A 72,089-nucleotide genomic window follows, 5' to 3' on the forward strand; every position below is an offset into this window, starting at 1 on the left:
ATGGCGGCATTCATGGGGATCCGGAAAGTCTAACCTTGTCTGTGGTATTCCGAGTAGGATCCCGGGAATCCGGAAAGTCTAACCTTGTCTGTGGTATTCCGAGTAGGATTCCGGTATTGAATGACTGTGACGAGCTTCAAACTCCTGAAGGCTGGGCGTTAGTGACAGACGCAAAAGAATCAATGGATTCTACTCCAACCTGATTGAGAAACGATAGATGATTAGCCGTGCTGTGACAGAGCATTTGGACCATTTTCACTGAGAGGATGGGATGTAGCTATCAATAAGGGTGATGCCTCCAGACGATTAGCCGTGCAGTGACAGCACATAGGACCATTTTCCCGAGAGGATTAAAAGTAGCCATTGATGATGGTGATGCCCTACATACAGCTTGCCATGGAAAGGAGTAAGAAGGATTGGATGGAAGCAATGAGAAAGTAGAGATTCAAGAGGAGCACAGCATCTCCATACACCTATCTGAAATTCCCACTATTGATTTACATAAGTATTTCTATCCCTTTTTATTTTCTATTTATTCCATTAATCAAATTTAAACTAATAATCCAATTATCCTTGAATCCGCCTGACTGAGATTTGCAAGGTGACCATAGCTTGCTTCATACCAACAATCTCTGTGGGATCGACCCTTACTCACGTAAGGTATTACTTGGACGACCCAGTACACTTGCTGGTTAGTTGAACGGAGTTGTGTCCACACATAAGTGCCATAATAAGGATTCCATACAACAACAAAGAATACTACATTGATGTGATCACAATTTCGTCCACCAAGTTTTTGGCGCCGTTGCCGGGGATTGTTCGAGTATGGACAACTGACGGTTCATCTTGTTGCTCAGATTAGGTAATTTTTATTTTATTAAAAAAAAATATTTCGAAAATCTTTTCAAAATCTTCTCCCTATTTTCGAAAATTATTCAAAAATTTTTTTATGCATTCTAGAGTTTCATGAAGCATGTTGAAGCCTGGCTGGCTGTAAAGCCATGTCTAAATTCCTTTGGACTGAGGCTTCCAATAATAAGTATATAGAGTTGGATGAAATATTAACTGCTGTATGCTTGATTTGTCACTTAAGGCTTGGCTGGCCATTGGCCATGTCTAGTGTTTTGGACTGGAGCTTTCATTGAAAGCTTGGCTGGCTATTAAGCCATGTCTAATTCCTGGACTGGAGCTTTAAACTAACATTGCGAAGATTCCTGGAATTCATATTAAAAATTTTGAATTTCTTATTTTATTTTTCCTATATATTTTACGAAAAAATCAAATAAAATACAAAAAAAAAATTAGAAAATCATAAAAATCAAAAATATTTTGTGTTTCTTGTTTGAGTCTTGTGTCAAGTCATAAGTTTGGTGTCAATTGCATGTTCATCTTTTTCTTGCATAAAATTTTCGAAAAATTCATGCATTCATAGTGTTCATCATGATCTTCAAGTTGTTCTTGATGAACTTTCTTGTTTGATCTTCATATTTTCTTGTTTTGTGTTGTATGTTGTTTTTCATATGCATTCTTGCATTCATAGAGTCTAAACATGAAAAATTTCTAAGTTTGGTGTCTTGCATGTTTTCTTTACATTGAAAAATTTTTCAAAAATATGTTCCTGATGTTCATCATGATCTTCAAAGTGTTCTTGGTGTTCATCTTGACATTCATAGTGTTCTTGCATACATCATGTGTTTTGATCCAAAATTTTCATGCATTGAGTATTTTTAGTGTTTTTCTCTCTCATCAAAAAAAAAATTTTTCAAAAATAAAAAAAAATATCTTATCTTTTTAAATCTTATCTTTTTTAAAATCTTTTTCAAAAATCATATCTTTTCCATTTTTTCATCATTTTCGAAAATTTCAAAAATCTTTTTCAAAATATTTTCAAAATCTTTTTCTTATCTTTACATCATATTTTCGAAAATTGCATCAAAAATTAATGTTTTGATTCAAAAATTTCAAGTTTGTTACTTTCTTGTTAAGAAAGATTCAAATTTTAAGTTCTAGAATCATATCTTGTGATTTCTTGTGAGTCAAGTCATTAATTGTGATTTTAAAATTCAAATCTTTTTCAAAACTAACTTCAATAATATCTTTTCAATCTTATCTTTTCAAAACCATATCTTTTTAAATCATATCTTTTATATCATATATTTTTCAAAATTTTATCTTTTTCAAAAAAATTTTTGATTTTAAAATATCTTTTCTAACTTCTTATCCTCTTATCTTTTCAAATTTGATTTTAATATCTTTTTCAACTAACTAATTAATTTTTTTGTTTGTTTCTTATCTTTTTCAAAACCACCTAACTACTTTTCCCTCTCTAATTTTCGAAAATACCTCCCTCTTTTTCAAAAATTCTTTTTAATTCATTAATTGTTTCAGATTTTACTTTTAATTTTCGAAAATTACTAACCCATTTTTCAAAATTATTTTCGAAAATTCTCCTTCTCTTTTCTTATTTTATTTAATTAATTATTTACTAACACTTCTCTTCACTTCTCTTCATCTAAAAATCCGAACCATTCTCCTTTCCTTATCCCCTTTCTTTCTTCTACTAACAATAAGGAACCTCTTTACTGTGACATAGAGGATTCCTCTGTCTTTTCTTGTTCTCTTCTTCCCCATATGAGCAGGAACAAGGAAAAAGGCTTTCAAAAAAAAAAAAAAAAGAGAAAAAGGAAAGACAAAAAGCTTCCACCTCCAAGTCATGGGAGATGGAAAGACTAAAATATAAGCCGTCATAGCTCAGTGGTAGAACATGTGGCTGCAAATCAAGAGATCCCTGAGATACCTCAGGGGATAAATTATCCTCCACAACAACTATTGGGAGCAAATAATGATAAAAACACCAAAATCACTAGGAATCATTCAACAGAAGCAAGGAAGAGACATAGAGGAGCTCAAAGAGCACCATTGGACCTTCAAAAAGGCGCCACCCTCACTCAGGTGGACTCATTCCTTGTTCTAAATTTTTTTTTCCTACTTTTCGTTTTTTTTATATGTTTATCTATTACATGATCATTAGTATATAGTAACTATGCCTTAAAGATTATGAATAATTCCATGAATCCTTCACCTCTCTTAAAAGAAATTTGTTTTAATTCAAAAGAACAAGAAGTACATAAATTTCGAAATTATCCTTGAATTTAATTTAATTATATTGATGTGGTGACAATATTTTTGTTTTCTGAATGAATGCTTGAACAGTGCATATGTCTTTTGATCTTGTTGTTTATGAATGTTAAAATTGTTGGCTTTTGAAAGAATGATGAACAAAGAGAAATGTTATTGATGATCTGAAAAATCATGAAATTGATTCTTGAAGCAAGAAAAAGCAGTGAAAAAGAAGAAGCATTCGAAAAAAAAAATGGCTAAAAAGAGTATATAGAAAAAGAAGGAGCAGTAGAAAAAGCCAATAGCCCTTAAAACCAAAAGGCAAGGGTAAAAAGGATCCAAGGCTTTGAGCATCAATGGATAGGAGGGCCCAAGGAAATTAAATCCAGGCCTAAGCGGCTAAATCAAGCTGTCCCTAACCATGTGCTTGTGTCATGAAGGTCCAAGCAAAAAGCTTGAGACTAAGTGGTTAAAGTCGTGATCCAAGGCAAAAGAGTGTGCTTAAGAGCTCTGGACACCACGAACTGGGGACTTTAGCAAAGCTAAGTCACAATCTGAAAAGGTTCACCCAATTATGTGTCTGTGGCATTTATGTATCCGGTGGTAATACTGGAAAACAAAGTGCTTAGGGCCACGGCCAAGACTCATAAGTAGCTGTGTTCAAGAATCAACATGCTTAACTAGGAAAGTCAATAACACTATCTGAAATTCTATGTTCCTAGAGAAGCCAATCATTCTAAACTTCAAAGGAAAAAGTGAGATGCCAAAACTGTTCAGAAGCAAAAAGCTACAAGTCCCGCTCATTTAATTATAATTAATATTCATTGATATTTCTGAATTTATAGTATATTCTCTTCTTTTTATCCTGTTTGATTTTCAGTTGCTTGGGGACAAGCAACAATTTAAGTTTGGTGTTGTGATGAGCGGATAATTTATACGCTTTTTGGTATTGTTTTTAGTAAGTTCAAGCTACTTTTAGGGATGTTTTCATTAGTTTTTATGTTAAATTCACATTTCTGGACTTTACTATGAGTTTGTGTGTTTTTCTGTGATTTCAGGTAAATTCTGACTGAAATTGAGGGATTTGAGCAAAACTCTGAAAGAGGCTGACAAAAGGACTGCTGATGCTGTTGGAATCTGACCTCCCTGCACTCGAAATGGATTTTCTGGAGCTACAGAACTCCAAATGGCGCGCTCTCAACGGCGTTGGAAAGTAGACATCCAGGGCTTTCCAGCAATATATAATAGTCCATACTTTATTCGAAGAATGACGACGTAACTTGGCGTTGAACGCCAAGTACATGCTGCTGTCTGGAGTTAAGCGCCAGAAAAACGTCATGATCCGGAGTTGAACGCCCAAAACACGTCATAACTTAGAGTTCAACTCCAAGAGAAGCCTCAGCTCGTGGATTGATCAAGCTCAGCCCAAACATACACCAAGTGGGCCCCGGAAGTGGATTTACGCATTAATTACTTACTCATGTAAACCCTAGGAGCTAGTTTATTATAAATAGAACATTTAACTATCATAATTTCATCCTGGATGGTATTTTGAATCCTGTGATCACGTTTAGGGGGCTGGCCATTCGGCCATGCCTGAACCTTTCACTTATGTATTTTCAACGGTGGAGTTTCTGCACACCATAGATTAAGGGTGTGGAGCTCTGCTGTACCTCAAGTTTCAATACAATTACTATTACTTTCTATTCAATTCTCTTTTATTCTTATTCCAAGATATACGCTACAATTAACTTTGATGAATGTGATGATCCGTGACACTCATCATCATTCTCACTTATGAACGCGCGTGATTGACAACCACTTCCGTTCTACCTTAGGCCGGGCGCATATCTCTTAGATTCCCCAACAGAATCTTCGTGGTATAAGCTAGATAGATGGCGGCATTCATGGGGATCCGGAAAGTCTAACCTTGTCTGTGGTATTCCGAGTAGGATCCCGGGAATCCGGAAAGTCTAACCTTGTCTGTGGTATTCCGAGTAGGATTCCGGTATTGAATGACTGTGACGAGCTTCAAACTCCTGAAGGCTGGGCGTTAGTGACAGACGCAAAAGAATCAATGGATTCTACTCCAACCTGATTGAGAAACGACAGATGATTAGCCGTGCTGTGACAGAGCATTTGGACCATTTTCACTGAGAGGATGGGATGTAGCTATCAATAAGGGTGATGCCTCCAGACGATTAGCCGTGCAGTGACAGCACATAGGACCATTTTCCTGAGAGGATTAAAAGTAGCCATTGATGATGGTGATGCCCTACATACAGCTTGCCATGGAAAGGAGTAAGAAGGATTGGATGGAAGCAATGAGAAAGTAGAGATTCAAGAGGAGCACAGCATCTCCATACACCTATCTGAAATTCCCACTATTGATTTACATAAGTATTTCTATCCCTTTTTATTTTCTATTTATTCCATTAATCAAATTTAAACTAATAATCCAATTATCCTTGAATCCGCCTGACTGAGATTTGCAAGGTGACCATAGCTTGCTTCATACCAACAATCTCTGTGGGATCGACCCTTACTCACGTAAGGTATTACTTGGACGACCCAGTACACTTGCTGGTTAGTTGAACGGAGTTGTGTCCACACATAAGTGCCATAATAAGGATTCCATACAACAACAAAGAATACTACATTGATGTGATCACAATTTCGTCCACCATCTCTCTCCTTTTGATATGGACACAAATTCGAGAACGAATCTTTTTTAGGAAAGAGAGAATGATACATGCTCGGAAAGATAACTGGGGAATTCTAAGACAGAAAGGCAGAATGAAAATTTCACACTTCCAGAAGACCCCATCATTAGAGCATGTGAAAAGAAGCTTAAGGAGAATTTTGGAAACTTGGCAGCACTTATGCATAAGGAGTTACATCAAGTTCTAACCAAAGAAGACTGGGCAAGGCCTATTGGGCTAAGTCAAGACAGCAAGAAGCCCAATAATACTTTTCAAATTTAGTGGGAGGCATAAATTATCACTAAATTTCAAAATTCTAGGCCTTTATTTTAGTTTCTTTTGCGGTTAGAGTTTGTTAGAAGATTTTTTTAGTTCTGATTTGCTTAGTAGTATTTTTAGAAATTTTAAATTTAAATCAAATCTGATCTAATCCATTAAGATCGAATCTGATTTAAATTTTAAATTTTATCTTATCTTTTTGTTAGTTTGTTAGGGGCCTATTTAAACACCTTTGGTGAGACCATTTAAACAACTTTTGATGAATAAAATCTTCTTAGTGCTTTAAGAACATTTTTTAGTGTGATTGACTGAGGTGGGTGATCTGCTTTGCTTGTTGCATGAAGAAGATTGAAGGATCCAACACTAAAGTGATCTACTTGGTGGTTTCTTTCAGTTTTCATCCCTCTGATCTAGGTTTTCAAGGACAGGTTCTTTAATGGTCTAGTAGGGAATCCCTTTCGATGACCTAGGTTACTAAGAACAGGTTTCTTAGAGGTCTAGAAGGAAAACCCCTTTTATCTATCGTTTATGTTCCGTTGTGTCTCTTGGGGTGTGCCCTTTACTGAATAATCCTTATCTATTGTTTTAAATCCCTAAGCCCTAATAATTTTCTTATCACCTGGGGGTTTTCATTTTATATTCTTGATCGAAATGCGACATTCCCATAGGAATGTGTCAGGTTGGCAATTTAACCAACAATGTGATATCACAGCCAATAGGACAGGCATTCATCATGTGCATTTTCTATGTGTTTGATTGCTTTCTTTACTTGCATCATATGCCTAACTGTATAACATGCTTAATTGCTTATTGATTTACTTGCTATATATGAATATTACTTGTGTATTACTTGTATGCAAATACTTGTGCTTTCTACTGGAATTGAGGAGGCTCGGTAGGCGGTAGCGATGGGATCATATGGAGGTTAGGCTGGTGAAAGCTGTAGGACAACGGTGTAAATGTTAGTTTAGAAATTCCCTAAGATAGATGGCCTGTTTAAGGACTTATTAAATTGTTTTATAAATTTGAATCTTATGTTTTATGTGAAGCTCTAGGATTGTCTTTGTCGTTTCGGAACCTTATATCTTATATATGGGGCACTGTTACCATATAGTTGCGGGATGGTGACAGAGCGGAGGATCTTTTGTTATCTCTTTGTATTTTAGCTATTTTATTGTAGTTCTCTCTCTTTTGTATCTTATACTTTGTTGCCTTAGAGGCTTATTTGAGAGACATGTTGTATATGCTATTTTAACTCAAAATCTCTGTTATTTATGTATTAACTAGTTGGCTTAAATTCCACGGGCTACGACTAGTGTTCTTTTGACTATCATACTTATATATAATATATATATATATATATATATATATATATATATAAAATCTTTTGTATCTTTATCATGTTGTATCTTGTGCCTTTAAGTTTGTAGTTATCGTGTGAACGTTTCATGCTTTTCTATCTTTGTTTTGAGCTTTATTTTTTTATCGGGCTCCTTGTATTATTAATTCTTTCTACATATATTATTTTATGAGTTTTAGAACTGTCGTGGCACTTTATTATCCTTCGCTTTACGGCATGAGGTAGAGTTTAGAGTAATAATGTGTTACAAGATACCCTAAATAATGATAAGGAGAGACAACTTACCGTTTTAATGGCTATGTATAAACTAAACTTAACGGAAAGGAAATCTCTCTAATAGCGGGTTATTTTTGTCATCTTTAATATGTAGATATGAATTTCGATTTTGTCGTGTGTACTTTTGTGACCTCAAAAAACTTTTATGTTTATTTTTTTTATTTATTCATAAAAATCTATTCTATTATATAAAAATCGGAGTTTTGCATTTAATGATGGAGCTGACGTGACATGCTTCTCAAATCAATTTATTTCTTTTAACCCATTAAATACAATTTATTACGGTGAATTAATTATAGCAACTAATTGATTTGATTAGATATTTAAATATCACACAATTTATTATAATTTATATCATGCAATTAATTGTTAAAAGTGTTTCCTAATTTATTTTTTTAACTCATTTAATACAATTGATTATAGTAAATTAATTATATCAACTAATTGATTTGATTAAATATTTAAATATCACAAAATTTATTATAATTTGTATCAATTAATTAATTATAATTCATTATATCAATTATTTAATTTATTAATTTATTAAGGTACACATTAAAATAGATAATTTGTTATTTATTCTAATTGAATAAAATAAACACAGATTAATTTAGTTAAAAAATCACTGTTTCCTAAAAAAGTGTTTCTCTATTTTCCTTTTTAATTCATTAAATTCAATCAACTATTTTTTATTTACTTTTTTGAATTCAATAAAATAAATTAAATCAAATTAATTATACTAATTATTTGTATCAACTAATTGATTTGATTAATTTTTAAAAATATTTTTATTTGATTTGTTTTATTTATTTAAATATATTAATTATAATTAATTAATTATTTAATTTTATTAGGATAAATATCAAATTCTATTTCTAATATAAAATATAAAATTTTATTTTTTTCATTTTTATTTTATCATTATAAAATGCCATATATACTAGGAGAGAATTTCTTTTTTTTTTTATCAATTACTCTTTTATTGGGTAGTTTTTACAACAATTTTTTTCTTCATATGAGGCGTCGTGGCAAGAAGGCAACTATCGACTTTTCGTGGATATAAGCTACCACACCCTCTAACTCCCACTTGGACCTATATATAATATGTTAACCATGAAGCATTTATGGACTATGGTTGACAAGTTCTCAAGTTGGAGTTTATGAAAAGCCTGTCCCTGACGATTTTAATATAGACTATGAATACTGAAAACGTGTTGGGATGAGAATTCAATGGTCAAGTGTTTGAAATATCATGGATATAAGATCAGTCCATAGAGGCTAAGAAAAATTACTTTTGAAATGTTAATCCACATTATATAAGAATGTTGTTGTCACTACCTTTGTTTTATAACTTTTTTTTTTGTCTTTAGGTTTGTTGCAGCTATGAAAGATTTAAATATTTTTGTTATGAATATGATTTCAATAGATGCTCTAAACAACACTTCCTATTATATATGAACGTGGTCTTTTTGGCATGTATCATAATTGGTGTAAATTGTTTACCACTTATCATAGGTCCTACGATCTCCTTCATGAAAATTATCTGTTTTTAAGACCCAAAAAAAGGTGTGTATAATTATTTCATTTCTCATTCATCACAACTAATGGTTTGTCAGATCATATCAATAGAAAATAATTATCTGTCATTTTGCTAATATATTTATTGGTCTCTTAGGTGCAATTTTCAAGTTGTTGTGGCTGAGGTTGATTAGATTTTGAGACCCAAAAGAATACTTATTGTTTGAGACACTACCGAGCTAATCAATGAGCTTGAGAGCATGATGAAGTCTATGAACTTGAAGGTTTGCATGACTTACACTAAAGAAAATGAGGACTTTTTAGGCATTCAAAAGTTCATGTGGCGCCCTACAGAGATTATGACACTCGAATATGTTGTTTGATTGACATAATGGATATGTAAAATTTTGGATTTTGGCTTAGAAAAATTATTATGTAATTGTACTTCTACATTTATCTATGTATCATGGTAGTTAGATATTCATGAATTTGTTTTTTTTTTTCTTTTTTTTCTCCCCAATTTAGTTATTGATTTTGATTTCTATTTAGAGATTGGTGTATTTTGTTGTAACATGGTGATATAGATAAAGAAATTTTATCACATTCTTGAAAATGTAGAGGTCTTCGGCTTAGAAGCCAAATAGTTAAAATTCTGGATTATTGTATAACGGAATAGATAGTATTTAGGGCAAATGACTTGATTAAACCCAGTGCATTTCAATATGTCTTGAATGTCCCAAACCCAAAAAATGCAACGTTAAAGTCCCAAACCACATTTCTATATAAATCGAATTTAGTGAATTCGACTTAGCGTAACACGTAGTAAATCGAATCTAATTGATTTGAATTAAGTAAAAAATGTAGTTCAACTAAAATAAAAAATTCGATTTGACGTTCTCCTACTAAATCGAAACAAATGGGTTCGATTTACAGGTGAACCTAAATCGAATCTAATAGGTTCGATTTATAAATGAACGTAAATCGAATTGATTAAATTTGATTTACACATGCACCAACGTTAGGGTAAATTGAAACTAAATGTTTCGATTTACAAAGCAATGAGGTATATAAAAATGAGCTCATACACGAAATTTGTAGAAGAGTGAGATTCAAAATGGCTAGTGATGAGATTTGTGTAGCTCTTATGCACTATAGATGGTCAATTAAGAAGAAAATGCGATCAGGAATTAAGTTCACTGACAAGGACCCGTTGAGTGTTTTTCTCAAACCTTCGACCAGTTTCGCTGAGTTTAAGAATACTATACTCCAGAGACTAGGACTGCATAGCGCGAAATGGGTGGAGAAGTTATTCTATAGAAATCCGATTTCCATGTTACGTGATGATGTAAAGTATGATTTATTCGTTATTAGCAATGACGAAGATATGCAGGTGTTGTTTCATTGTCGTCGTCAGTTTCCTGAGGTTAGGACTCCGAAGTTGTTGGCGAAGCTCGTGGATGTGGCATCTAGTTCTGGAGGTTCGAATAGGAATTTGCACTCCATAGGACATCTAGCCAGCTCTAGTTCCATACCTGTTGGATCCTCGTCAGCAGTGCTGGTGATTGCACCCGAGCCAGCATTAGTGGCTTCACCATCCTTTTGCCGTTAATCTGAATCGCAGTTGTGATGCATTAGTTGGTGAGGCTGGACCGTTGGGTGAGGGTGCTTTCACGGCACCCAGTTCTTCTTCATTTGTTCCGGTTTTTGGAGAGGTTGGAGCACCCGATGGGGTTGAGGATGCATTGCATGATGATGATGATGATGATGTGGAGCCCATAACAATTGCTGATGATAGCGACGAGGAGAAACCACAAACGACTCCACCTGTGGGTGAGAGAGCATCTAGTTCAGGTACTAATCAATACCCCTCGCACTTCTCTGCTCTGGACTTGGATGCCATGGTACCTCAGGAGGATCCCTCTGTATCTGTTGGCTTCGGGGAAAGAGACACGCAAAATACATGAGGTGTAGCTGAATTTCAGGTCGGTCAGCAATTTCAAGATAAAGCAGAAGTCGTCCTTAGCATGAAGATCTATAGCATACGCCGCGGGGTTGAGTACAAGGTATTGGAATCAGATCACCGCAAGTACTATGGCAAGTGTAAGGAGTTCGGGAGCAGGTGCGTATGGCTCATCCGGGTCAGCCTCCGCTAGCGCAAAGGGATTTGGGAGGTAAAACAATACAACGGTCCTCATACTTGTTTAACCACATCGATCTCGAGTGATCACAGAAAGCTTGATTATCATGTCATATCGGCCTTCATTATGCCCATGATCAGAGCTGATGCTGCCATGTCGATTAACGTACTGCAAAATGCCACAGAAGCACACTTCAACTTCAGACCGACTTATAGGAAGGTTTAAATGGCCAAATAGAAGGCCGTGTCACAAATTTACGGAGACTGGGAAGATTTGTATAATGAGTTGTAATGATGGGTATTGGGCTTGCAGATCACTATGCCGGGTAGTGTAGCTGTGTTGAAGACGAGTCCTGTTCAAGTTGGTGGGCAACTGGATGACTCTACAGCTTATTTTCGTCGCTTGTTTTGGACATTCCCACCCTGTATTGAGGCATTTCGACATTGCAAGCCGTTGGTCAGTGTGGACGGTACCCACCTGTACGGCAAATACAGTGGTACACTACTTATCGCGATTGCACAAGATGGCAACTCCAACATCATCCCTATTGCTTTTGCACTTGTTAGTCAACATAAACTAATAAAGATGCAAATACAACATGAACATGGAAATACTCACATCACCCAGCTGGAGTAAATCAATCCTCAATCTTTAATTATCGACACGAGGCCCCTTGTCACTCAAGCTCGGCTGATAACCTCCCCATCTGATAACCACAACATCATTTTAACAATTATTTTAACTGCTAAAAAATGGAAAATAGTTCGCATAGCTAAATTGAAACTACCTCGATGCCAACGGCTAATGAAAAACATTAAATCCGCCTGGCCGGAATCCAGGGAACCTCCAAAAGATCCACGACTGGAGGAGCTACAGTGGACCAGCCAACTTGACCACATTTCTGTTCGCCACATGGCACACGCACCTATATAGCCATGACAACGCAGCAGAACCCCAACTGTACTGACCCATGTCCTCCAACCTCGCGATGTACGGCAGCCATTGGATGTGGAGGCGGATACCTGACTTGTCCCCAACCAGCCGCATCGATAGGAGCATCATGATGTACGCACGGGCATACCTCCTAACCGTCTCCTTATCTGCCCCCTCTGGAAGCTCACTAAACGTCTCCTCAAACCATGTGCACTTCACGGTGAACTTATCGATGCAGTTCGCAGGAGACAATACCCTGAGCAACTCTTCAACCCACACCCATGGTGGTCTGCCACCCTCTATATATCGTGGAAAGTCTGTCAGGCATCCGCTATCATACTGACTGTCGATCGGGAGACCAAGGTGGTACGCTACATCCTGTAGGATTATCGTGCACTCCCCAAATGGCATGTGGAATATATGCGTCTCAGGGCGTCATCTCTCTACGAAGGCGCTGACCAACAGCTCGTGCAAGATGGTACAGACCATCCATCTACAAGTAAGGAACGATCCAATCATCCAACATCATACCGTGTTGCCGTCTCTTGCTGCTGATGCATCGATGGGGCTGTATAAGAATCGAAGATGGCTTCTCACATTCGTCACAAAAAACCTCTCAATGCATCAAAATTTCTAGTTACCACAGACATTGCATGTCATCACTTTGCAAACATTTTTACAATGAATCCCTACCAATCTTTTATAGATAAAAACGCTAACCACTACATTACTCACGATCCGATTCTTCGTATTAACAAAAAAATTACTAACATGAGATAAAAACATGTTCTTTTTATTAACAAACATAAAAACCTGTACTTAACCCTGTTCATGACTCTACAACTAACCCTATTCTATAGTTAATGACTCACTAAGTCTAATATGAACTAAATTCAAATATCTGTTTCTGGATTTATTTTAAAAATCCCACACTAACAGTTCTAACTAACTTATAATTTATTTAAAAAATATTAAAAAACACTAACCTCGAGGTGGACTGCTCCAGCAATATGCACGACTCCATCTAGTCGATACAGACGATTCGGGTCGTCCTCCATGCATGCAGATTCGGCTGTTCCCGGGTTGCTTTCAGAGAATTTCAGAACTGGGTGGTGGGGTTGGGGGTGGGGTATGATGTTTCTAGGTTCGAATCAACTGACTTCGATTTGTTTATATAGCAAAGATCCAAGGAAATCGAATCAGTTAGATTCGAATTATGCTCAACGCCAAGTACATGAAAATCGAAACAAGTAACTTCGATTTACAAAACCATCAAATCGAATCAAGTGGTTTCGATTTGCGTTGGGCTTAAAATCTATTGGCTAAATCGAATCGTGTTAATTCAATTCACATGTTTTTAAAAATCGAATTCACTAAATTCAATTTATTCAATTTCTTACCATGAACGTAATTGGAATTGATTTGATTCGATTTTCATTCAAATTCCTTTTTCACTTAATTCAAAACAATTGGATTCGATGTACTACGTGTTAGGCTAAATCGAATTCACTCAATTCGATTTATATAGAAATTATCTTTAGGACTTTACGTTGCATTTTTTAGTTTGGGACATTTAGGATATATTAAAATGCATTGGGTTTAATCAAGTCATTTGCCCTAGTATTTATGTAATTGAATATTTCTAAAGGAGCAACATATTTGATTTCAAATATCAATCACTATTCACTCGTGTAACTAAATGTTTATTCTTTTTAATATTTTTTATGCAGAAAAAACGTAGAGATAATTTTTTTATTGGTTTTTTTTTCTTTTTAGATTATTGTTCTATATATAGAGGATTTTAATCAAATTATTTTTACGTACATGTATAAATATTTCTGTAAAATTTTATTTGTGTTTTTATACATGATGCTACCAAACCAAAATCAATGTTAATTACATTTAAAATGTAACTAGCTGCGCTAAAATTAACATGCTACTACTTAAAAAATCACACTAAGAATGACAACCAAAATTAAATATTAGCTCAAAATTTTGAAGAAAAGAAATCAAATGGTTGTTATTCAGTCACGTCCAATTTTGTACTTCACGTTCTAAATATCTAATTCATAGCGACATAGCATGCTAGAGTTCTTGGTAACGTAGTGTGCGTATTTTTTATTATTTTAATTTCTAAAGGTCATAAAATATTGGATTTACTTAATATTAATGAACGAATAATTAATTTGACCGTTATTGCTTTTTCTCCGAGAAAAGAAGTTCACGACCTGTAGGCCTTCTATCTCCACGCGACATTGTTCTGTCCGGCTTTCGCCCATTACAAAAAATTCTCCACTGTTATCTCCCGTAGGAGCTTGGGCCGTGTCTCAGTCCCAGTATGACTGATCATTCTCTCGAACCAGCTATTGATATCTAATAATTTAATATATTTTATTTATATAAATATTTGATTTTTATTATTTATGTAACAAATCTTAAAGACCGATTTTACAAGCTATAATATTTTTTATTTGCATATTCAACTTTTAATAATAATTTTTTATTTATAAATATATTTTCTACCTTAGTAAACATATTATGAATATTTAACTTTATAAGTTTGGATTATTCAATAAATATAATAAATATAATTAATATAATCTTATTTCTATTATTTGAGAACTAATAATTATTCTATGAATTTTTATTGCATTATTTACTTTCACAAAAAATAATATAATTTTATTTATAAAAATTTAAATTTGTGTACTTTGGTTGAGCTTAATTTTCAATTTATTTTATCAAATTATATAAATATTAATCATATACTATGCACAAATTTTTTTAAAAAAATCTTATCATTCAACATGTAATTTTTTTAATATTTTTTACGTTTTTAAATTTTTTAGACTTATCAACATTTAAGTTGTCTATAAATTATTCTTGAAATATTATGATTTCACAACTTATAATATATGATATTAGTTATTATTATATATATAAAAAATGTGACTTTTAATAACTACTATTTATCTTCGATTAATATTGTATAACAAGGATACATGTGATTTTATGATAATAATATAACTTGGACTTTAGTTATCAAAGAACTTGCTGAGTGGTTGGAGTTAGGGGTGTACATGGCCCGGTCTGGCCTGAAGACTCAGCCCGGCCCCGAACACTTTAGGGACTAATTTAGTGTGATTTCATCGGGTCTAAAGTCGGGTAAGGGTCACAAAAGTAGACCCTGTTATTATTTCGGGTCGGGTCTGAACTCAACCCAGTGGCCCGGTCATCATACACAATTAATATTTTGTGTTATTAGTGATGGATGATGGCTTTTCTTATGTGGAATTTAAATATTTTAAACCTTAATATTTTGTGTTATTAGTCATTATAAGATTATAAGTTAATGTTTTATCTTTAAAATGCATAAGACTTTAGACTAATGTATAATAGTATTATTTGTATTGATTTAAATATTTGATGTTATTAAACAATATTAGTATTGATTATGATTATGCTTTAATTTTAGAGAATGGTTGGTTCTTGTTATATTTTTTTAAGTGAATTTTACTATGTGAATTGTAAAATAATGGTTGGAGATTAAGTGATTTTTACATGCTAAAGACCCGGTTTTCACCCGATTTTCACCCAGCGCGAAGGTTCGTAGGTTTCATCGGGTTTAGGACCGGGTTATGGTCTAAAAATTAGACCCGATCTATATTTCGGGTCGGATTTGGGTTAAGCCAAACCCGGTGTGACCCGACCCATGTACACCCCTAGTTGGAGTAACTCCATATCATAGACCAATGAATAGTAGCAATAGGATGATTAAAAAACTAATTAAAACGGGTATTCGAGGGAATTAGTCACAATTTGGGGATAGATGGACCAATAAAATCTCCATGGATGGAGATCTGCCTACATGAGATGGACAGAGACAGGAATATACGTACGTCCCATAGGTCCATTAAATCCACGCGAATATGACATTACTGATTTGCCATCATTTATATATACATAAATCTATTTGTTGAATTTAATAATCTTAATTCCTTCCTCCAATTTAAGTCTATCTTCTTTCTCTAAAATTCATCTTCAGCCTCAATTTCGCATCTCTCTATAGCTCTTTTTTTTTTTTGCATCTCAAGTCTATCACTACACTGCTTCAGTCTTACCCCAAAAAATTATATTATGTCATTATATTGGAAGATGTTTTTATATTCTTTTCTTTTGACATATTATTTTTCATAATGATTATATTATGAACTATATTGAATTGATTATTTTATGATTGTTATATCAATCTTTTTTATTAATTTTTTTTCAAAATTTTTCAAAGAATATCCATAGAAACCTGTAGGTATATATGTTCTCTTAGGAGATAATTAAATAGAGACTTGCGACGAAGACGAAAAAGGGACGGTAAGCATTTTTTTTTTAAAACTAAAGTGAAGGATGGAAAAGGGCCCTGTCGCTCTCCCACGAGTACCTATTACCATCCTTAACTAGCAATAGAGATCCAATCTAAGACGATTTGAGAAGGAATGTGTTGATTTCATGTGTATTAGGCTTTAAGATAGTAAACCTAAGTCAGATTTGAGACCCTAATAGTAGGCCTATGTTAATCTTGCTTGCTTGGGGAATCTTATTCTACCCAAGTATATATTGGATTAATATTTTGATTAATTACTATAACAAACACTATACTATTAAATATTATAATATTTAGTATGTATAAAAATTAGATATACTCACAAGGTAGTTTTTAATTCAAATTTAAAAAACTTTTTAATTATCTTTTTTCCTCTTCTAATTTTAAATAATATTTACTAATATAATAAAAAAATAAAATAAAAATAATCACCGATATAATTAAAATAACTAATATATACATAAAACTACATATATTAGGAATTATTATATATAATAAATATATATTTTTTGTAATGACCATATAATTGATTTATGTATAAATCAACTCATTTTTATAATATATGATTTATTGCATAATTTTTTTACTCTAATATGGAAAAATTAATAAATTTAAGATATAAGATATTATTTATATTATTTAACATACGATATAAACAACTTAAGCCATCATCTACGATAATAAGTATAAAATAGTGTAAATACCTACTTATTTATTAGTATAAAAAAATATATAAATAGTATAAATCGATATTGTTTTGGTATAAAAGTAATAATAAATATTATTAATTAAGTTAATTACATAATAAAAAAGTATAGATAATTTCTTAAATAATATCACTATTTTCACATAATATAATATTTATAAAATAAATTTTAGACAATAAATCAACCCTTAATAAACTATATATTAGTCTTGTCACAAAAATATATTATTATTTACGTATTAATATATATATATATATATATATATATATATATATATATATTACTCTATTGATCTCTATAATTTTACCAAATATTTAATTAGGTATTTATACTTTTTTCTTTTAATTGGGTCTCTACACTCCTTTAATTTTGTAATTAAGTTCTTCCTAGTGTAAAAAATATTATAGTTAACTGAATATTTCTTTGCAAATTGAAGTTATTTATAATTAAAAACTTAATTAAATCTTCGACCGCATGTATTTTGATAAAAATATTATGTTAATTTTAACATTCTTAACATGAAAAGGACGTAATTACAAAAGTAAAAGCAGTGTAAGACTCAATTAAAAGAAAAAAAATATAGGAACCTAATTAAAAATTTGGTAAAACTATAGGAACCAACAGAGTAATTAAACCATATATATATATATATATATATATATATATATAAATTATTAAGTTATAATTAATTTCTAACTCAATTTTTGCTAATTGAAATTTCAATGATTAAAATATTTAAATGCTAAATATTTTGCACGTAATTAATTTTGTTTTTATTATTGAAATTAAAAAGGGTTAGTTGTTAATCATTTTAAAATTTAAATTTAATTTGAGTAAGAATATACAAAAAATTTAATTTTATTTCACCAACTAAAATTAGTTTTAAAACAAAAACTTATTTTGTATATTATATTATAAAATAATATGGTCATTGTTTTTCTAATAACAATTATTGTCAAATAAAATAGTATCAGAAATTGGAGAAAAATATATTTACCAATCTAGGAGATAATAATTCATTTTTTAATAGAATAAATTATTGAATAACAACAGTTGTAACGGTTTCGATCTCTTCACACAAATTAGTACTTAATGATGGTGTACAAGTAATGTTATTAATGAATATTAGCAAATCTAATAGCTTTTGTGATAACATAAGTCTATAAGTTTGCAAACTTAAAAATCAAGTCATAAAATATGAAGTTTTAACAAGTAATAACGTTGTTCATATTGTCTTGATTTCAAGAATCAGTATGATATCATCAAATGAATTTATGCCAGGTAAATTTCAACAAAGACAAATCTTCATAAGTATTGTTATCAATGAGAAATTGATCTATTTTAAAGATAAATACTATTGAAAATCTCTTTCTCTCTCTCTTTCTCTCTCTCTCTCTCAAGTCTTTCACTACGTTGCTTAGTATTACCTCAAAAGATTATGTTATGTTATTGTGATAGAATATGTTTTTATATTTTTTTTAAATGTTATTTTTCATGATGAATATGTTATGAATTGTATTGAATTAATGAATTGATTATTTTATAATTACTATATTATGTCTTTTTTTTGTTATATTTTAATTTTCAAAGAATATTAGTAGATATTTGAGAAGATTTGCGTTCCTCGAGGGAATAATTAAACAGGGACTTGCAAAAATGGATTGGGACGCGAGGTCATTTTTTTAGATGAAAAGGGGTCTATCACGCTCGCTTGAGTATCCATTACCATATCTAACTAGCAACGGAAATTCAATTTGAGCTAATTTAAGAAGGGAAACGTGGATTTCATTTGCATTGGGTCTTAAGGTAATGAACCTAAGTCGAATTTTGAACCCTAATAATGGACATAGGTTGACCATTATTGTAACAAATACTATACTATTAAATATTATATCATTTAATATATGTAAAAGTTGGATAAATTCATAAGAGATTTTTGAACCAAATTAATTTTTTAATTCTCTTTTATCTTTCTTTTAATTTTAAATATTATTTATTAATGTAATAAAAAAGTAAAAAAGAATAATAATCACTTACATAATTAAAATAGATAACCCTAATATATACATGACAGTATATATATCAAAGATTATTATACATGATAAATATATTTTTTATTTTTTGTAATGACTACTTATAAAATTTATTGCATAATTTTTCTCCTCTTAATATTTAATAAATTTAAGATACAAGATATTATTTATATTATTTAACATACAAAATAAGTAACTTTGTAACACCCTACCATATAAAGTCTTATGCTTAAGTTATAATTCAGAGATGACAAGGTATTACGACCTCTAAAAATTAAAATTTAGTACGTATATTAGTATGAAAGATGATTATAACTAGGAGCTTTTGAAGAAAAAGGGTAAACAAAAATTGTAACTTGAAAGCGCAACACTCCGATCGAAAATGTAACGAATAAGGATAAACTAACACGAGATTATATATATACAAAAGAGTGTCAAAAACAGGAATATCAAAACTCAAAATCTGGTTGCGAAGATAACCGGTCCGAGCATAGCAATATATACATGTAAATAAGGAAACCCAAAGGGACATAAATACAGAAAACCTATTCTCCAAAACCTCCTTTAAGAGGAGTCATCACAGTTTGTATTATTTAGTGGAGATAAAAGTAGCTACGCAAAACATATAAACCAAAATAAAGTTCCGAGAACAAAGGATTTTCGCTAATCCAGAAGTCTCCAGCATGCTTCAGCGAGAAGCCTCACATCCTGCATCTGAAAATCACAAAATCCGCATGGGTGAGAACTAGAGGTTCTGAGTATGGTAACAGTACCCACATATCTAACATGTAATGTCTTGGAAAAAGCAAAGGTAATCCTAGAACTTCAACCAGATAAATTCAAAGCTTATAAACAGACTAAACCATAAATGGCAACTGACTAAGGATTCTTCAGTCTAACTAATACTTCCCTTTCCAATACCTTCAGACCTCCCAACCACCAGCAAGAGTATAAAATGGCAAACACAGTTATATCAAACAAGAGATATACAAATAGGAACAGATAAGGTATTTAGATAATTAGTAAGTAATATGCAGTCAAATAGGCAATCTCAAACAATTCTCATAGTATGCATATGATAGTGAGCTAGGGTTGAAGATTGTAGTCTTAGGTTATGACCTAAAGGTGTATAGTGCCACCCATGAAGACATGATAACTAGGCTAGGATGCCTTCAAGTTGCATTTAGGGTCAAGCAATGTGACTTTGTCCATAATTTTATCTGCTTGTCGATGATCGGTCTTGATCTTATCTTGGGATTGGACTGATTATCTGAGAACCATGTCCTGCTTGACTGTTCTACGAAGTCGGTGTATTTTATGCCGGAGATACGGAAGAACCAGTTGTATTAAATAGTTATTACTTGAATTCTATGATGATGAATTGTTCTGGAACCGAATGTCAGGATATCTTGTTGTTAACCGTGGGTGTTTCGGGTGATGATCAAAGATTGGAGCAAATTCTGGTTGTGTGTGAGTTTCCGGAAGTGTTTCCCGATGACATTGATGAATTTGCACCCAACCGAGAGGTTGAATTTGCTATTGAGTTGGTGCCTGGGGCTGGACCAATCTCAAGTGCTCCTTATAGAATGTCACCACTAGAAATGATCGAGCTAAAGTCTCAGTCAGAGGATCTGTTGGGTAAGAATTTTATCCGACCAAGTATTTCTCCGTGGGGTGCGCCAGTGTTACTGGTAAAGAAAAAAGACGGGAGTATGCGGCTTTGTGTGGATTACATGCAGCTCAACAAGGTCATAATAAAGAACAAGTACCCGTTGCCGAGAATTGATGAGGGGTGAAGATAACCCTAAGATCGCTTTCAGGACTCGTTATGGTTTGTACGAGTACACTGTAATGTCTTTTGGGTTGACAAACGCTCCTGTAGTGTTCATGGATTATATGAACAGAATGTTCTATCCATTTCTGGATAAATTCGTTGTTGTCTTCATTGATGACATACTGATTTATTCCAAGACTGAAGAAGAGCACGCAGAACACTTGAGAACCGTGCTACAGATACTAAAGGAAAAGAAACTCTATGCGAAACTATCTAAATGTGAATTCTGGAAGAAGGAGGTAAAGTTTCTGGGTCATGTGGTGAGTAAGCAAGGGATAGAAGTAGACCCATCTAAGGTAGAGGCGGTAACGAATTGGGGGCGACCAACCTCAGTTACTGAGATAAGGAGTTTTATGGGCTTGGCTGGCTATTACCGAAGATTCATCAAGGGCTTTTCGCAAATAGCTTTGCCATTGACAAAGCTAACCCGCAAGGATGCGCCATTTATTTGGACTCCTGAGTGTGAGGAAAGTTGACCACTACACCTGTGTTGGTGTTACCTGAGACAAATGAGTCATTTAAGGTGTATTGTGATGCCTCACTAAAGGGTCTAGGGTGCGTGCTGATGCAACATCATAATCTGGTGGCGTATGCCTCACGTCAGTTGAGACCTCACGAAATTAATTTTCCTACGCATGATTTGGAGCTTGCTGCGGTTGTGTTTGTATTAAAGGTGTGGAGGCATTACCTCTATGGGGTTAAGTTCCAAGTTTTCTTTGATCACAAGAGCTTGAAGTACCTCTTTGATCAGAAAGAGCTTAATATGAGACAGAGGAGGTGGATGGAATTACTGAAGGACTACGACTTTGAGTTGAATTACTATCCGGGAAAAGCGAATGATGTGGTAGAATACGTCTCGAAATGCCTAACTTGTCAAAAGGTGAAGATTGAACATCAAAGACCTTCTAGGATGTTGCAACCTTTAGAGGTTCCGCAATGGAAGTGAGAAAGCATTGCGATGGACTTTGTGTCGGGATTGCCAAGGACTAGGACTGGTTTTGACGCCATCTGGGTGATTGTGGACTGACTGACGAAGTCAACTCACTTTTTACCTATTCGGATAACTTACACCCTTGAGGAGCTAGCATAGTTATACATAAAGGAGGTTGGGAGACTTCATGGTGTACCTGCTATTATAATCTCTGATAGAGATCCTCGTTTCACTTCGAGATTTTGGGGTACATTTTAGAAAGCTTTCAAAACCCGATTAAGCTTGAGCACAGCTGGCCATCCTCAAACAGATGGTCAATCCGAGAGGATGATCCAAACATTGGAAGATATGTTCAGAGCTTGTTTTCTGGATCAACCTGCGAGCTGGGATCGCTACATGCCGCTAGTGGAGTTTGCGTACAATAATAGTTACCATGCAAGTATCGGAATGGCTCCGTATGAGGGTCTATATGGGAGAAAATGACAATCTCTGCTATGTTGGTATGAAGCTCGGGAGAAAGGCTTGTTAGTGCTGGAGATGATAGCTGAGACCACTGAACAAGTGAAGAAAATTCGAGATAGGATGCTTACTACTCAGAGTTGTCAGAAGAGTTACGCCGATTAGAGGCGGAAGCCCTTGGAATTTCAGGAAGGAGACCATGTTTTCCTTAAGGTTACTCCAACCACAGGGGTAGGTAAGGCGATTAAAGCAAAGAAGTTGAATCTTCGGTATATTGGTCCATTTCAGATCCTGGAGAGGGTTGGACCGGTGGTGTATCGGATGGCTCTACCACCTCATCTTTCGAACCTGCCCGACGTGTTTCATGTGCCGCAGCTTCGGAAGTATACTCCTGATGCTAGCCATGTGTTAGAACCTGAATCGATTCAGTTAAAAGAAGATTTGACGCTTCTGGTGGCCCCAATCAGAATTGATGATACTAGTATAAAACGGTTGCGTGGAAAAGAGGTTTCATTAGTCAAAGTGGCATGGAGTCGAGGCCGTGTTGAGGAACACACTTGGGAACTTGAGTCGAAGATGCGAACGGATTATCTGCACTTATTTTTAGGTAATTGAATTTGAATTTTGTGGGCAAAATTCCCAATTAGGTGGGTAGAATGTAAAATCCAGTTAATTAACGGCTAATTAACTCATAAATGAGAATTTATTCTAGAAAGCCAAAAATGTGATTTTTATGGCTTAATTTGATAGAGGAGATTGAGACGAGAATTTTGATACCAATTTTATAGAAATCGGACCAAGATTAGACCGAACGGGCCAAACCGAGCCAATCGGACCCATATTGGGCCCTTGGCCCACCCTAACTAAACAAAAACCCTAATTTTCAGCACTCTCTCTCCTCACAACACACTAATTCACGTTGAAAATGGAAGGGAAAGGGGGAAGAACACTCTCTCAAGGTCAATCTCCCCTTTGATCTTCAAACCACCATAACTTTTGATTTAGAGCTCCGATTACCGCACCGTTTACGGCCAAGCATTCACCGCAAAAAGCTCTACAAAACCACTACTTTATTCTTGGGGTAAGCCACAAAATCATTCCAGTTCTTCATCCCTAAATTTCGAATTTCATGGAAATGTGTTGAGATTTTGGCCTCTTTGATGTTATAGGACCCTACTCTCTTGAAGAAGAAGGTTGATCTTGTCTCCTTGAACCTTGGGTGTGGTAAAATTCTCAACTCTAGTATAATTTGATGTTCTATATTATTTGGGTATTGAGATGTTGTGTTTGGGTATGATAATTGTGGCTTAGGTAGTGTGTATGTGAATATTAGAGCTTGATTAGGATTTTGGAAAAGCTTGAATAAGGGCTTTGGTGTGCAAAAATCTATTCTTGGAGGTGTTGAGACCTTGAGAGCTTGTGGACAAGTGATTTGGAAGTGCTCCAGTTAAGCTTGGAAAATCAGCTAAGGTATGGTCTCAGTTTCCTGTATCTAAAATGTAATATGGTATAAAAACTTAGGCTAGAGGCCCTAAGATAGGCATTGAATTGTTGATGTTGTTGAATGGTTGAGATATATGATGTGGTCATATCTGTGATTATGAAAATTGATGCCTTGAGGTGTGATATATGAGAAAATGCATGTTGTGATATATGCTTGATGAATGATTGAGGTTGAATTATGGGTGGAACCATGTTGATGGTGAGTATGATATTGATTATGTATAATGATGGTTGATTGGAAATGGTATTATTGGAAATTGGGATGAAGAATGATGTATGACATGTTAATATGTTTTTCTTTTAGACATTTGATTGAGAAGTATTAAAATGGTTGGATGGTGATTTTGTGAATTGTGGTAAAGTGCTAATGTATGAGTTGAAGAGGCTTGATGTTGATTTTGGTATATTTTGATTGATTTCAAAAAGGGTTGAAATTGGCATGTTTTTTATTAATTTTGAAAAGGGTTGAAAATGGCTTGTTTTGAAATTGGCACTTTGTGGTTTTGTATGAAAATATGGTTTTTGGGCATACTTTGACGGGACATAACTTGGACTCTGGATCCTCATTTTGTGCTAAACTTATTTAGAAATGAAATTAGATCCGGGATGTTCATGCCGTTTGAAGAACGGGCAAAAAATGATTTGAAATGAAGGAGTTATGTCCATCGGAAGATTGGGGGTTAAATCTGTGAATTCTGCACCTTTTAACTTAGAAAATTTTTGGCAAACGTGCATCCACGCGTAAGCGTGACCGACACGTACGCGTCGTTCTCACTACCCACGCGTGCGCGTAGCCGACGCATACGTGTTGGTGTGCTGCAGCAGATGCCTAGCCATTTTTCCGAGAGTTGTGCTAGAATTGTGCCAGGTTTGTGTGTGGGGCACAAATGCACCCACGCATACGTGTGGCTGACGCGTACGCGTGGCTGACTGATAAACCACTATTTTATGGTTTATCTTGTGCTCAATTGAGTGGTTTTTATCAAGCCTTTGCCCACTTATTCATATGATTTACATGGTTTTACATTCTCTTTCCTGATTTGTGCTATGATTGAAAGCATGTTTCTTTGGTCTTAATTTAGTTAATTTTAAATCCTCTCTTATTATCATTCGATGCCTTGATATGTGTGTTAAGTGATTTCAAGGATTACAAGGCAAGAATAGCTTAGAGGATGGAAAGGAAGCATGCAAAAGTGGAAGGAATACAAGAAGTTGAAGAAACTGCTAAGCTGTCCAGCCTGACCTCTTCGCACTCAAATGGTCATAACTTGAGCTACAGAGGTCCAAATGAGATGGTTCTAGTTGCGTTGGAAAGCTAACATCCGGGAATTCGATTTGATATATAATTCACCATAGTGGCCATACAGATAGGTGACGCGAACATGCGCTCCACGTGGACGCGTCGCATCTGCAAATCTCATTCCACGCAAACGCATGGATGACGCCTCCGCATCACTTGGCCGCGACCTGTACGGACCAGAAAGTGCTATAAGTGACTTCTGGGCTGTTTTTGACCCAGTTCTCGGTCCAGAAAACACAGATTAGAGGCTGAGAGTGGAGCAGAATCAGATCATTCATTCACTACTCACAATTTTAGATTTTAGATGTAGTTTTTAGAGAGAGAAGCTCTCTCCTCTCTCTTAGAATTTAGGATTAGGATTTTTAGAAATTAGGATCTCATCTTCACATCAGGTTCAATGTTCCTTTATTTTGACTTCTCTTCTACTTAGAGATACTTTAATGCTTTTATTTGTATTTGATTTATGTTGCCCAATTGGCTTATGAACTTTTCCATGTTAGATTTTATTGCTTTAAATGTATGTTATTTGAGGTATTCCAGATATTTATGATTTTAATTTAGCTTTCTACATTCTTGGCTTTGGTTAAAAAACCAGTTACTCTTGAGTTATCAAACTCAACGTGATCGATAATTGCTATCTTTGCCAATTAGCTTGAACTTCTATAATCCCAATCTTTTTCAAGAAATTAAATAGGATTTGAAGATCAAACTAATTATCCACTTGACCTTCCTTTGCAACAGCAAAGGTTAACTAAGTGGAGTTAAGATTCAATTTTCGTCATCATTGATAAGGATAACTAGGATAGGCCTTCCAATTTCTCATACCTTGCCAAGAGTTTATTTTACAGTCATTTATTTATTTTACTTGTCATTTATTTTATTTGTTCCTCATTCTCAAAACCCCCAATTTACAAACTCATAACCAATAATAAGAACATACCTCCCTACAATTCCTTGAGAAGACGACCCGAGATTTAAATACTTCGGTTATCAATTTATTTAGGGGTTTGTTACTTGTGACAACACGTTTATAAGAAAGGTTGATTGCTTGGTTTAGTAACTATACTTATAACGAAGTTTACTATAACTTCTAAACTATCAATCTTCAGTTATTCAAAATGGCGCCGTTGCCGGGGAATTGCAAACGTGTGCCTTATTATTGGTTATTGAAAATATTTTTCAAAAAAAAAAAAGAGAATTCAAATATTTTTCAAAATATTTTCTTTTTATTAATTTTTGTTTTTATTTTCTCTTACTACCATAAACTCTCACCCCTTTGGCTATGAGTCTGGTTATAACTGTGTTGCAGGAAGAGGAAGCTATAACAGGAATATGCATCAAGGTCAAAGCAATCAAAGATGGACGGAGCCAAGAGGATCTGATCAACCCTTTAGGCAACAACACCTTCCAAGATATCATGGACGAAGACCATTCTATAATGCATACCAAAATGATAGATATCCTCAACATGACTTTGGACCACCATACTCACAAGCCCCTTTCCGCCATTCACCCCCATATGACCCCAACCCTTATCTACCACACCAACTACCATATGAACCATACCCAGAACCACCACCTAAATATACACCATCTCCATATCCATCAATCCAAGAGCACTATGATCCTACTTATGATAGCCGAGCACAACAAGAATCAACGGATCGTTTCAAGAAAACAGTGGATCAATTTCACGCAACCCTTCATCAATTGAATCAAGCGATAAATCAATTAGCTTCCCGACGTTCGGACACTCAAGGAACCCCCATGGCTTCATGTGGACAATCTAATGAAGAACGTAGCAGGAAGGAGAAGTTAGGTACTCCGGTGGATAGTGAGCAGCACGATCTGGTATTGGAACAAGTGGAGGAAGCTGGAATTATTGAAGAAAAAAAGGAGTCAGTGGTTGAAGACTTAGGAGATGCTGAACCTCCATGGGAAAGTCATGTTATAGAGCCTCCTTCAAAGACGATTGAAACTGATGTTGAGGAGGGTGTACAACCTCCAAAGCATATCATGGTTGAAGACTTTGAATGAGACGATCAAGAGATGGATTCAATCATTAATGAAATCTTATCTACATTTGAATCCTCTCCCATTGGACTTGACATGGAGATTAAAGAAGAAGAAGCACAACCTCCCATGCCCTTGGTGAACAATGAAGAAGAGATTGAATTGGAAGAAATTCACCAAGAGGAAGAGGTTGATATTGAAGAAGATTGCAAAGAGGTGGAAGATGTCGAAGAAGAGCACAAGGGAGTGGAGCTTGTACGTTCATTAGAAACACCTCCCCCTAAGTTGCCATCACCCTTCACAAAATTCGAATGGGTAAAATTCATATCCCTTAGCTTTCTAATTCCACTTGAATATGGGCTACTGGAGACAGATGGTCAACTTAGAGCTCTTTGTGGCATAAAGAGTAAGAGGAAGATGGACAGTGGTAAGAATTGTCCTGCAAGGTTCATTATGGTTGGAAGCTTTAAGTTTAAACGCAAAGGTTGGTGTCGAGCTCAACTGAATGGGTCTAGGACGCTGTTTGGTGGCTGCAGTGAGAATTCATATTACTTATCATCCAGCTGGAAAAATACAGATCCCGACAAAAATGGGTGTAAAAGCAAGATTTGGGATCCTGGAATCTACTCTGACATTTGTCACCCCGAGAGCCTAAGAATCTGTTTGAAGCTTCTTAAGGGCTTTACATGCTTAGTTTGGGACCCCGGAGGTTACTGGAGATACAAACATTGGGGGAGATTCTTGGATGAGTTCAAGCGCAAGCCACCATAACAGGGAGCTCACCAAATGTCCAACTTAAGGACTTTAACTAAAAGTGCTAGGTGGGAGACAACCCACCATGGTATGATCGTTCCTTTTTCATTTTTATTTAGTTTTATTTGTTTTCGAGTTTTATTTTATTTTATTGTATTGAACCTAGAGTTTTGCATAACATTCATATTAGCATTGCATTTTGCATATATAAAAAAAAAGAAGGGGGAAGCCGTGACGCGACAGCGTCGTAGGTGGCTCAGAGAGAATGATAAATCGAATAGAGAGTCACGAAAGAGCGTGGCTGGAGGCATGCCCGTGGCACAAATCGCCCCACGTGAACGCATCGCTGACGCGTCCGCGTCACATGCGAAACATGCCTCCCACGCGTTCGCGTCACCCACGCGGCTGCGTGACCTGGTAATCGACGTAAAAAGAGTGCATAGCCGAAAGTTATGCTAGAGTGGTGCTGAATTAGTGCTAAACGCACAATCCCTACCGCGCGAACGCGTGCCTTACGCGTCCGCGTCATATCCCAATATTGGCCACTCACGCGATCGCATGACCCACGCGATCGCGTCACCCATATTTTGGCAAAATAAGATTTTTGAACAGAGAATTGTGCGGGCGTGAGGCTGCCCTCGCGCCAGTCGCATAAAACGAGTCACGCGTCCGCGTGACCGACGCGACCGCGTCGATTAACTTAAAGCGCAAGTCGCGCGAATGCGTACCCCACGCGTCCGCGTCGCTTGCGCCGCATAGCTTATCCTGATCCGCGCCAAAATTTTATCTTTTCTCCCCCAATCCTAATTTTTCCATACCTCTTTCTTACTTACCTCTTCTTCCTTTCTTTCACTTCTCATTCTTCTTTTCTTTTATTTTATTTAATTTATTTGCATACTTTCATTCATTGCATTATTTTTATTGGTGTTAGAAATTTATTTGGGTCATTATTTTCTATATTTTTGTGAATTGTTTGACAATTATATATTACTTTTTAAAGGATTTCTTGCATGTTCAATTTAATGCATTCAATAACTTATTTACCATGCATGTTAAGTGTTTGTGAAAACGCCCGTATGGCATTATACACTGTTTTTTAGTATCTTCTATCCTTCTACTCTAATGCCTGCTTTTCACAAAACCCTTTTTCAATATTTTATTAATTGAATATAATTGTCAATACAAACGTTATTGTTAGTTTCTCACGACTAATAATATATTATGGCTTTTAATGCTTGATTTATGCTACTCATGCCTTTGCCAGCATGCCAATAAACATCTTGCATCTAAATGCCTCAATTTATCATGCCCTATATTTCCATTGATGAACTGATTACATGGAATCGCGACTATGTCTTTCATTCACTATTTTCCTTACTTGGCATGATTATCACTCGTACCACCCTGCTCTTTGCTCTATCCCTTTGACTTCATGTCCCTTTCTCTTCTCCCTTTTCAGGATGTCCACCAGGACGGGTAAAGAGAAAGCTTCTACAACGAGCAACAGCTAAGGAAGCACAACACCCATCCACCTGCACATCTTTGCATGCACCGAGGACGGTGCAATCTTTAAGAGTGGGGAGGTCGATACCGATCTTCACGGGTCAGTTAGTCCCTTCTCAACACCAACTTTTATTTTTCATTGTTGCATTTGCATGTTTGATTGCATATCTATTTGATTTTGTGCATATTTTACCACTTGGTTGAAGTAATATTTTCTTTTTCAAGAAAATTTTTATAACACTTCACTAATTTGAATTAAACTGTTTGAAAAACTTGTTTGGAAGTTTTATTTGGAACATAGGTAAAAGCTAGAACACACAACCTGTAAGATTTGAGCTTAATTATATGGGTACATTATTTAACCATAATATTTTATTCTTGTGTATTTTCTTCTCTATGATTGCAATCTTTGTTTTGTTCCATTCTATATGTCCATCATTTAGTATATTTACATGCTTGCATATGATTGAGGCCATTGTTTGATTCTAGCTCACCATTCCCAAATTAGCCTACCTTTTATATCACCCTTGTTAGCCCCCTTGAGCCTTTAAACCCCCTCTTATTTTATAACCACATTACTAGCCTTAAGCAGAAAAATAAAATAAAAATTCCAAGTTAAATCCTTGGTTAGCTTAAGATAAATATTGTGCAAAATTTAAGTGTGGAGAATTTTATGGGAACATGGGATGATAGAAAAAAAAAGTAGGGAATTAATTTGAATAAGTTATTTGAAAATTTGGGAAGCATGCTCATATGAAATCAAAATAATTAAATTATCATGTGCATTGAAAAAAAAAATTATTAAGTAATTGAATAAGGGGATACAAAAAAAATAATAAAATAAAAAAATATTACCCCAAATAAAAAAAAGAATCAATGCACACGGGACAAAATTCAAAAATAAGTTTGATACATGAGCATGTAATACAAAAGTGGGAAAAATTTGGGTAGCTAGGTAAAGCATTTTAAATTGTATAAAGTATGTATATGTTAGGTGAGATCTTAGACTAATCAAGGATTCAATTATTTAGCTCACTTAGCCTTATATATATACCCTTACCCTTACCTTAGCCCCATTACAACCTTGAAAAAGACCTCATGATGTTTGTATGTATACATTAAATATTTGTTGATTGATTAGATAAAGAACAATGTTTAGAAAGTATGACTAGGGAAGAGTAGAGTGGATTATCCTATACACTTGAGAGACTAGAGTGATATACACTATCAGTGAGGGATCAATGCTTGATTCTATGTTCCCTGCTTTCATGAGCTATCTTCTTACAAGCTTACTTGCTTTTTATTGTACGATTTGAATTAGTGGAATTTGGTTCATATTTGTCTTGGAGAACGTGTTTGCTTTTAACCAAGTAGGCAGAAACATTTTGCATGTAGTTGCATTCATATAGATAGGTTGCATTTCATATATTCTATCATTCCTCTTCACTCCCTTATAGCTTCTCTTGAGCTAAGCATGAGGTCATGCTAATGTTTAAGTGTGGGGAGGTTGATAAACCACTATTTTATGGTTTATCTTGTGCTCAATTGAGTGGTTTTTATCAAGCCTTTGCCCACTTATTCATATGATTTGCATGGTTTTATATTCTCTTTCCTGATTTTGTGTTATGATTGAAAGCATGTTTCTTTGGTCTTAATTTAGTTAATTTTAAATTCTTTCTTATTATCATTTGATGCCTTGATATGTGTGTTAAGTGATTTCAATGATCACAGGGCAAGAATAGCTTAGAGGATGGAAAGGAAGCATGCAAAAGTGGAAGGAATACAAGAAGTTAAAGAAACTACTAAGCTGTCCAGCCTGACCTCTTCGCACTCAAACGGTCATAACTTGAGCTACAGAAGTCCAAATGTGACGGTTCCAGTTATGTTGGAAAGCTAACGTCTGGGGATTTGATTTGATATATAATTCGCCATAGTGGTCGTACAGATAGGTGACGCGAACACGCGCTCCACGCGGACGTATCGCATCTGCGAATCTCATTCCATGCAAACACGTGGATGACGCCTCCGCGTCACTTGGCCACGACCTGCATGGACCAGAAAGCACTGGAAGTGACTTCTGGGCTGTTTTTGACCCAGTTCTTAGCCTAGAAAACACAGATTAGAGGCTGGGAGTGGAGCAGAATCAGATCATTCATTCACTACTTACAATTTTAGGTTTTAGATGTAGTTTTTAGAGAGAGAAGCTCTCTCCTCTCTCTTAGGATTTAGGATTAGGATTTTTAGAAATTAGGGATTTATCTCATCTTCACATCAGGTTTAATATTCCTTTATTTTGACTTCTCTTCTACTTTGAGATACTTTAATGCTTTTATTTGTATTTGATTTATGTTGCCCAATTGACTTATGAACTTTTCCATGTTAGATTTTATTGCTTTGAATTTATGATTTTAATTTAGCTTTCTACATTCTTGGCTTTGGTTAAGAAACTAGTAACTCTTGAGTTATCAAACTCAACGTGATCGATAATCGCTATCTTTGCCAATTAGCTTGAACTTCTATAATCCTAATCTTTTTCTAGGAATTAACTAGGATTTGAAGATCAAACTAATTAGCCACTTGACCTTCCTTTGCAACAGCATAGGTTAACTAAGTGGAGTTAAGATTCAATTTTCGTCATCATTGATAAGGATAACTAGGATAGGCCTTCCAATTTCTCATACCTTGCCAAGAGTTTATTTTACAGTCATTTATTTATTTTACTTGTCATTTATTTTATTTGTTCCTCATTCTCAAAACCCCCAATTTACAAACTCATAACCAATAATAAGAACATACCTCCCTGCAATTCCTTGAGAAGACGACCCGAGGTTTAAATACTTCGGTTATCAATTTATTTAGGGGTTTGTTACTTGTGACAACCAAAACGTTTGTAAGAAAGGTTGATTGCTTGGTTTAGTAACTATACTTACAACGAGAGTTTACTATCACTTCTAAACCATCAATCTTCAGTTCTTCACTGACGCGTACGCGTCATTTTACTGTTTTTCCGTCCACACATGCGCGTGGACGACGCATACGTGTCGATGAACTTTGTGGCCATCCACGCGTGCTCGTGGAGGACGCGTACGCATGGCCCTGTTTTCATGCCAAAGTTGATTTTTGAGTTTTAAAAGCCAAATTTCATACTTCTAAGCCTCCGATCTCACCCCTTATGTCTTAAATTATTATGATATACCTAGCAATGAGAAAGGAGTTAGGGGATGTGGTAACTTGTGAATGAAGCAAGGGGAAAAGTTATTATCAATGATGATTGAAGATGATTATATGAGATACGGAGGATGGCGGTGATAGTGCTGTGTGTGCCATGAGCCGAAGGGCTATATTTATTGATAAATTGGCTGGTTCAGGATTGAAGCGTGAGCCGGATGGCTGAGTTGTTGCCGGATTACGGCGGGGCCATTATTGATTTATGGCCGAGTATAAATGCATATATGCTATTGAACGAAATGTGAATGTTGTATTTCTACTATCTGACATACGAGTTTTCCTGGGTAAAAGCAGTGGCTTGCCACCACGTGTTCCAGGTGGAGACTCGATACTCTGCTGACCCTATGTCGTAAGTGTGGCCGGACACTGTGAAAGTTTCAGATGAACTCGCCCCTATGGATAAACACCAGTTTTGGTGTTGTATTGATAAACACCAGTGTGGGTGTTGTATGATTATGACTATGATCATGATGATGATCGAGAATAACTCGAGTTGGGTTTGTACGATAGAGGGACAGTCCAATGGTTAGCTACCAGGACTTGTCAGGTTCGCTATATAACCGACAGATGATATCATCAGCCATAGGGCAGGTATTCATCATTTGCATATGTTTGAATTGTTTGGGTTTGCCTAATTATTTTGAATCGCTACATCATATATGCTATGTTACCTAATTATGTTCTACTTGTTCTACTTGTACTTTAATTGTGTATTACTTGCTTGCATTGCTTGTGTTTGTACAACTGAGAGGTCCCTTATGCTGGTGTCGGTGGACGCTGAGGGCTGTTCTTGATGAGAAGAATTGATGATGTGATTGAATGATGATGATGATTATTGAATGAGATAATTTGAGCTCCCTGGGTAGACGCAGTGAAGTGAATTCACTTGCTCCAGGTGAGGATATGATGTATTGATATAGAATTGCTGAGGCAGAATAACTGGTGATGGTTTTGTTTATGATCCGAATTCTAATTTGTTGGAGAGTTAGAAAGTTGAGAAGCATGAGAAAGACGAATTAGATTTAGCATTCCCTTATGACAGTTGCCTATTTATGGATTAGCGAGATCATAGGGTGAATGTTTGGTGAAGAGAAGTTTAGGATGCTGGTGCGGAATTTATAACCACAAACTAACCGGCAAGTGTGATGATCGAATTTTTGTGTGGTATAGAATTTCACTAATGAAATCTCATTGTAAAGTATAGTTTCTAAACCAACAATGATCCTTTCATACAAAAATTTGTTTCTAATAACCGAAGTATTTAAACCTCGGGTCGTCTCTCAAAGGAATTGCAGGGTAGTGTTCTTGTTATTGGTTATGAGTTGTATATTTTGGGGTTTTGGATAAGAGACAAGAAAAGTAAATGACATTGAAATTCAAATGATAAAGCGGTCTTGGCATGGTTTGGTGGTCAAGGATCTCTATCCCTATCACTAACCACAACAAGATAACTGCAAGCATCAATCCCATTAAATCATCCTCTAACTAGTAAAGGAAAGTCAAATGAGCTATATCAATCCAAGTCCATAAGCCCTAACTATTCACTAATTGAATTAATGAGAGCTAGAGTGAATGGCTACCAATCATGAATCACTTGGTCATTAGTAACTCAAGAGTTCCTAAGTTACCATCTCAAGCCAAGAACATAAAATTATACTCTAACATCCTTCCAAGCATTTTATCAAATACTTGGAAGGCATAAAAGGAAAGCATAGTAAATTGACAACAAGAATGAATTCTAACAACAATCAATTGAAAAGGATTAACAGCAACAATCAAAGAAAACACAATTAACATGAATTACCTCAAATTGCATTAAAGGAGAATAAAAGGAACAAGAGTAAATCGACAACAAAGTATGGAAACAAAATAGAAGAAATTACGACAAGAGAATAGAAGAACAAGATGTAGCAACATAGAATTGAAAGGTAGAAGTAGATGAAAGCAAAGATTAAAGCGTAGATCTAAGAAATTCTATCCTAACCTAATCCTAATTCTAGAGAGAAGAAAGAGCTTTTCTCTTTAGAAAACTAAACTAAAACTCATTAACTCACTAATTCCCTAATGAGTCCATGATGCCTTCCCCTTCAATCCTTGGTCCTTTTAAGCATTTTGGCACCAAAGTTGGTTCCAAACTGGGCCCCACAGCCTCTGTGAATTTGCTAGGCACGATTTCACTTAAAAATCACGTGCCAGCACCGACGCGTAAGCGTACAGCACACGTATACGTCTAGTGCGTGTGCGCGTCCATGGACGTATCCCAAATCTTTGGCTTTTCATGATTTCTCCACTTTGCATGCTTTCTCTTCACTCCTTTGATCCATTCCTAGCCCTTTTCAATCTGAAATCACTAGCAAACACATCAAGGCATCTAGTGGAATCAAAGGAAGATTAAAATTATCAAATCAAGGGTCTAAAAGCATGTTTTCATATTTAAGCACAAATTAAGGGAGAATCACAAAACCATGCTATTTCATTGAATAAATGTGAGAAAAGGTTAACAAAATGCTTTAAATTCATCACAAGATAAACCCTAAAAACGGGGTTTATCAACCTCTCCACACTTAAACCTTAGCATGTCCTCATGCTAAACCAATAATGAAACAAGGGGTATGACATTTATTCAATGCAACTAAACTATATGCAACCTATCTAAATGCAACTATCTATATGAGTGCAATTGCTAGGTCAAGGCAAATCAAATTCCAAGAGAATGTATGCAAGCATAAGGGCTAAAGCAATAGGAGCTAAACCAAACCAAACCCATAATTGCATTGAATTACCAAAAAGATTTACAAACTTGCAAGAATAAGAATGATTATGGTGAACACATGTAATTGAGCAATCAAACCCTCACCGGATGTGTATCTGCTCTAGTCATTCAAGTGTCTAGGGGTTGATTCACTCAATTCTCCTCTAGTCTTACTTTCCAAGATTTGTTCTTCATCTAACAATCAACAATTACTCAATGCATGCATACATATATCATGAGGACTTTCTCAAAGGTTGTAATGGGGCTAGGGTCAAGGTGGGGTCATATATGGTCAAGTGAGCTTGGATTTGAATCTTTGATGAGCTTAAACTTTCCCACCTAACCTATATAACAACCTATACAATTAAAAGCTAACCTAACTACCCATTCTTCACTTTCTCACATACTTATGCATTTTCTTTTTCATTTCACAATACTTATGCATTGACTCTTATTGGACTTTACTTTGGGGCATTTTGTCTCCTTTTTTATTGTTTTTCTTCTTTTTCTTTTTTTTTTCCCATTTTTCTTTTCTTTTCCATATATATTTTTTTCTTTTCTTTTTCTTTTCTTTTGTTTTTCTCATTTTTTTTCTTTCTTTCAAATTATATACAAGAATATCAATGCATAAGGTCTATACATTTAATCAATACATGAGCATGCACCCAATTCCCAAATATAGAAATACAAAACACCCTTTTGTCCCAACTGATGAGCGGATAATTTATACGCTTTTGACATTGTTTTTAGGTTTTTAGTATAATTTAGTAAGTTTTTAGTATAATTTTATCAGTTTTTATGCAAAAGTCACATTTCTGGACTTTACTATGAGTTTGTGTGCTTTTCTTTGATTTCAGGTATTTTCTGGCTGAAATTAAGGGACCTGAGCAAAAATCTGATTCAGAGGCTGAAAAAGGACTGCAGATGCTGTTGGATTTTGACCTCCCTTCACTCAAAATGAATTTTCTGGAGCTACAGAAGCCCAATTGGTGCGCTCTCAATTGCATTGGAAAGTAGTAGACATCCAGGGCTTTCCAGAAATATATAATAGTCCATACTTTGTCCGAGTTTTGACGACGCAAACTGGCATTCAAATGCCAACTTCCTGCCCTATTCTAGCGTTAAACGCCAGAAACAGGATACAAGCTGGAGTTAAACGCCCAAACTGGCATAAAAGCTGGCACTTAACTCCAAGAAAAGTCTCTACATATGAAAGCTTCAATGTTCAGCCCAATCACACACCAAGTGGGCCTGAAAGTGGATTTCTGCACCATTTACTTATCTCCGTAACCCTAGTAACTTGTTTAGTATAAATAGGACTTTTTACTATGGTGCTCATATCTTTGGATGTTTAGTACTTAGACCTTGGTCTTGGTTATTCTGGTTCCCTCTCTGGGGCCGAAGCCAATGAACTCCATTATCACTTATGTATTTTCAACGGCGGAGTTTCTACACGTCATAGATTAAGGTGTGGAGCTCTGCTGTTCCTCATGAATTAATGCAATTACTACTATTTTCTATTCAATGCAAGCTTATTCTTATTCTAAGATACTTACTCACACTTCAACCTGATGAATGTGATGATCCGTGACAATCATCATCATTCTTCCTTATGAACGCGTGTCTGACAGCTACTTCCGTTTTACATGTAATAGCTTGAGTGTGTATCTCTTGAGTTTCTAATCAACGATTCACATCGTCTCCCCTCTGACAATGGGGCATCTGAATCTGAGATTAGAATTTTCGTGGTATAAGCTAGAATCAATTAGCAGCATTCCTGAGATCCGGAAAGTCTAAACCTTGTCTGTGGTATTTCGAGTAGGTTCTGGGAAGGGATGACTGTGACGAGCTTCAAACTTGCGACTGTGGGGCGTATTGACAGACGCAAAAGGATCATTGGATCTTATTTTGACACGATTGAGAACCGACAGCTGATTAGCCATGCGGTAGCTATGCCTGGTATTTTTCATCTGAGACGAGAAATTCGACAGTTGATTAGCCATACAGAGACCCTAGAAGACCATTTTCACTGAGAGGACGAGAGGTAGCCATTGAAACGGTGATCACTAACGTACAGCTTGCCATGGAAAGGAGTATGAATGATTGAATGAAGACAGTAGGAAAGCAGAGATACAAAAGGAATAACGCATCTCCATACGCTTATCTGAAATTCCTACCAAAGAATTACATAAGTATCTCTATCTTTATTTTATGTTTTATTTATCTTTTAATTATCAAAATCCCATAACCATTTGAATTCACCTGACTGAGATTTACAAGATGACCATAGCTTGCTTCAAGCCGACATTCTCCGTGGGATCGACCCTTACTCACGTAAGGTATTTCTTGGACGACCTAGTGCACTTGCTGGTTAGTTGTGTGGAATTATGAGGAAAGTGTTGAGATTACGATCGCGTGTACCAAGTTTTTGGTGCCGTTGTCAGAGATCACAATTTCATGCACAAAGTTTTTTGCCGGGAATTGTTCGAGTTTGGACAACTGACGGTTCATCTTGTTGCTCAGATTAGGTAATTTTCTTTTTGTTTCAACCTTTATTTTGTTTTCAAAAAGTTTTCAAAACTCTTTCAAAATTTTTCTTCTTTTTCGTTTTTCCAAAATTAATTTTTGAAAAATCCAAAACAAAAAAAAATTTAATAAAATCTTAAAAACAAAAAATTGTGTGTTTCTTGTTTGAGTCTAGTGTCAAATTTTAAGTTTTGTGTCAATTGCATTCTTTTTAATTTTTCTTTAAATTTTCAAAAAATTCATGTATATATTCTTCATGATCTTCAAGTTGTTCTTGATGATTGTCTTTGTTTGATCTTTAATTTTTCTTGTTTTGTGTCTCTTATTGTTTTTCATATGCATTTTAGAATTATTAGTGTCTAAACATTAAAAAATTTTTAAGTTTGGTGTCTTGCATGTTTTTCTTTTCTTAAAAATTTTTCAAAAATAAGTTCTTGATGTTCATCATGATCTTCAAAGTGTTCTTGGTGTTCATCTTGACATTCATAGTGTTCTTACATACATCAATTGTTTTGATCTAAAATTTTCATGTGTTGAGTCACTTTGATGTTTTTCTCTCTCATCATAAAACATTCAAAAAAAAAAAAAAATCTTTCCCTTTTTATCTCATAAATTTCGAAATCTTTAGGTTGACTTAGTCAAAAATTTTTAAAATTAGTTGTTTCTTGTTAGTCTAGTCAAGATTTCAATTTCAAAAAATTTTTATCTTTTCAAATCGATTTCAAAAATCAAATCTTTTTAATTTCCTTTTCAAATCTTTTTCAAAATAAATTTCAACCATATCTTTTTAATCGTATCTTTTTCAAATCATATCTTTTTCAATCAAATCTTTTTCAATCATATCTTTTTAAATTTTGATTTCAAAAATCTTTTCTAACTTCTTATCTTTTCAAAATTGATTTTCAAATCTTTTTCAATTAACTAATTGACTTTTTGTTTGTATTACTATTTCTTATCTTTTTCAAAACCACCTAACTACTTTTCTCTCTCTAATTTTCGAAAATCACCTTCCTCTTTTTCAAAAATCTTTTTTATTTAACTAATTGTTTTAAATTTTAATTTTATTCCTTTTCTTGATTTTCGAATTCTAACTTAAAATTAAAACAAAAACAAAAATAATTTTCTTTTCTTAAAATTAAAATTCGAATTCTCTCCCTCTCTTCTCTTTCTATTTATTTATTTACTAACACCTCTTTTCTTCTTATAATTTGAACACTCTCTCGCTCTCTGTGTTCGAATTCTTCATCTCTTCTCTCTACATTATTCTTCTATTCTTCTCTTCTGCTACTCACATAAAGGAATCTCTATACTATGACATAGAGGATTCCTCTTCTTTTCTGTTCTCTTCTTTTTCATATGAGCAAGAGCAAGGACAAGAACATTCTTGTTGAAGCTGACACTGAACCTGAAAGGACTCTGAAGAAAAAGCTAAGAGAAGCTAAAGCACAACAATCCAGAGAAAACCTTACAGAGAATCTCGAAAAAGAAGTAATGGCCGAACCCAACAACAATAACAATGCAAGGAAGATGCTTGGTGACTACACTGCACCAACTTCCAACTTTCATGGAAGAAGCATATCAATCCCTGCCATTGGAGCAAATAATTTTGAGCTAAAGCCTCAATTAGTTTCTCTAATGCAACAGAATTGCAAGTTTTATGTACTTCCATCAGAAGATCCTTTTCAGTTCTTAACTGAATTCTTGTAGATCTGTGATACTGTTAAGACCAATGGAGTTGATCCCGAGGTCTACAAGCTTATGCTTTTCCCGTTTGCTGTAAGAGACAGAGCTATAATATGGTTGGACTCTCAACCTAGAGATAGCCTGAACTCTTGGGATAAGCTGCTCACGACTTTCTTAGCCAAATTCTTTCCTCCTCAAAAGCTGAGCAAGCTTAGAGTGGATGTTCAAACCTTCAGGCAGAAAAAAGGTAAATCCCTCTACAAAGCTTAGGAAAGATACAAGCAACTGACCAAAAAGTGTTCTTCTAACATGCTTTCAAAATGGACCATCCTGGATATATTCTATGATGGTCTGTCTGAATTGTCTAAGATGTTATTGGACCATTCTACAGGTGGATCTATTCACCTGAAAAAAACACCTGCAGAAGCTCAGGAACTCATTGAAATTGTTGCAAATAACCAGTTCATGTACACCTCTGAAAGGAATCTTGTAAATAATGGGACGCCTCAGAAGAAAGAAGTTCTTGAAATTGATGCTCTGAATGCCATATTGGCTGAGAACAAAATATTGACTCAGCAAGTCAATATGATTTCTCAAAGTTTGAATAGATTGCAAGATGCATCCAACAGTACTAAAGAAGCATCTTCTGAAGAAGAAGCTTATGATCCTAAGAATTCTGTAATGGCAGAGGTGAACTACATGGGTGAAGCCTATGAAAACACCTATAATCCATCATGGAGAAATCATCCAAATTTCTCATCGAAGGATCAACAAAAGTCTCAACAAGGCTTTAACAATAATAATGGTGGAAGAAACAGGTTTAGCAATAGCAAACCTTTTCCATCATTCTCTCAGTAACAGACAGAGAATTCTGAGTAGAACCCATCTAGCTTAGCAAATATAGTCTCTGATCTATCTAAGGTCACTCTCAGTTTCATCAATAAAACAAGGTCCTCCATCAGAAACTTGGAGGCACAAGTGGGTCAGCTGAGTAAAAGGGTTACTGAAACTCCTCCTAGTACTCTCCCAAGCAATACAGAAGAAAATCCCAAGAGAGAGTGCAAGGCCATAACCTTACTTAGTGTGGCCGAACCTGGAGAGAGTGAAAAGGTAGTGATTCCCAGTGAGGAAGGCCTTAGGGAACGTCCACTGACCATTAAGAAGTACCCCGATGAGGAACCAAAGGAATCTGAGGCTCATACAGAGACCATAGAGATTCTATTAAATTTCCTTTTACCATTCATGAGATCTGATGACTATTCATCTTCTGAAGAAGATGAAGACATTGCTGAAGGGCAAGTTGCCCAGTATTTAGGAGCAATCATGAAGTTGAATGCCAAGCTATTTGGTAATGAGACTTGGGAGGATGAACCTCCATTGCTCATTAATGAACTGAATACCTGGGTTTAGCAAACTTTACCTCAAAAGAAACAGGATCCTGGTAAATTCTTAATACCATATACCATAGGCACCATGACCTTTGAGAAGGCTCTGTGTGACCTGGGATCAGGCATAAACCTCATGCCACTCTCTGTAATGGAGAAAATAGGAATCTTTGAGGTTTAAGCTACAAGAATCTCACTAGAGATGGCAGACAAATCCATGAAAAAGGCTTATGGACTTGTAGATCGAGGATGTCTTAGTGAATGTTGAAGGCCTCTACACCCCTGCTGACTTCATAATCCTGGATACTGGGAAGGATGAGGATGAATCCATCATCTTTGGCAGACCTTTCCTAGCCACAGCAAAAGCTGTGATTGATGTTGACAGAGGAGAGTTGGTCCTTCAATTGAATGAAGATTACCTTGCGTTTAAGGCTCAAGGATCTCCCTCTGCAACCATGGAGAGGAAGCATGAAAAGCTTCTCTCAATACAGAGTCAACCAAAGTCCCCACATTCAAACTCAAAGTTTGGTGTTGGGAGGCCCTAACCATGCTCTGAGTATCTGTGAGACTCCATGAGGGCTCACTGTCAAGCTAGTGACATTAAAGAAGCGCTTATTGGGAGGCAACCCAATTTTATTTATCTATGTTATTTTATGTTTTTTTTAGGTTGATGATCATGTGGAGTCACAAAAATAACTACAAAAATTAAAGCAAATTTAAAAACAGCATTAAAAATAGCACACCCTAGAGGAGGAACTTATTGGCGTTTAAACGCCAATAAGAGTAGCAGAATGGGCGTTAAACGCCCAGTCTGGCACCATTCTAGGCGTTTAACGCCAGAAAGAAGCACCAGACTGGCGATTAACGCCAGAAACAGGCTACAGCTTGGCATTAAACGCCAGGAAAGGTATAAAAGATGGCGTTTAAACACCAGAAACAGGCAGCAGTCTGGCATTTAACGCCAGAATTGCACTCTAAGGGCATTTTGCACGCCTAAATGGAGTAGGGATGAGAAGTCCTTGACCCCTCAGGATCTGTAGACCCCACAGGATCCCCACCAACCTCAACAAGAGCATGAGGAAGTTCCTCATCAAGAAATCTCTGAGATGCCTCAAGGAATGCACTTTCCTCCACAAAACTATTGGGAGCAAATCAATACCTCCTTAGGAGAATTGAGTTCCAACATGGGACAACTAAGGATGGAGCACCAAGAGTACTCCATCCTCTTCCATGAAATTAGAGAATACCAAAGAGCCATGAGGGAGGAGCAACAAAGGCAAGGAAGAGACATTGAGGAGCTCAAGCACTCTATAAGATCTTCAAGAGGAAGAACTAGCTGCCATCACTAAGGTGGACCCATTCTTTAATTTCCTTGTTCTTATTTTTTTCTATTTTTTTATTTTTATGCTTTATGTTTGTCTAAGTTTGTGTCTTTATTACATGATCATTAGTATCTAGTGTCTATGCCTTGAAGCTTTGAATGTCCCATAAATCCTTCACCTTTCTTAAATGAAAAAATGTTCCTAATTACAAAAGAACAAGAAGTACATGAATTTTAAATTTTATCTTGAAATTAGTTTAATTATTTTTATGTGGTGGCAATACCTTTTATTTTCTGAATGAATGCTTGAACAGTGCATATTTTTTATAGTGAAGTTTATGAATGTTAAATTTGTTGGCTCTTGAAAGAATGAATGAAAAAGAGAAATGTTATTGATAATCTGAAAAATCATAAAATTGATTCTTGAAGCAAGAAAAAGCAGTGAATAAGAAAGCTTGCGAAAAAGAAAAAGAAAGAAAAAAGAAAAAGCAAAAAGAAAAAGCCAATAGCCCTTTAAACCAAAAGGCAAGGGTAAAAAGGATCCAAGGCTTTGAGCATTAATGGATAGGAGGTCCCAAGCAAATAAAATCCAGGCCTACGCGGCTAAATCAAGTTGTCCCTAACCATGTGCTTGTGGCATGAAGGTCCAAGCGAAAAGCTTGAGACTGAGTGGTTAAAGTCGTGATCCAAAGCAAAAAGAGTGTGCTTAAGAACTCTGGACACCTCTAATTGGGGACTTTAGCAAAGCTAAGTCACAATCTGAAAAGGTTCACCTAGTTATGTGTCTGTAGCATTTATGTATCCGGTGGTAATACTGGAAAACAAAGTGCTTAGGGCCACGGCCAAGACTCATAAAGTAGCTATGTTCAAGAATCAACATACTAAACTAGGAGAATCAATAACACTATCTTAATTCTGAGTTCCTATAGATGCCAATCATTCTGAACGTCAAAGGAAAAAGTGAGATGCCAAAACTGTTCAGAAGCAAAAAGTTACAAGCCCCGCTCATCAAATTAGAACTAAGTTTCATTGATATTGTGGGATTTATATTATATTCTCTTTTTTTATCCTATTTGATTTTCAATTGCATGGGGACAAGCAACAATTTAAGTTTGGTGTTGTGATGAGCGGATAATTTATACGCTTTTTGGCATTATTTTTAGGTAGTTTTTAGTATGATTTAGTTAGTTTTTAGTATAATTTTATTAGTTTTTATGCAAAAGTTCTATTTTTGGACTTTACTATGAGTTTGTGTGTTTTTCTGTGATTTCAGGTATTTTCTTAATGAAATTAAGGGACTTGAGCAAAAATCTGATTCAGAGGCTGAAAACGGACTGCAGATGTTGTTGGATTCTGACCTCCCTACACTCAAAATGGATTTTCTGGAGCTACAGATACCCAATTGGCGCGCTCTCAATTTTGTTGAAAAGTAGACATCCAGGGCTTTCCAGAAATATATAATAGTTTATACTTTGCTCTGGTTTTGATGACGCAAACTGGCGTTCAAACGCCAACTTCCTGCACTATTCTGGCGTTAAACGCCAGAAATAGGATACAAGCTGGCGTTAAACGCCCAAACTGTCATAAAAGCTGGCGTTTAACTCGAAGAAAAGTCTCTACATATGAAAGCTTCAATGCTCAGCCCAAGCACACACCAAGTGGGCCCAGAAGTGGATTTCTGCACCATTTACTTATCACTGTAACCGTAGTAACTAGTTTAGTATAAATAGGACTTTTTACTATTGTAATCATATCTTTGGACATTTAGTCCTTAGATCTTGGTCTTGGTTATTCTGGTTCCCTCTCTGGGGCAGAAGCCAATGAACTCCATTATCACTTATGTATTTTCAACGGTGGAGTTTCTACACGTCATAGATTAAGGTGTGGAGCTCCGCTGTTCCTCATGAATTAATGCAATTACTACTATTTTCCATTCAATTCAAGCTAATTCTTATTCTAAGATATTCACTCGCACTTCAATCTGATGAATGTGATGATCCGTGACAACCATCATCATTCTTCCTTATGAACGCGTGCTTGACAACTACTTCCGTTCTACATGCAATAGCTTGAGTATGTATCTCTTGGGTTTCTAATCAATGATTCACATCGTCTCCCCTCTGACAATGGGGCATCTGAATCTGAGATTAGAATCTTCGTGGTATAAGCTAGAATCAATTGGCAGCATTCTTGAGATCCGGAAAGTCTAAACCTTGTCTGTGGTATTCCGAGTAGGATCTGGGAAGGGATGACTGTGACGAGCTTCAAACTCGTGATTGTAGGGCGTAGTGACAGACGCAAAAGGATCATTGGATCTTATTCTGACATGATCGAGAACGGACAGCTGATTAGCCATGTGGTAGCTGTGCCTTGTATTTTTCATCCAAGACGAGAAATTCGACAGTTGATTAGCCGTACAGAGACCGTAGAGGACCATTTTCACTGAGGGGACGAGAGGTAGTCATTGACAACGGTGATCCCCAACGTACAGCTTGCCATGGAAAGGAGTATGAATGATTGAATGAAGACAGTAGGAAAGCAGAGATTCAGAAGGAATAACGCATCTCCATATGCTTATCTAAAATTCCCACCAATGAATTACATAAGTATCTCTATCTTTATTTTATGTTTTATTTATCTTTTAATTATTAAATTCCCAAAACCATTTGAATCCGCCTGACTGAGATTTACAAGATGACCATAGCTTGCTTCAAGCCGACAATCTCCATGGGATCGACCCGTACTCACGTAAGGTATTACTTAGATGACCCAGTGTACTTGCTGGTTAGTTGTGCAGAATTGTGAGGAAAGTGTTGAGATTACGATCGCGTGTACCAAGTTTTTAGTGCTGTTGTCAGAGATCACAATTTCGTGCACCACCAACCAATGTTCCCAAATCTCCCCAAACTTGAATAGTAAACACTCTCATTAGCCTAAGCTAACCAACGATCCAAACAAGGGACATTTATTATTTTTTGCTTTAGGCTTGTAATGTGCTAAAATAGAGATCAATTGGGTTAAGCATAGGCTCAAAATTGGCTAACAATGGAAGATAAAAGGTAGGCTATTTGGGTAAGTGAGCTTCATGAAGTAATGGCATCAATCATATAAGTGCATGAATACAAGGAATAATGGACATATAGAATTAAACAAATCAAGGATCACAATCATAGGAAGAGAACAATTACACACAAGAAGGAAAATAAGTGGTTATAAGATGTAACCACATCATTAGGCTCAAGTCTCACATGCTTGTATTCTTAGCTCAAAACATGCTTCACAAAATATAAAATTCAAGCAAGTTCCACAAAATTCTTCCGATCAATTGGGGTTGGTGCCATATAGATAAATTCCTTGAAAAATCTCATTGTTTTGACCTTATTCTAAATGCAATGTTGTGATTGAGAAAGCTAACAAAAATTCCTTAGTTTATCCCCTTTTTCAATCAAAACAAATTTCATATGCAAAAAGGGTCAACTAGGTTTCAACAATCCAAAATATTTTTCTAATCACAACCAAAAGCTAAAGCAACTATATAAAGAAAATCCAACTAAAAAAATGAAATGTATCCAATCTAAAGTGCAAAATGCAACAACTAAAGTAAAAGTATGCAACAACTAAAATAAAAGTATGCTCAATACTAGTATATACAATAATCCCAAAAAAAAAATGCAAAATGAAGCAAAATAACATAACTAAGAGATAAATGTCCGAAAATGTTCACCCAAAATAGCTATCCACCGACGGTGACGACGGTGACCTACCCACACTTAGAATGAAGCATCGTCCTCGATGCTACTACTTGGGCTCGGGATGAGGGTCAACAGTCGCATCTGGCTGCTGGACCTCATGTTGTGGCTCCTTGGGGGGTTGTTGGGGCTCCGGGGTAGCTTGTGTCTATAGAGGTGCCTCTGGCTGAGCCTGCTCCTCCTCGAATGAAGAAGAGTCGGGAAGATGGGGTAACTCAACGCCCAGTGCCACAAACATCTGATCCACTCTATCAAGGTGTCGCATGATGCGGCATTCACTAAACTCCATGAATCAAAACAGACACTGTACTAGTAAATACGTCGGTTGGGGTGCTGGTGGTGGTGGTACTAAAGGTGCTGCTGGTGCTGACGGTCCCGCTACAGCTGAAGAAGATGAAGCTCCAGGTGTCGCTGCTGCTGCTCTGGCTCGAGCTTTAGATGGATGCCAGGACGGAGGCTTCTCATTCACCCATGTCCCCCACGGGATAAAGTTCTTCTTGCCGTCGACTGAGGGTGGTGGTGACACGTCATCCGCTTTTCAAGGAGCACTAACTAGCTCAGCCATCGTGGTGACTAAAGTCGGGAATGGGAGTATGCCACAGACATGTGCTCGCCACATGTATCTCCTGATCAATCGGCAGAAGTACACCTCCTTCCCCTCCATAACACATCCGATCAGGACGAGCATGTCCACCGGAATCTCTGTAAAATGGGTGGTAGGCAAGACATAGTGGGAAAAGATCTACTGCCATGTCCTAGCCTCTCTCGATAGATGAGCAAACAGCATTCCCTTGGATTTCTTATTATCGGCATCCATCTCCCAAGGGGCTTCCGGGGTGGCAATAACACACCTTAAAGCCTCAAAATCAAAAGTCATACAATGCATCTCCACCTCCGCCTGCTCATAAGCATCTGTGGCACCAGTCTTAGGCAGACAATGGAGTACATCCTCAATAGCAGACTTGATAAACCCCATTTTTAGGGTTTATCTTGTGTTGAATTTAGAGCATTTTGTTAACCTTTCCTCACATTTATTCAATGAAATAGCATGGTTTTGTGATTCTCCCTCAATTAGTGCTAAAGGTGAAAACATGCTTTTAGACCTTAAATTAGTTAATTTTAATTCGTCTTTGATTCTACAAGATGCCTTGATTTATTTGTTAAGTGAATTTGGGTTGAAAAGGCTAGGAAAGGATCAAAGGAGTGAAAGAAAAGCATACAAAGTGGAGAAATCATGAAAAGACAAGGAATTGGAAAAAGCCATGGGCGCGCGCGCACTCTGTGCCTACGCGCGGATTGCGAAATGCTCCATGGACAAGTACGCACATCGTGCGCGTACGTGTGATGAGCGGATAATTTATACGCTTTTTGGCATTGTTTTTAGTATGATTTTAGTAGTTTTAGTTGAGTTCTTAGTATATTTTTATTAGTTTTTAATTAAAATTCACTTTTCTGGACTTTACTATGAGTTTGTGTTTTTTTCTGTGATTTCAGGTATTTTCTGGCTGAAATTGAGGGATCTGAGCAAAAATTTGATCCAGAGACTCAAAAGGACTGCAGATACTGTTGGATTCTGACCTCCCTGCACTCGAAGTGGATTTTCTGGATCTACAGAAGCCCAATTGGCGCGCTCTCAACGGCGTTGGAAAGTAGACATCCTGGGCTTTCCAGCAATATATGATAGTCCATACTTTGCCCAAGATTTGATGGCCCAAACCGGCGTTCAAAGTCACCTACAGAAATTCCAGCGTTAAACGCCGGAACTGGCACCTAAATGGGAGTTAAACGCCCAAACTGGCATAAAAGCTAGCGTTTAACTCCAAGAAGAGTCTCTACACGAAAATGCTTCATTGCTCAGCCCAAGCACACACCAAGTGGGCCCGGAAGTGGATTTTTAAGTCATTTACTCATCTTTGTACACCTTAGGCTACTAGTTTTCTATAAGTAGGACCTTTTACTATTGTATTAGAGAGCTTTTGATCATGTTTTTATGATTGAACCCTCTTTGGGAGGCTGGCCATTCGGCCATGCCTAGATCTTGTTCTTATGTATTTTCAACGGTGGAGTTTCTACACACCATAGATTAAGGTGTGGAGCTCTGCTGTACCTCGAGTATTAATGCAATTACTATTGTTTTTCTATTCAATTGCGCTTGTTCTTTGTCCAAGATATCACTTGTTCTTCAACTTGATGAAGGTGATGATCCGTGACACTCATCATCATTCTCACTCATGAACAAAGTGACTGACAACCACTCTTGTTCTACAAGCATCTGAGGCTTAGTGAATATCTCTTGGATTCCTGATACACGATGCATGGTTGATCGCCTGACAACCGAGTGCTCGCCTGACAAACGAGCCAGCCATTCCGTGAGATCAGAGTCTTCGTGGTATAGGCAAGAACTGATGGCGGCATTCAAGAGAATCCGGAAGGTCTAACCTTGTCTGTGGTATTCTGAGTAGGATTCAATGATTGAATGACTGTGACGTGCTTCAAACTCCTGAGGGCGGGGCATGAGTGACAGACGCAAAAGAATCACTGGATTCTATTCCGGCCTGATTGAGAACCGACAGATGGATAAGCGTGCCGTGACAGGGTGCGTTGAACATTTCCAATGAGAGGATGGGAGGTAGCCACTGACAACGGTGAAACCCTTGCATAAGCTTGCCATGGAAAGGAGTAGGAAGGATTGGATGAAGACAGTAGGAAAGCAGAGAGACGGAAGGGAAGGCATCTTCATACGCTTATCTAAAGCTCTCACCAATGATATACATAAGTATCTCTATCTTTATCTTTATGCTTTATTCGTTTATCACTATACCCATTTGAGTCTGCCTGACTGAGATTTACAAGGTGACCATAGCTTGCTTCATACCACCAATCTCCGTGGGATCGACCCTTACTCACGTAAGGTTTATTACTTGGACGACCCAGTGCACTTGCTGGTTAGTTGTGCGAAGTTGTGTTTATGCCATGGTATTGAGCACCAAGTCTTTGGAGCCATTACTAGGGATTATTTCGTGTATTAAAAAGTATTGATCACAATTTCGTGCACCAAGTTTTTGGCGCCGTTGCCGGGGATTGTTCTTGAGTATGGACAACTGACGGTTCATCTTGTTGCTTAGATTAGGTATTTTTTTTCTTCAGAGTCCTTAAGAATGAATTCTAGTGTTTCATGATGATCTGTTGAAATCTGGCTGGCTGAGAAGCCATGCCTAATCTTATTGGACCGAGGTTTCCACTAATCATCACAATAGCTTGTTGATCTCTATCAATCTTGCTATTGGAGCAATGATCTGCTAAGGCTTGGCTGGCCACTGACCATGTCTAGTGTTTTGGACCGAAGCTTTCTTTGAAAGCTTGGCTGGCTGTGAAGCCATGTCTAATTCCTGGACCGGAGTCTTAGACTAGCATTTGCAATGATTCCTGGAAATTCAAATTGAGAATTCTGAAACCTTTATTTTCTATTTTCACATAACTTTCGAAAAAAAGCACAAAAAAAAAATTTCACAAAATCATAAAAACCAAAAATATTTGATGTTTCTTGCTTGAGTCTAGTGTCTCATCTTAAGTTTGGTGTCAATTGAATACATTCATACATGTGTCTTAAGGATCTTCAAGTAATTCTTGATGATTTCTTACTATGATCTTTGAATTCTTTTGACTTGAGTGTTTATGTGTCTCATATAGTGTCAGTAGTATACAAACTGCTAAGTTTGGTGTCTTGCATGCATTGTTATTTGATTCTTGTTGCATTTTGATTATTAAAAATCCAAAAATATTTTTAATTTCTGTCTTTTCAAGTCAATAATACAAAGAATTGAAGATTCAGAACATACTGCAGAGAAATTACACAGAAAAAGCTGAGCATTCAAAAATGCCCAGTGAAGAAGATAGACTGGCGTTTAAACGCCAGCCAGGGTACCTGGTTGGGCGTTTAACGCCCAAAGAGGTAGCATTTTGGGCGTTAAACGCCAGAATGTATACCATTCTGGGCGTTTAACGCCAGGATGGTGCTAGGGGGAAGATTTTGTTTTTCAAATCAATTTTTTTTCAAGTTTTCAAAGTTTTTCAAAATCAAATCTTTTTCAAATCATATCTTTTCAATCAAATGTTTTCAAAATCAATTTCTTTCCTTTTTCAAAGATACTTGCTAACAATTAATGATTTGATTGAACATCTCAAGTATATTGCCTTTTCTGTTGAGAAAGGTTTAATGTTTGAATCATATCTTTTCTTGTTAGGCAAGTAATTAATCAAATCTTTTTAAAATTGTTTTCAAATCAAATCTTCTTAAAATTGTTTTCAAATCATATCTTTTTAAAATTGTTTTCAAATCATATCTTCTCAATCACATCTTTTTCAAAATAAGTTTTCAATCAAATCTTTTTAATTTCTAATTTCAAAATCTTTTTCAAAAATCACTTGATTTCTTTTCCACTTTGAATTTTCGAAAATTATCAATCAGTTTTTCAAAATGTTTTCAAACTTTTTAATTTAATTTTCGAAAATTCTCTTCCCTCCTTCCCACATCCTTCTATTTATGGAATACTACTCCTTCTTAATGCACAATTCGAACTCTATCTAATCAAGTTCGAATTCTTCTACCTCCTTCTTCTATTTTTCTTTTCCTCTGACACCTCAAGGAATCTCTATACTGTGACATAGAGGATTCCACATTTTCTTGTTCTCTTCTCTTTCATATGAGCAGGAGCAGAGACAAAGGCATTCTTGTTGAAGCTGACCCTGAACCTGAAAGGACCTTGAAGCGAAAGCTAAGAGAAGCTAAGGCACAATTCTCTGTAGAGGACCTGACCGAATTCTTCAAAGAAGAAGAACCCATGGCAGCCGAAAACAACAACAATACCAACAATGCAAGGAAGGTGCTGGGTGACTTTACTGCACCTACTCCCGATTTCTATGGGAGAAGCATCTCTATCCCTGCCATTGGAGCAAACAACTTTGAGCTTAAGCCTCAATTAGTTTCTCTAATGCAACAGAATTGCAAGTTCCATGGACTTCCAATGGAAGATCCTCATCAGTTTTTAGCTGAGTTCTTGCAAATCTGTGACACAGTCAAGACTAATGGGGTTGACCCTGAGGTCTACAGACTGATGCTATTCCCTTTTGCTGTAAGAGATAGAGCTAGAATATGGTTGGACTCACAACATAAAGATAGCCTGGACTCTTGGGAAAAGCTAGTCAATGCCTTCTTGGCAAAGTTCTTTCCACCTCAAAAATGGAGTAAGCTTAGAGTGGAAGTCCAAACCTTCAGACAGAAGGATGGAGAATCCCTCTATGAAGCTTGGGAAAGATACAAACAATTAATCAGAAAATGTCCCTCAGACATGCTTTCTGAATGGAGCATCATAGGTATTTTCTATGATGGTCTCTCTGAACTATCCAAGATGTCTTTGGATAGCTCTGCTGGAGGATCTCTTCATCTGAAGAAGACGCCTACAGAGGCTCAGGAACTAATTGAAATGGTTGCAAATAACCAATTCATGTACACTTCTGAAAGGAATCCTGTGAACAATGGGACTAATCAGAAGAAAGGAGTTCTTGAGATTGACACTCCGAATGCCATATTGGCTCAGAATAAAATATTGACTCAATAAGTCAATCTGATTTCTCAAAGTCTGTCTGGAATGCAAAATGCACCAAGCAGTACTAAGGATGCTTCATCTGAAGAAGAAGCCTATGATCCTGAGAATCCCTCAATGGAAGAGGTGAATTACCTAGGAGAACCCTATGGAAACACCTATAATTCTTCATGGAGAAATCACCCAAATTTCTCATGGAAGAATCAAGAGAAACCTCAACAAGGTTTCAATAACAATAATGGTGGAAGAAACAGGTTTAGCAATGGCAAGCCTTTTCCATCATCTTCTCAGCAACAGACAGAGAATTCTAAGCAGAACCCCTCTGACTTAGCAACTATGGTCTCTGATCTAATCAAAACCACTCAAAGTTTCATGACTGAAACAAGGTCCTCCATCAGGAATTTGGAGGCACAAGTGGGATAGGTGAGCAAGAAAATTACTGAACTCCCTCCAAGTACTCTCCCAAGTAATACAGAAGAAAATCCAAAAGGAGAGTGCAAAGCCATAACCATGGCCGAATCTGGAGAGGAAAGAGAGGAAGTGGACGCCACTGAGGAAGGCCTCAATGGGCGTGCACTGACCTCCAATGCGTTCCCCAATGAGGAACTATGGGAATCTGAGGCTCAAAATGAGACCATAGAGATTCCATTGGACTTACTTCTGCCTTTCATGAGCTCTGATGAGTATTCTTCCTCTGAAGAGGATGAGTATGTCACTGAAGAGCAAGTTGCTAAATACCTTGGAGCAATCATGAAGCTAAATGACAAGTTATTTGGAAATGAGTCTTGGGAGGATGAACCCCCTTTGCTCACCAAAGAACTGGATGACTTGTCTAGGCAGAAATTACCTCAAAAGAGACAAGATCCTGGGAAGTTTTCAATACCTTGTACCATAGGCACCATGACCTTCAAGAAGGCCCTGTGTGACTTAGGGTCAAGTGTAAACCTCATGCCTCTCTCTGTAATGGAGAAGCTAGGGATCTTTGAGGTACAAGCTGCAAGAATCTCACTAGAGATGGCAGACAACTCAAGAAAACAAGCTCATGGACTTGTAGAGAATGTTTTGGTGAAAGTTGAAGACCATTACATCCCTACTGATTTCATAGTCCTAGAGACTGGGAAGTGCATGGATGAATCCATCATCCTTGGCAGACACTTCCTAGCCACAGCAAAGGCTGTGATTGATGTTGATGGAGGTGAACTGATCATTCAAGTGAATGAAAAATCCTATGTGTTTAAGGCTCAAGGATATCCCTCTGTCATCATGGAGAAGAAGCATGAAGAGCTTCTCTCAAATCAGAGACAAACAGAGCCCCCACAGTCAAACTCTAAGTTTGGTGTTGGGAGGCCACAACCAAACTCTAAGTTTGGTGTTGGGAGGCAACAACCAAACTCTAAGTTTGGTGTTGAACCCCCACATTCAAACTCTAAGTTTGGTGTTGGGAGGTTCCAACATTGCTCTGAGAAAATATGAGGCTCCATGAGAGCCATCTGTCAAGCTACTGACATTAAAGAAGCGCTTGTTGGGAGGCAACCCAATGATTATATTTTATATATTTCTCTTTGTTATTTTATGTTTTTTGTAGGTTGATGATCATAAGAAGTCACAAAATTAATTGAAAAAGCAAAAACAGAATGAAAAACAGGAAGAAAAACAGCACACCCTGGAGGAAGAACCCACTGGCGTTTAAACGCCAGTGAGGCTAGCAGTTGGGCGTTTAACGCCCAGTCTGGCACCATTCTGGGCGTTTAACGCCAGAAAGAGGCACCAGACTGGCGTTAAACGCCAGAAAAGGGCAAGAACCTGGCGTTAAACGCCAGGAATGGGCACCAGCCCGGCGTTTAACGCCAGAAATGCCTCAAAACGTGATTTTGAGTGCCAATTGGTGCAGGGATGACTTTTCCTTGACACCTCAGGATCTGTGGACCCCACAGGACCCCCACCAACCCCACCACTCTCTCTTTCTTCCTTTCCCATTCACCAATCACCTCAATACCTCTTCCCCAAAAGCCCTTCACCTATCAAATCCCATCTTTCTCTTCACCACTCACATCCATCCTTCATAAAACCCCACCAACCTCACCCTTCAAATTCAAACCACTTTCCCTCCCAAACCCCACCCATAATGGCCGAACCCCATCTCCCCTCTCTCCTATAAATACCCTCCTTCACTCCTTCATTTTCACACACCCTAAACACTACTTCTACCCCTCCTTGGCCGAATACATAAGCCACTCCTTTCTTCCTCATTTCTTCTTCTTCTACTCTCTTCTTTCTTCTTTTGCTCGAGGACGAGCAAACATTTTAAGTTTGGTGTGGTAAAAGCATTGCTTTTTGTTTTTCCATAACCATTTATGGCATCCAAGGCCGGAGAAACCTCTAGAAAGAGGAAAGGGAAGGCAAAAGCTTTCACCTCCGAGTCATGGGAGATAGATAGATTCATCTCAAGGGTGCATGAAGATCACTTCTATGAAGTTGTGGCCTTGAAGAAGGTGATCCCCGAAGTCCCCTTTTCACTCAAAAAGGGCGAATATCCGGAGATCCGCCATGAGATCCGAAGAAGAGGTTGGGAAGTGCTTACCAACCCCATTCAACAAGTCGGAATCTTGATGGTTCAAGAGTTCTATGCCAATGCATGGATCACCAAGAACCATGATCAAAGTGTGAACCCGGATCCAAAGAATTATCTTACAATGGTTCGGGGGAAATACTTGGATTTCAGTCCGGAAAATGTAAGGTTAGCATTCAACTTGCCTATGATGCAAGGAGATGAGCATCCTTACACTAGAAGGGTCAACTTTGATCAAAGGTTGGACCAAGTCCTCACAGTTATATGTGAAGAGGGCGCACAATGGAAGAGAGATTCAAGAGGGAAGCCGGTTCAATTGAGAAGGCATGACCTCAAGCCCATGGCTAGAGGATGGTTGGAGTTTATCCAACGCTCAATCATTCCCACTAGCAACCGGTCCGAAGTTACTCTAGACCGGGCCATCATGATTCATAGCATCATGATTGGAGAAGAAGTGGAAGTTCATGAGGTTATAGCCCAAGAACTCTATAAAGTGGCGGACAAGTCTTCCACCTTGGCAAGGCTAGCCTTTCCTCATCTCATTTGTCACCTCTGTTATTCAGTTGGAGTTGACATAGAAGGAGATATCCCCATTGATGAGGACAAGCCCATCACCAAGAAAAGGATGGAGCACACAAGAGACCCTACTCATCATGAGATCCCTAAGATACCTCAAGGGATGCACTTTCCTCCACAAGACTATTGGGAGCAACTAAACACCTCCCTAGGAGAATTGAGTTCCAACATGGGACAACTAAGGGTGGAGCATCAAGAACACTCCATCATCCTCCATGAAATTAGAGAAGATCAAAGAATCATGAGAGAGGAGCAACAAAGACAAGGAAGAGACATTGAGGAGCTCAAGCACTCCATAAGACCTTCAAGAGGAAGAACAAGCCGCCATCACTAAGGTGGACCCATTCTTTAATCTCCTTGTTCTTTAATTTTCTGTTTTTCGAAATTTAGTGCTTATGTTTATCTATGTTTGTGTCTTATGATCATTAGTGTCTTAGTGTCTATGCCTTAAAGTTATAAATGTCCTATGAATCCATCACCTTTCTTAAACAAACAATGTTCTTAATTGAAAAGGAGAAGAATTGCATGAATTTTGAATTTTTAACAGTTTAATTATTTTGATGTGGTGGCAACACTTTTGTCTTCTGAATGTATGCTTAAACAGTGCATATGTCTTTTGAATTTGTGGTTTATGAATGTTGGCTCTTGAAAGAATGATGAAAAAGGAGACATGTTACTGAGGATCTGAAAAATCATAAAAATGATTCTTGAAGCAAGAAAAAGCAGTGAATACAAAAAAAAAAGAAGAAAGCAAGCGAAAAAAAATCGAAAAAAAAAGAGAGAAAAAGAAGAAAGAAAAAGAAAGAAATAAAGTTGTGATCCAAGGCAATAAAAGTGTGCTTAAGAACCCTGGACACCACTAATTGGGGACTTTAGCAAAGCTGAGTCACAATCTGAAAAGGTTCACCCAATTATGTGTCTGTGGCATGTATGTATCCGGTGGTAATACTGGAAGACAGAGTGCTTTGGGCCACGGCCAAGACTCAATAAGTAGCTGTGTTCAAGAATCATCATAATTAACTAGGAGAATCAATAACACTATCTGGATTCTGAGTTCCTAAAGAAGCCAATCATTCTGAATTCCAAAGGATAAAGTGAGATGCCAAAACTATTCAGAGGCAAAAAGCTAAAAGCCCCGCTCATCTAATTAATACTGATCTTCATAGATGTTTTTGGAGTTCATTGCATATTCTCTTCTTTTTATCTTATTTGATCTTCAGTTGCTTGGGGACAAGCAACAATTTAAGTTTGGTGTTGTGATGAGCGGATAATTTATACGCTTTTTGGCATTGTTTTTAGTATGATTTTAGTAGTTTTAGTTGAGTTCTTAGTATATTTTTATTAGTTTTTAATTAAAATTCACTTTTCTGGACTTTACTATGAGTTTGTGTGTTTTTCTGTGATTTCAGGTATTTTCTGGCTGAAATTGAGGGATCTGAGCAAAAATCTGATCCAGAGACTCAAAAGGACTGCAGATACTGTTGGATTCTGACCTCCCTGCACTCGAAGTGGATTTTCTGGATCTACAGAAGCCCAATTGGCGCGCTCTCAACGGCGTTGGAAAGTAGACATCCTGGGCTTTCCAGCAATATATGATAGTCCATACTTTGCCCAAGATTTGATGGCCCAAACCGGCGTTCAAAGTCACCTACAGAAATTCCAGCGTTAAACGCCGGAACTGGCACCTAAATGGGAGTTAAACGCCCAAACTGGCATAAAAGCTGGCGTTTAACTCCAAGAAGAGTCTCTACACGAAAATGCTTCATTGCTCAGCCCAAGCACACACCAAGTGGGCCCGGAAGTGGATTTTTAAGTCATTTACTCATCTTTGTACACCTTAGGCTACTAGTTTTCTATAAGTAGGACCTTTTACTATTGTATTAGAGAGCTTTTGATCATGTTTTTATGATTGAACCCTCTTTGGGAGGCTGGCCATTCGGCCATGCCTAGACCTTGTTCTTATGTATTTTCAACGGTGGAGTTTCTACACACCATAGATTAAGGTGTGGAGCTCTGCTGTACCTCGAGTATTAATGCAATTACTATTGTTCTTCTATTCAATTCCGCTTGTTCTTTGTCCAAGATATCACTTGTTCTTCAACTTGATGAAGGTGATGATCCGTGACACTCATCATCATTCTCACTCATGAACAAAGTGACTGACAACCACTCTTGTTCTACAAGCATCTGAGGCTTAGTGAATATCTCTTGGATTCCTGATACACGATGCATGGTTGATCGCCTGACAACCGAGTGCTCGCCTGACAAACGAGCCAGCCATTCCGTGAGATCAGAGTCTTCGTGGTATAGGCAAGAACTGATGGCGGCATTCAAGAGAATCCGGAAGGTCTAACCTTGTCTGTGGTATTCTGAGTAGGATTCAATGATTAAATGACTGTGACGTGCTTCAAACTCCTGAGGGCGGGGCGTTAGTGACAGACGCAAAAGAATCACTGGATTCTATTCCGGCCTGATTGAGAACCGACAGATGGATAGCCGTGCCGTGACAGGGTGCGTTGAACATTTCCAATGAGAGGATGGGAGGTAGCCACTGACAACGGTGAAACCCTTGCATAAGCTTGCCATGGAAAGGAGTAGGAAGGATTGGATGAAGACAGTAGGAAAGCAGAGAGACGGAAGGGAAGGCATCTTCATACGCTTATCTGAAGCTCTCACCAATGATATACATAAGTATCTCTATCTTTATCTTTATGCTTTATTCGTTTATCACTATACCCATTTGAGTCTGCCTGACTGAGATTTACAAGGTGACCATAGCTTGCTTCATACCACCAATCTCCGTGGGATCGACCCTTACTCACGTAAGGTTTATTACTTGGACGACCCAGTGCACTTGCTGGTTAGTTGTGCGAAGTTGTGTTTATGCCATGGTATTGAGCACCAAGTCTTTGGAGCCATTACTAGGGATTATTTTGTGTATTAAAAAGTATTGATCACAATTTCGTGCACCAACGTGCCGAAGGCCGCACATGATTTTTAAATAGAAAACGTGCCCAGCAATTTCTGAGAAGCTGTGGGGCCCAATTACAACCAATTTTGGCGCCAAAATGCTTTAAAGGACCAAGGATTGAAGGGAATTGGTATCTGTAGCTCATTCATTCACATTAGGATTAGTTTAGAGTTAGTTTTAGAGAGAGAAGCTTTCACTTCTATCTAGGATTATGATTAGGATTAGGTTTAGTTCTTATATCTAGGTTTTAATTCTTGCCTTCTTGTACTTCAACTCTTCAATTCCTTGTTGTTACATTCACCATTCGTCTATTCTTTTGTTGTAATTTCCTTTATGTTGTTTCTATGCTTTGTTGTAGATCTACTCTTGTTCCTTCTATTTTCTTTCAATTCAATTTGAGATAATTCATAATAATTGTGTTTCTTTTGATTGTTGTTATAAATTCCTTGTAATAATTGTTGTTAGATTTCATTGTTGTTGTCAATTTACTATGCTTTTCTTTCATGCCTTCTAAGTGTTTAATAGAATGCTTTGTTGGATTTTAGTGTAGATTTTGTTCCTCTTGGCCTAGGTAGAGTAATTAGTGACTCTTGAGTTATCTAATTCCTTTGTTGATTGACAATTAGAAGTTGCTAATTGATTTGAATGCCTCTAAAGCTAGTCTTTCCTTTAGGAGTTGATTAGGACTTGAGGAATCAAATTGATTCATCCACTTGACTTTCCTCCATGGTTAGAGGTTAACTAGGTGGGAGCAATGGACAATTTGTTGTCACAATTGGAGAGGATAACTAGGATAGGACTTCTAATTCTCATGCCTTACCAAGAGCTTGTTAGTTGCTAGTTAATTTTCTTTGCTATTTATATTTCTTGTCGAAAATCTCAAAAACCCTAAACATACCTCATAACCAATAATAAGACACTTTATCGCAATTCCTAGGGAGAACGACCCGAGGTTTAAATACTTCGGTTTATAGATTTTAGGGGTTTGTACTTGTGACAATCAAATTTTTGTATGAAATGATTATTGTTGGTTTAGAAACTATACTTGCAACGAGAATTTATTTGTGAATTCTAGACTGTCAAAAATCCTCTCATCAAGACTTTGTAACTAATATCTATCCGCCTCGCAGGTAAACCAAATCAAGGTTATGTATGAAGAAATTACAATAAAACTCCTTGACCCATGATGTGTTTATCCTACCCAGCTCCCTATCAACAAAACCTAGACCCATCCCCTGAATACGGGCCTCAATGGATCGCCTCAGGTCGGTGGGGATGGACAGTTTCTTCTCTATGTTGAGGTTCTTCTTATGATAGGTTGGGAAGCGGAGCTCACAGTACAGGTTAGGAAACCTGTCTGTATCGGTAGGTGGTAGTTACTAATCTGCTTTCTCCTTTTCATTAAGTGGGTTCTTGGCAGAGTCGTGGAAAGGAGAAAGAGTGGAGGATTGAGATTTCTTCCTCTTTCTAGAAGTAACCTTGGCTTTCCCTCTATCAGCCATCTTGGAAAACAGATATAAACAATTAAGCCAAATAGAGGAATGAAAAGCAAGGAATGACATATGCATGAAGTGAGTGAAAAGAGAGGAATTCTTCGAATGCGAGCAACAAAATTCAGAAATCAATGAAAGCCATAAACCGAGAATTCAAGCAATAATTGCACAATGCTTGTTCATTAAGCTCAATAAGCGTCATACCCAGAAGAATGGTGAAAGGGTTAGTTTAAAACTAAAAAGAAAAGTCAGCCGGTTAGACAAGTTAGAAGTCAGAAAGCCAGTTTAAAGATTAGCGGTATGACGGTTATTGGCTTAATCAAGATAAATGCAGAAAATAAGGATAATAAGGACGCTCACATTCATGGGGAAGATGCAGTCATTGATTATGAAATATGGAATTTCCATAAAAGCATAGAAATGAAAGCAAGTTATCAACAACGCACAAGGTCACTAGGTGTGTGATAATTGGTGTTGCAAAAATGGATATGCACTCTGTGTAACTAAAACAAGTTAAAACCAATTTGAATTAAAAGGGTTACACAAGTGAAATGCACCAATTATTGTAAAAGAATGAACCATATTCAAGAAAAATGCAAGTCAAGATCAAATGGTGAGCTTAGCATGAGTCAAAAGGCATTTGATTAACTTGAAAAGTGAAAGCATATGAAGGTTCAACGTATAGCACGGGAAACAAAATAAACATGGAAATGCCAACCAAAGTAACCTAAGAATTGAACTTGGTATAAGTCAAGTAAAACTTAATTCCAAAAGTATCAAGTTCAATTCTAGGTAGCATGTTTAAAAACAAAACAATTTCTAAAAATTCGGGCAGCATTTCGGCAGTAAATCAGATGTTCCCGGATAATAGAAAACAGCAAAAATCACATATGAATCCAAAAATACATTAAACATGATAGAAGTAGGGATGGCATAAGTTCAGGCAGCAGCAAGCTCAATTTCACAAGTAAAGTTTAGCAAGGCAGCATTGAAAAAGTAGCATAATAGTAGCAATATGTACACAGAACAACACATCAGTCATCACTCAGCAAAGTATGCAGCATTCAAAAAGTAAACAAGAACGGAGCAATTATCAGGCCTAAAATCTTCTAACCATAACCTATCTACCTAACAACATACATTTCTATCTAACCTAACAAGCAGAACCAATTATTAATCTAACTAAAATAACAACAAAATTAATTGAAAAGAAAGTAAAACAGGGAAGTAGTGATGAGGCAGGGGACCTAGAATGGTAGCAGGGATAGGGAAAATTAGCAAATGGAAAGGAATAGAGGTAGTGCCGCCCCAAGTTAGTGGCGATTGTTGAGCTCGCGGCGGCGCCGAGCACAACGCTAAAGGGTGGAGCAGAAAAACAGAGCAGGGGCAGAGGAGCAGAGAGGTTCCGAGCAGAGAAGTGGTTGGCACGGTGAGGGAGAGGAAGTGGAATGGGAAAAGAAGAGAGAAAGGAATATGGTGATGGTGGTAGGGGTCGTTGGCGGTGCTGGCGTAGCCGCGGCAGTGTTGGTCAGAGGCAAAGGGAGTGAGAAGAGGGACGGAAGTGAGGAGAGGTAAGAAAGGTAGGAAGGAGAGAGGAGAGTGGCAGGCTCGACGACGGCGGTGTCTCGCTGGGCAATGGTGGTGAGGCTTGAGTGCGGTGGTTATGGAGGGAAGGGCGAAAGGAAATGTTGGGAGGAAGAAGAGATAGGGCACGCGAATGGCTAGGGTTCTCGCGTGGATGGGGGTTATAATTTTGAATCCATGCGTACGTAAATGGACGCGGAAGCGCCAGGTGCGCTTAAACGCGGATGGAGGTATGCGCATAAATGCGTACGCGTATGGTGCGCGTCCGCGTGAGCAAAAGCTTGTGCGCGAAGCATAATGCTCGCGCAACATTTGCATAACTCTCGGGTCATATATATGGGATCTGTGTCAGAGCATCGATGCGTATGCATCATGTACGCGTACGTGTGCATGAAACTTGCGCTACACGGCCAATGTTCGCGCCACGTTCACCCAACTCTCTGGAATCATGTGTGGGGATGCATCCGCTTGTTGACGCATACGCGTACAACGTGCGTACACGTCCCTACCCCCTCTTTTTTGAAACACTAAAAACAGCTTAAAACCTCCCTAACACTACCTACAACACACAACCAACTACAAATGCAAAATTAACAAAAATCTTTTTAGTGTTGACACTTTTCCAACTTCTAAACAAGCATAAATTGCATGTCAAGCAACCAACAACCAAATTATTAAAACAAGCCTATATGAAGAGGAGGACTATCTATAATGGTAACTCAAATCACTTATTAATCAAAGCTGCAAGAGGGTGAAAGAATTTTACATGGTGGGGTGTCTCCCACCTAGAACTTTTAGTTTAAGTCCTTAAGTTGGACATTTGGGAAGCTCTTTGTCATGGTGGTTTATGCTTGTACTCATCCTTGATTCTCCAAGGATCTTTGTTCCTCAAATGGTTGACAGAAATTCCAACCGTCTTCACCAAGCGTGGGTGAAGTTCTACCCAAGATATGAGCTCCCATAGTTGGTCTTCATGCTTCGATCCGGGATCCCATATCTTGTTTTTGCACCCGTCTTCAAGTTGAGCATCATTATTCTTCCATCCGAGTGGTTGACACATAAAATTCTCTTTAGCACACCAAATTTTTCTTCTAGACCTATACAAAGTAGCATTCATCCAACCATGGTCCCTATGCTTTGAAAGTTTGACTTTAGTAAGCCTAATCCCCAACATCCAACCACTACACAACTCCTTTTTACTCCTAACTCCACAAAGAGCCCTAAGTTGCCCATCCATTTCAATCAAACCATATTCAAGTGAGAGGGTAAAGCTTAGGGGTAAGAACTTTACCCACTTGAACGTTGTGTTGGATGGTAACTTAGGAAGGTTGACCTCCCCACACTTAGACAATGCGAGGTCTACTCCCTTATGCTCTTCTTTGGATATCTCCACCTCTTAACAACTTTCTTCAAATTCTTCTTGCTTGTTGACTTCTTCCAAATCCTCCTCATCATCAATCAAGTTAAACTTGGGAGGTTGTGTGAAATCTACTTCGACGTCAACTTCACATTCATTGGAAGAGTCTTCAATGAGGTCACCAACATCACTTGGTGTTGAGTTGTCTTCAATAACTTCAACTTCAAATTCCATGGGAGAGGATTCCATTTTGGATAGGAATTCACCAATGATGGAGTCTTCCTCTTGATTAACCTCTTCAAAGTCTCCAATTATGATATGCTTTGGAGGTTGTATACCTTCCTCAACATCAATATTAAGCTTCTTGGAGAGAAGTTCTCGAGATTCCCATGGTGGTTCCGCATCTCCTAAATCTTCAACCACTTCTTCCTCTTCTTCAACCACTTCTTCCTCTTCTTCAACAATCATGGTTTCCTCCATTTGTTTCAATACAAAATCTAACTCCTCACTCTCCACTGGACTTTCCAATCTCTCTTTCATACTTTGCTTTCCTTTTGATCCTTTATAACTGGCAATGGAGGTGCCTTGAGTGTTCAAGCATTGGTAGGCTAAAGTGTGCACTTCCTCGGTCAAGTTAGCCACGAACTCTAGTGCATTTCTTTGCATGGCCTCTTGTCCTTGAAGTAGCAAAGTGAGAGAATTGTCCAATTGGGGCTTGGGGTGGATAGGAAGGTTCATCATTTTGGAGAAAGGATTCATAGTAGGAAGGTGGTTTTTCTTCGTAAGGGTATAGAGATAGTGTGTATTGAGGTGGTTCTTGGTAGTAATCATGATAGGGTTGTTGTGGTTCCATATATAGTTCATATGGTTCAAAAGGTGGTTGGTATGGTGGGTATGGATTGGGGTCATATGGAGGTGTTTGGTTGAAAGGGGCTTGTGAGTATGGTTGATGGCTATGTTGAGGATATGACTCATAGACATATAGAGGTGGTTCTCGAAAGTCGCAAGGGGATTCACCATAGCTACTTGATTGATATGCATCATAGAATAGCTCTTGTTCATAGTGCATTGGTGGGGGTTGTTGCCATGAAGATTGATCATATGCATATGGCTCCTCCCACTTTTGATTGTCCCATCCTTGATGCACATCTTCATTGTAGCTCTCATTTCCTACAACATAGTGAGAACCAAACTCAGCCAAAGTGAGAATTCATGGTAGCAAGAGAAAACAAAAACAAAAACTAGTAACAATTAAAGGGAACAAATTCCTATAACTACCAAAAACTAACAAAGAAGAAAAAGGCAAACATATTCACAATATTCACATATATACAATAACCAATAACAAAGCACACAATTGCAAATCCCCGGCAACGGTGCCATTTTGATGATCAAATTTTTGTGTGGTATAGAATTTCACTAATAAAATCTCGTTGTAAATTATAGTTTCTAACCCAACAATGATCCTTTCATACAAAAATTTGTTTGTCACAAGTACAAACCCCTAATGAATCTAATAACCGAAGTATTTAAACCTTAGGTCATCTCTCAAAGGAATTGCAGGGTAGTGTTCTTGTTATTGGTTATGAGTAGTATATTTTGGGGTTATGGATAAGAAACAAGAAAAGTAAATGACAATGAAATTCAAATGATAAAGCGGTCTTGGCAAGGTTTGGTGGTCAAGAATATCTATCCCTATCACTAACCACAACATGATAATTGATGATGCACGAAAACTTGTCTCTCAACAAATTTCCCTTTGGCAAGTATACCGAATTGTCGTCAAGTTAAAACTCACAATAGAGTGAGGTCGAATCCCACAGGGATTGATTGGTCAAGCAACTTTAGTTGGAAGAGTATGCTAGTTGAGCTTAACAAAATATAGTTGAGATTTGCAGAAAATTAAATAGCGGAAAAGTAAATTACAAAAAATAAAGTGCAGAATCTTAAATGGGGAATTAGGAAGATGAACACGGAAATAAATGGCAGAAAGTAAAGAGAATGGGTAAGATCAGAGATGGGGATTCATTGGGTTTAGGAGATGTTGCATTCTTCGGATCAAGTTCATTCTCATCTCTTCCTCAATCAATGCATTCATTGATCTCCTTAGTAATCTTAAGTGATTGGATCCGAATTCCTTGGCAATCCAATCTCTCTAAGCTTGAACAATTGCCCAATTCCTTGATTTAATTGCCCATGGGAAGAGATGAAGTATGGTCACTGATTATACCACATGTATTTCCAAATCAAATTGTTGGGAGGATTACATGTCACTATATCCGCCCAGACCCCAATTTGGTCCAACATGAGAAAGCATTTCTAGCATGATCTCCTCATCGCTTTTCCAAGGCTCAGAGGAGATCGAATTATGGAGAGTTTCTTTTCCAAGACAACTAACCAATTAGATTAAGATCGAAAGCTTTCTAGTAAATCAAGAGAAAAGAAAGAGGAAGATGAATGATGTGCATAAACTTGATATGCTACGATTTAGGAAATTGCACGATCGGCAAAATTCCTTCCGGCAAGTGCACCGGTTATCGTCAAGTAAAAACTCACAATAGAGTGAGGTCGAATCCCACAAGGATTGGTTGAGTGAGCAATTCGGATTAGAAGTATGTTCTAGTTGAGCGGAATCAAGATTTAGATGAGAATTGCGGAATGTAAAATTGCATGAATTAAAGAGCGAGAAGCTAAATTGCTGAAATTAAAAGGAATGGGGTGATTGCATGAATTTAATTGCAGAATATAAGAGAAAGTGGTAGATCAGAAATGGGGAATTCATTGGGTTTCAGGAGATATTGAGATCTCCGAATCAAAACGTTTTATCCCTTCCTCAACCAATGCATTCATTGAATTTTGCTTGGCAATCTTATATGATTGGATCCCAATCCCTTGGCTCACCAATTCTCTCTAAAAACAAACAAATTCCCAATCCCTTGGTTTAAATGTTCATAAGAAGAGATGATGCTCGATCACTGATTATACCACACAGTTTCATGAACCACAATTTGGTAGGATTACATGTCACAATATCCATCCAAACCCCAATCCAATTCACTGTGAGAAAGCTTCTCTAGCATGAATCCTCCATTCCTTTCCCAAGGTTCCGAAGGATTCCAATTATGGGTAGTTTCTTTCCCAAGACAACTACCCAATGGAATTAGATCGAGAAGCTTTCTAACAAAATTCAAGAGAAAAGATTGAAGAAGAAGATAAAACTATTATTGATTCATTAAATTAAAATAGAGCTCCCTAACCCAATGAAAGGGGTTTAGTGAGTCATAGCTCTGAATTCAATTACGAAATATGAAAAGTAGCAAAATGATCAAAAAGTTCCCCCTCTAAAAAAATATCAACTAACTTCAATTCTATCCTATTTATACACTTTCTTAATTGAGCTTCTGTTGTGTTTCTTGGGCTTTGAGGCCTTTCCCTGATTTCCTTTTGCTTTGGGTTTATGGTCCATAATCCTGATGAGGCTGTGATCCAATTCTGTAACATTTATTGAGCAAACTTAGTGATAAACAAGTAATGACACAAGACTCAACAAATTGAAGCTCCAGACTCATCAATTCTTCAGGCCCAATCCCATAAACCATGATATTCAATTGGGTTTCATACCATAATACGTTTAAGTTAATGTTTGTGCTCAAATGCTAACTTAAACTTCAATATATTTGGTCCAGAAACCCTTTCAAAAAGTGGCGTTTAAGTTGAAGTTTAAGTTTCAGTTTAAGGTTAAACTGAAACTTAAACGTGGAAATGGAAGAAAGCTACCCAGGAGTGTGAAATGTCGAACACGTTTAAGCTTCAGTTTAAGGTTAAACTGAAGCTTAAACGTGGAAATGAAGAAAGCAACCCTGGAGGAGCAATTGGGTCGAACACGTTTAAGCTTCAGTTTAAGGTTAAACTGAAGCTTAAACGTGGAAATGAGAAAGCAACCCTGGAGGAGAGAAATAGTCGAGCACGTTTAAGCTCCAGTTTAAGGTTAAACTGGAGCTTAAACGTGGAAATGCTCCTGGTGCCTTTCTTACTTCTGGCGTTTAACCTCCAGTTTAAGGTTAAACTGGAGGTTAAACGTGGAAATGCTTCCTGGTGAGAAATTGTGTCGAACACGTTTAAGCTCCAGTTTAAGGTTAAACTGGAGCTTAAACGTGGAAATGCTCCCTTGGTGAAATTCTCATTCTGGCGTTTAACTTCCAGTTTAAGGTTAAACTGGAGGTTAAACGCCAGTTCCAGCATTTCCAAGCCTTCATGATTCTGGCGTTTAAGCTCCAGTTTAGGCTTAAACTGGAACTTAAACGCCATTTCCAGCATTATATGGCTTGGTAGTTTAAGTTCCAGTTTAAGCTTAAATTGGAGCTTAAACTCCACATGTGATATTCAAGCTTCCTTTATTGATTTTGTTGCTTCCTTGCCTAGCCTCTTCTTCCCTGAAATCATCCAAACAATTGCATCAAAGTCTTGCAAAATTTCATGAGAAATCTTCCATTCATAGCATCCAAGTAATATAACTAAAAACTCATTGACTTTGCATCAAAATCATACTGTTTGGATGATTCATTGCTTTGTTATTCATTTAACCATTCTTGGTTACTTTAAGCTCAAGAAAATGCATAAAACAACTAAAACTAACAGAAAAATGCTAGTGAAACTAGCCTAAGATGTCTTGGCATCACAACACCAAACTTAATACTTGCTTGTCCCTAAGCAAGTCCTGAGTTATTTGAGAAGAAAGTATGAAACAGAAAGCAATTACATTGGCTACATTAGTAAGCACTTGAAGTTCATCAGAAGGGTTTTATGCAGAAAGTTGCAGTATCACTTTTTCATTCTTATCAGGTACTATTATCACTTTTTCATTGCATTCATCAAACACTGCTATGGCCTCTTGTTACTCTTGTGTCTTTGGCACTTTTCCCTTCTTTGTTTTTTTTTTCTTTTTTTCTTGGAGCTCCTTTGCTCCTTGTTTGCTCAGTGTCATGTGTTGCACAAGCCTTTGGCATTTTCTTTTTCTTATCAGTGCACTACACATATCCACTACAGGCATTTTAGTTCACATTTCTTCTTGAGACATTGGTGCCTAGCACCTCTTTGTGTGACTAAATGTTTTGTATTTAGGTTGCTCTTGATAATGGACTTTTGGTTGATAATCCCGGGTTAGTTAACCCAAGTTACCAAGTGTTGAAACACTCCTCAGAACCTATTCATCCAAGCATATCCTTAATACATAAACACCACAGGCATTTGTCTCAGAAGTTCAAACCATTGGTGCCTAGCTTATTTTCTCAATTTTTTTTTGCTTTTTGGTTGCCCTTTTTCAGTGGCTTTTTCTTCTGCTTTTTCTTTCTTTTTCATGGCCAAAGACATTTATTCATCAAGATCCATAGACAGTTTTCAATTTCTACACAAAAAAAATGATAATTCTACACTCTATTTCCAGTGATCTGACTAAACAATCACGCATGCATACCACCACTTAATTCTACTTGATTTGTCACTAATTGAGCCAAGTTACTTTTGTTCAAACTTTTCTTTTATTTTTGGAAACAGAACAAGCATGGCAAGCATTTGTTTAAGAAGGTGAAGTTATATCCAAACATCTAGGCATTCACTTTATTCAAAGCAGTAAACAGACACTCATACTAAAAACTTCACATTCCAGAAAGATTCAACAATTACAGTTTAAACCAGAACAAGCATGCTTTTGTTTGCCTTTTAAAGAATGGTCAAGGAACAACACCACCTTGTGAAATTTCTTGTTTTCTCTTTGTTGCCAGGAAACAATTTGATTTCTCCTTCTTCTCCTAGTTGTTGCTTCATGTTCTTTCTAAGATCCTTGTTTCCTTTCCTGCAAAGAGTGATGAAGTTGCTTGCTTCTCAAGCACTTGAGTGGTTAGCTCAACTATGTATGGGCAAGTGTCTGAGTCTTAAGTTGGTGTGTGAACACCAAACTTAGTCTCCTACTTACTTCTCTGTTCTTTGAATCCTTGAGTTTTCCTTGGAATGAAGTTGCTGCTAAGGATTTTAAGCATTTCTGTGATTGCTTAGAATGGTTGTTCCTTTCATATAATTCAAAGGTTGTTGTGTTCAGTTGATCTTTATGGTGAAACACCAAACTTAGAGTCACATATTCCCCTTTGAATTATTGATCCACGAATTCATTGTTTGGTGTGAAACACCAAACTTAATTTTTTTGCAATGCACAGAAACTACTTCACCCTTTTTATTGAAACAAATAAAAGAAACAGCAAAGGGGTATTACCTCAGGTTGGGTTGCCTCCCAACAAGCGCTTCTTTAACGTCACTAGCTTGACGGTCAGCTTCCTCAGTTGAGGTGATATTTAACCTTGTCCTTCTCCTCCACATCTCCCAAGTAATGTTTGAGTCTTTGACCATTCACAGTGAAGGTTCGTTGTGACTTTTCTTCCATGATTTCTACTTGTCCATATTGGGAGACCTTGGTGACAAGGAATGGTCCAGACCACCTTGATTTTAGCTTCCCTGGAAATAGCTTCAGCCTAGAATTGTAGAGCAATACTTTTTGTCCCTCTTCAAATTTCCTTGGGGCTATGTTGCTGTCATGCTTCTTCTTTGCTCTTTCTTTGTAAATTTTGGCATTCTCATAAGCTTCAGCTCTGAATTCTTCCAACTCTTGAATTTGCAACATCCTTCTTTCTCCAGCAGCTTTGCTGTCCAAGTTCAAGAGTTTCAAGGCCCAGAATGCCTTGTGCTCCAACTCCAGTGGCAAATGGCAAGCTTTTCCATATACTAGTTGGTAAGGAGACATTCCAATTGGTGTTTTGAAAGCTGTCCTATATGCCCAAAGAGCATCATCTAGCTTAATCGACCAGTCCTTCCTTGAAGTTCCCACAGTCTTTTCCAGGATTCTTTTGAGTTCCCTATTAGATATTTCGGCTTGCCCACTTGTCTGTGGATGGTATGGTGTGGCTACCTTGTGTTTGACTCCATATTTTAGAAGCAATGCCTCTAATGGTTTGTTGCAGAAGTGGCTTCCTCCATCACTGATGATTGCTCTTGGAACCCCAAAACGGCAAAAAATGTATTTTCTGAGGAAGTTCATGACTACCTTATTATCATTGGTTGGAGTTGCTATTGCTTCAACCCATTTGGAGACATAGTCTACTGCCACAAGAATGTAATTATTTGAGTATGAGGTGGGAAAGGGTCCCATGAAATCTATCCCCCATACATCAAACAATTCAAGTTCCAGAATAAATTGTTGTGGCATTTCATTTCTTCTTGGCAGGTTTCCCGCTTTCTGGCATTCATGGCAGTGCTTCACTAGTTCCTTTGCATCTTTGAAGATAGTGGGCCAATAAAAACCACACTGCAACACCTTAGCTGCTGTTCTTTCTCCTGCAAAATGTCCTCCATAAGTGGAGCCATGGCAGTCCCATAAGACTTCCCTTCCTTCTTCATCTGATATGCATCTTCTGAGTATGCCATCCGAACATTTTTTGAACAAGTATGGTTCGTCCCAGATGAAGTATTTGGCATCATTTACCAATTTCTTCCTTTGATGCTTGTTAAATTCCAACGGCAAACTCCCAGTGGCCTTGAAGTTTGCTATGTCTGCAAACCAGGGTGCTTTGTGAATTACCATGAGTTGTTCATCAGGAAAGCACTCATTTATATGTGTGCTTTGTGTGCTTCCTTTTTCACATGGGATCCTTGATAAATGGTCTGCCACCTTGTTCTCTACACCCTTCTTGTCTTTGATTTCAATGTCAAATTCCTGCAACAAAAGAACCCATCTAATAAGTCTTGGTTTGGATTCTTGTTTAGCAAGTAAGTATTTTAACGCTGAATGATCAGTGAAGACAATGACTTTAGATCCAATGAGATAGGATCTAAATTTGTCAAATGCAAAGACTATTGCCAAGAGTTCTTTTTCAGTGGTTGTGTAATTCCTTTGGTTATCATTCAAAACTTTACTGGCATAATAAATCACATGTACCAATTTGTCTTTCCTTTGTCCTAACACTGCCCCAATAGCAAGGTCTGATGCATCACACATCAGTTCAAAAGGAAAGTTCCAATCAGGCGGGGCAATGATAGGTGCAGAGGAAAGTTTTTGCTTCAAAAGTTCATAGGCTCGCATGCAATTTTTATCAAATACAAAGGGTGTATCAGAGACAAGCAAGTTACTCAAAGGTTTGGCTATTTTAGAAAAGTCTCTAATAAACCTTCTGTAAAAGCCAGCGTGTCCCAAAAAACTCCTAACTGCCTTGACATTACTTGGTGGAGGTAGTTTTTCAATGAGTTCCACCTTAGCTCTGTCCACCTCAATGCCTCTATTAGACACTTTATGGCCAAGGACTATTCCTTCTGTGACCATGAAATGACACTTTTCCCAGTTTAATACTAGGTTGGTCTCTTGGCATCTCTTAAGCACCAAGGCAAGGTGATGTAGGCAGCTAGGAAAAGAATTTCCAAACACAGAAAAATCATCCATGAAAACTTCAATAGACTTTTCGATCATGTCCAAAAAGATGGACAGCATGCACCTTTGGAAAGTGGCAGGTGCATTGCACAATCCAAAGGGCATGCGTCTATACGCAAAAACTCCATATGGACAAACAAATGATGTTTTCTCTTGATCTCTTGGATCAACTACTATCTGATTATAGCCTGAGTATCCATCCAGAAAGCAATAGTAAGCATGTCCTGCAAGCCTTTCAAGCATCTGATCCATGAATGGGAGTGGGAAATGATCTTTTCTGGTGGCTTCATTGAGCTTCCTGTAGTCTATGCACATCCTCCACCCAGTGACAGTTCTTGTGGATATGAGTTCATTCCTCTCATTTGGCACCACAGTTATGCCACCTTTCTTGGGAACTACATGGATGGGACTAACCCATGGGCTATCAGAAATGGGGTAGATTACCCCTGCCTGCCATAACTTCATGACCTCCTTTTGTACCACTTCTTTCATGACGGGATTCAATCTTCTCTGAGCTTGAATGGAGGGTCTAGCATCCTCTTCTAACAAGATTTTATGCATGCATATGGATGAACTTATCCCCTTCAAATCAGCTAGGGTCCATCCAATGGCATCTTGATGAGTTTGTAGCACCTTGATCAATTCTTCTTCCTGTTCTTGGCTCAGGGCAGAGCTAATGATAACAGGATGGCTCTCATCACTACCCAAGTATGCATACTTGAGATTAGGGGGCAATGCTTTGAGCTCAGGTTTTGGTGCTTCCTTCTCTTCTTTCACTCTCTCTGGCATGCTTGGCATGGTTGTTTCAGCAGCGTTGATGTCACTAACTTCAATATCCTTGGTGAACTCCTCCTCTGCCACTTCCTTTGTTGTTTCCTCAAAGGTTTCTTGTATTGCAATGTCCACTACATCCACCCTCATGCATTCCTTTAGTGATTATGATGGATAGCTCATTGCCTTGAATACGTTAAACACCAATTGCTCATCATGTAATCTAAGAGTGAGTTCACCCATTTGGACATCTATGATGGCTCCAGCAGTAGCCAAGAAGGGTCTTCCCAGGATTATCGAAGCTTTGGCTTCTT

General features: G+C 37.1%; 1 protein-coding gene and 1 non-coding gene across 2 annotated transcripts; one reads left to right on the forward strand and one right to left on the reverse strand.

Annotated features, from left to right (window-relative positions):
- Positions 1 to 20,204: 20,204 nt before the first annotated feature.
- Positions 20,205 to 21,754, forward strand: LOC130949730 (uncharacterized mitochondrial protein AtMg00860-like). The gene is made up of 3 exons (XM_057878375.1): positions 20,205 to 20,255; positions 20,848 to 20,991; positions 21,416 to 21,754. Exons 1-3 carry the CDS (start codon positions 20,205 to 20,207, stop codon positions 21,752 to 21,754), a joined length of 534 nt encoding a protein of 177 aa, XP_057734358.1.
- A 29,876-nt stretch (positions 21,755 to 51,630) lies between these two features.
- LOC130952448 (small nucleolar RNA R71) lies at positions 51,631 to 51,738 on the reverse strand. Its single transcript, XR_009074627.1, has one exon. It is a non-coding gene; the product is annotated as a small nucleolar RNA R71 (small nucleolar RNA).
- Between the last annotated feature and the right edge of the window lie 20,351 nt (positions 51,739 to 72,089).

This window comes from Arachis stenosperma, chromosome 9, assembly GCF_014773155.1.
Source record: "Arachis stenosperma cultivar V10309 chromosome 9, arast.V10309.gnm1.PFL2, whole genome shotgun sequence".
In the NCBI taxonomy this organism is placed as follows: Eukaryota; Viridiplantae; Streptophyta; class Magnoliopsida; order Fabales; family Fabaceae; genus Arachis; species Arachis stenosperma.

What these genes read in the sequence shown, in the direction of transcription:
- LOC130949730 (XM_057878375.1), top strand. Translation starts at nt 20,205, where the DNA reads ATGGTAACAGTACCCACATATCTAACATGTAATGTCTTGGAAAAAGCA. An exon ending in ATGTCTTGGAAAAAGCAAAG is followed by an intron (nt 20,256 to 20,847) that starts GTAATCCTAGAA and finishes ACCGAATGTCAG; the next exon opens with GATATCTTGTTGTTAACCGT. An exon ending in TTGAATTTGCTATTGAGTTG is followed by an intron (nt 20,992 to 21,415) that starts GTGCCTGGGGCT and finishes ATTTATTCCAAG; the next exon opens with ACTGAAGAAGAGCACGCAGA.